Source organism: Arabidopsis lyrata (assembly GCF_000004255.2).
Source record: "Arabidopsis lyrata subsp. lyrata unplaced genomic scaffold ARALYscaffold_4, whole genome shotgun sequence".
NCBI classification, from domain to species: Eukaryota; Viridiplantae; Streptophyta; class Magnoliopsida; order Brassicales; family Brassicaceae; genus Arabidopsis; species Arabidopsis lyrata.
In genome coordinates, this window is record NW_003302552.1 from 10,392,038 (window position 1) to 10,463,118 (window position 71,081).

The 71,081-nt window shown below is 37.3% G+C and overlaps 6 protein-coding genes and 2 long non-coding RNA genes across 14 annotated transcripts; 4 read left to right on the forward strand and 4 right to left on the reverse strand.

The window, feature by feature from the left end:
• Positions 1-2,721: 2,721 nt before the first annotated feature.
• On the reverse strand, positions 2,722-3,268 carry LOC110229502. Its single transcript, XR_002332888.1, has 2 exons — positions 3,051-3,268; positions 2,722-2,954 (listed from the first exon to the last, which is right to left on the reverse strand). It is a non-coding gene; the product is annotated as an uncharacterized LOC110229502 (long non-coding RNA).
• Positions 3,269-5,345: 2,077 nt separating this feature from the next.
• LOC9315085 (ABC transporter G family member 32) lies at positions 5,346-12,107 on the forward strand. The gene is made up of 24 exons (XM_021027617.1): positions 5,346-5,801; positions 5,875-5,995; positions 6,075-6,163; positions 6,235-6,319; positions 6,428-6,587; positions 6,671-6,747; positions 6,841-6,894; positions 7,061-7,151; positions 7,232-7,533; positions 7,610-7,891; positions 7,987-8,303; positions 8,382-8,542; positions 8,622-8,725; positions 8,819-8,978; positions 9,078-9,200; positions 9,277-9,368; positions 9,440-9,772; positions 9,858-10,148; positions 10,228-10,311; positions 10,398-10,531; positions 10,633-10,860; positions 10,952-11,123; positions 11,220-11,474; positions 11,544-12,107. The coding sequence occupies exons 1-24, from the start codon at positions 5,527-5,529 to the stop codon at positions 11,814-11,816; spliced, it is 4,263 nt and encodes a 1,420-aa protein (XP_020883276.1). The 5' UTR covers positions 5,346-5,526; the 3' UTR covers positions 11,817-12,107.
• Positions 12,108-19,378: 7,271 nt separating this feature from the next.
• Positions 19,379-22,099, forward strand: LOC9315086. Of its 5 annotated transcripts, XM_021028004.1 has the most exons (3): positions 19,379-19,548; positions 19,697-19,786; positions 20,070-22,099. In XM_021028004.1, the coding sequence occupies exon 3, from the start codon at positions 20,072-20,074 to the stop codon at positions 21,980-21,982; it is 1,911 nt and encodes a 636-aa protein (XP_020883663.1). In that variant the 5' UTR covers positions 19,379-19,548; positions 19,697-19,786; positions 20,070-20,071; the 3' UTR covers positions 21,983-22,099. The 5 variants fall into 5 exon arrangements, with proteins under 5 accessions (XP_020883663.1, XP_002879019.1, XP_020883661.1 ...); XM_002878973.2 differs by lacking the exon at positions 19,697-19,786 and having other exon boundaries at positions 20,049-22,099; XM_021028002.1 differs by lacking the exon at positions 19,697-19,786.
• Positions 22,084-24,653, reverse strand: LOC9315087 (4-diphosphocytidyl-2-C-methyl-D-erythritol kinase, chloroplastic). The gene is made up of 11 exons (XM_021028006.1): positions 24,458-24,653; positions 24,130-24,225; positions 23,972-24,040; positions 23,778-23,882; positions 23,612-23,668; positions 23,328-23,528; positions 23,093-23,185; positions 22,912-23,011; positions 22,681-22,780; positions 22,392-22,477; positions 22,084-22,316 (listed from the first exon to the last, which is right to left on the reverse strand). Exons 1-11 carry the CDS (start codon positions 24,599-24,601, stop codon positions 22,216-22,218), a joined length of 1,152 nt encoding a protein of 383 aa, XP_020883665.1. The 5' UTR covers positions 24,602-24,653; the 3' UTR covers positions 22,084-22,215.
• Positions 24,654-26,764: 2,111 nt separating this feature from the next.
• Positions 26,765-28,541, reverse strand: LOC9316914. The gene has a single exon (XM_002880801.2). The coding sequence runs from the start codon at positions 28,150-28,152 to the stop codon at positions 27,280-27,282; it is 873 nt and encodes a 290-aa protein (XP_002880847.1). The 5' UTR covers positions 28,153-28,541; the 3' UTR covers positions 26,765-27,279.
• Positions 28,542-32,000: 3,459 nt separating this feature from the next.
• Positions 32,001-34,288, forward strand: LOC110228916. 3 transcript variants are annotated; one of them, XR_002332416.1, is made up of 4 exons: positions 32,001-32,660; positions 32,737-32,834; positions 33,573-33,640; positions 33,851-34,288. It is a non-coding gene; the product is annotated as an uncharacterized LOC110228916 (long non-coding RNA). The 3 variants fall into 3 exon arrangements; XR_002332415.1 differs by having other exon boundaries at positions 32,005-32,447; XR_002332417.1 differs by having other exon boundaries at positions 32,006-32,447; positions 32,742-32,834.
• A 515-nt stretch (positions 34,289-34,803) lies between these two features.
• Positions 34,804-36,470, forward strand: LOC110228888. The gene is made up of 3 exons (XM_021027164.1): positions 34,804-35,629; positions 35,710-36,288; positions 36,380-36,470. The coding sequence occupies exons 1-3, from the start codon at positions 34,808-34,810 to the stop codon at positions 36,392-36,394; spliced, it is 1,416 nt and encodes a 471-aa protein (XP_020882823.1). The 5' UTR covers positions 34,804-34,807; the 3' UTR covers positions 36,395-36,470.
• A 13,036-nt stretch (positions 36,471-49,506) lies between these two features.
• On the reverse strand, positions 49,507-51,026 carry LOC9315088 (transcription factor MYB104). The gene is given in 4 exon segments (XM_021029793.1): positions 49,507-49,648; positions 49,739-50,432; positions 50,434-50,481; positions 50,563-51,026. Coding segments are annotated over 4 exon segments (1,137 nt in total). The 5' UTR covers positions 50,854-51,026; the 3' UTR covers positions 49,507-49,544.
• Between the last annotated feature and the right edge of the window lie 20,055 nt (positions 51,027-71,081).

Genomic DNA, 71,081 nt, shown 5'->3' on the forward strand with positions numbered 1-71,081 from the left:
ACTTGCCATATTGATATGATCACAAAGAAGATGGCTGAGGAGTTTGTGGAGATGTTCATACGCGAAGTAATGATAAAGGTACTGTCTATTCCTAAGTCCTGCATATATCTTGGACTCTATATCAACTTTTGATCATTTTCTGAAAATTAACAGGGATTGCTCATAATGGAACTGATCTCTTTAAGCACTGAAGTTCCTCAACCCATCAACAACAGTTGGTCAGATGAGCTTTACCATGGGGAATTTATCACATCTCACCAAATGTTCTTTCTATTCCATGGAAGTAGCTGAGCCAGTTCTCCCTAGAGTGAAAGAAAATAATTTCGGTATTTCTTCTATATCACATACCAACCAGCCAACCGTAGAAATTTTGCAGGTAGGTGAGTTTTGATTCAGCACAAGTAAAATAGTCCGTTAACATTGTATCGTAAAACTTCAAATAGTTTTTGTTTGGAAGCTCTCATTGATGTTTTTAGTTTCACTTTTTAGGTCTTGTATGTCAATTCTCATAATATAAGCTGCAGAGTTTCTATAGATAATGGTACAGCACGTGTGTCAGGTACTCATTGATGCACTTTGGTTTTAACTTTCATCAACAATACTATAATTAGTGTATAAAATTCTCACTTTGATTACTTTCTTTGAGATAGCATTTTATGGAACGGGAACATGTAAATTTGGTTCTTCTTGCAAGTATCACCATCATATACAGGGAGAAGGAGGAGGATGAGGAGATTCTATTACTCATATCTCATTAAGTTATTCCATTATTCCCGTTTTGCTTAATATCTCTTTGGTCTCGGTTTTTATCATTTTATTGTTGGTTCATGTCTAGGCTCTTTTTTTTTGGTTTTCTATGTTTAATATAGTTAATTTGAAATTGGCCTTCGTTTTTGCAGATTTGGGCAGAATTTGAAACGGAGGAAACTGATCTCAACTTTAGCGGCAAAATAGGTTACATGAGCATGTTTCTAAATATATATATTTTGGTCTTTAACTACTCCAGGTTGGATCCTGGATTGGAGAAGGCGGCCTCTTTGCTGTTGTAAATACTCTTGTCTGCGACAAACTTGAATAAATCAAGTTTCTTAGCTGGACCCGAGAGAGATTTAAAGGTATGTTTCTATTTCCTTCTTTAGATGGAATTTACTCATATACTTGGATTTACTTTCGACATATCTGATATCTGGATTTCCTTTGTTTTTGGTTGTGATTGTTGATGGTATATTAACTAAGAACTAACATTCATATGTGCATGTTAAAAAAAAAAAGAAAGAAGATCATGAACTACACTTGGAGAACATTGAAGCTCTTCGAGAAATGCATGGCTAAGATAGAACAGTGAGACAGGACTGCAAGAAGTGCTTGAATCAGGAGGAAGGTAAGGTAATGAAGATGGTTAACATAAGAAGTTTGAGACATTGAGATATTGGCTTGGGCTTCAAGATGAAGAAGAGAGCGATCGTGAGATAGTTTGGTGAAGGAAGACGAGAAGCATGTTTCAAAGCGGATGTTCTTAACCGTCATTGAGATAGAGAGTGGTGGGTAATATTGGACTTCTTATAAAAACAATTTTAAGAAATGTTGGCAAAAGTGTGTCAAAGTGTCCATCTCCCATAGACAAAATGGTTTGTGTAAAGGTGGAGAACTTGGTTTGTTCCTGGAGGAGACAGTGATGACTTGATATGTTAAGAGTTGATATCGGCGAACCAGAACATAGCTTTCACGATGGTGTAGGTGGAGCACGTTAGTGTACCGTAAAGAGACGAGCACGTTTCGTTGTGTATTATTTGTCAACGATTTTTATCTACCCGTGTAATACGAATGGGAAAGCAAGTACCAACCGACTAATCGACACCAACTAAATTTTTATATCTAAAGGTGAAATTTCTATTAACTTATACTATAGAATATCCAAATTCATACGAAATATGTTCTTTCAGTTCAATTCAGTCATAGATTATTATTTTGATTCCTTGATTATCAAGAAACAAATGACTGAAGGCGTCTGGTGCTGACAAGTTTATTTTTACATATTTATTTTAATATCCAGTTTATATATTATGGACCTTTGTTGCAACGTAATGATTAGGTTTTTGTTTGTGGATTATGTTTGATCCATTAAAGTACAGGTTTGATTATTAGTTTAGCTCACTAATCATTATTGTGAACAATAAGGTCGGATTGTTTTATGGTTCTTGAATTAGTTTACATTTTTGACGTAACATTCTCTCTATTTCCAAATTCAAAATGAAAGAATAAGAGTGTTTCTTTGAATTTGAAAAAATGTTATTCATTTTTTCATATTTGAAAGTGCACTTTTTAAAATTATAATGATATTTTGACTTTTACTATTTTGAAAAGCATTCAAAATACACCCTAATTCGTTTTCAGCTTATTGTTTGAAAAACTTAACAACATATATTTTTAATACATATTGTTTGTTTTTAGTATTATAATGAAAAGTAAACCGTATGTGTGCTGAAAGTTGCAGGAATGCAGAGTTGTTTTGTGTTAAAGATCACAAAAATTTATAGTTATTAAGCACATTTTGCACTTTTGCAACGGAGTCTTGGAATCTCAAGTGCAAAATGTGTGATCCTTGCCAGCAAAAAAATACCACATCCTCCAAAACTCTAGACATGTAGGGTTGAACAGAACCTGATTGCATATACGTGCAGTAGTTCTCCTTAAGACACCTAATCAAACCAAAATAACATATTTAAAACAAACATTTGAAAATTACACAACATATACACAATTACATATTAATATATGTAGGTCAACACCTTGAGAATACTCTAATTTTGCGAATCAAATCACACAGACGATGATATGACCACTACATTTTTCTAACGATAAGCCAAAATTTATAGAAGACGAATTAATTTTTAATGATTAATGACAAAACTACCTCGAAACAAAAGAACACGTCTGGTTTATTATCCTGCTTCCTGAAAGAATTTCAAAATTCAATTATAACAGTTTATATTCTTTAAACTAATATTTTTCATAGATAAAACCAAATTCCACTCATGGGGAGAGCTTACAGAGGAGCAGGAGGTGATCCCGAGACTCCGTTGCAAAAATGCAAAGAAAACACTCATCAGATTGAATTTATTCCCAAGAAGCCTGTCTTTGATGAATGGACAATTATTTAAGTGTCTCAAGAGAGGAAGAGTGTCAGGTCCAAGAAAGTAGCTTAGCCCAAGAGCAAAACAACTTTTGTCGAGAATAAAGCCTAGAAAAAAACAAATTTCACACCTCGGAAGCGCCCACAGAGGAACATGAGATGATTTCGAGACTCCATTGCAAAAGTGCATAGACAACATTCATCAGATTGAATTTATCCCCACGAAACCAGTTTTTAACGAGTGGTCTATTTTTTAAGTGACTAACCCACATATTAAAAACATGCTTAAACACATCACCTTTGAACCAAACTAAGGCAATGTGGAGAAAAAATCATGACACACAACATCAACCAAAATCCAGTTTTTTATTGCATTTTTTTATGCAACTATCATTATTTTAATAATATATCTATTGTTTAAATATATCATTTTTCTCATTTATGTTTCTATTATATATATTATGATTAAACACTATTAATTGTTCATTACTAATAATGGTATTAAAATCCCTACAACCCCGCGCCGGGCGCGGGGACCGCTCCTAGTGTAATCATATAACAAATTGTTAAAAAAATGAAGAAAAAAAAGAATGATACGATCAATCTATTTGTATACTGTTATATTATACCATTCTATATTACCTTTTTGTTATTATTCGTTAAAAACTTTATCTATTTTTTGTGACCAATAATGATCCATAATTTATTCTACCCAATAACCACTAAACATGTTAGAATTGACTTCATACTTCCATTAAATAAATGAATTGAAAATCTAACCCTAACACGAAAATGATAGAACCAGACCAGACCAAAATTGACTCATAAAGATTCCAGCTCATTTTGACATTTCTAGTTACAAGTCACACTAAATACATGTTTGAAATGTTCGAAAAAAAACATTGCTATAATTAATTAAAAACAGTAGAAGGAAAAATTCGGTGAGAAGAAAGTAGAATGTTGCTAGAATCAATAAATTAATCAAAATAGGTACACAGTAGTATATAATAGACTAGTATCCCTCTAATCTAACGGTCCATTTATACCTGTCCCCATTACACATGTCAAAGATAATAGAAAAAAAACCCGAAAAAACCGCCATCTATTTTTTTTTTGCAGTTTAATACCTATGTTTTTAAATTTGGAATAATCATACCTCATTTAATTTCGATTGCCTTTTAAAACTTGGCGTTTTTTGCTCCCCTTTTTCATAATCAAAGGCCCTCCTGCAAATCCAAGACTTAACAGTCGTTACTGGATGTAACGGAATTATTTAACAGCGTTAAATTTTAACCGGGAAAAAGCCGAAAAAACCGCCATCTATTTTCTTTGGCCGTTTAATACCTGTGTTTTTAAATTTGAAATAAAAATACCTCATTTAATTTTGATTGCCTTTTAAAATTGAGGCAATAAAATTGAGGCTAATTAGAATAAAAACTAACTACAGTAGAACCTCTATAAATTAATACTCGATAAATTAATAAACACGATAAATTAATAAATTTGGCCGGTCCCGAGTCGGGCCAATGTAAAAACTAACCAAATTCGATAAGATAATAATTTTTTTGAAATCCCTATGTAAAAATATAGTCCCAATAATATCATAAATTAATAATCATGTAATTTTCACATATATATATATAATAGTTTTAGTGTTTTTCATAAAAATAGCCAAAAATTTTTGTAAGTTTTCAAATTTTGAATATGCATAATTTTTTTTTTTAATAGTCGTATATGTTTTAAAATACAACAATGGATGTCTTTGTGAATTTTAATTTATGTATATCGTTTGTATATGTGAATTCTATAATCGTTGTTATTCATTGTCAAAATAAATTATTTTTTTCGAAATATTAAGTGTTTAAAGCTAAAACTATAAAATTTATAACATCCAAAACATTAATCTTAGTTAGATCACATTGCTTTAGCTCGTATTTTTTTAAAAAAGTTTTTACAATTGAAACAAAACTTTCTATAATTAATAAATACGCAATTATTAATTTATAGATAAATTAATATCACTATAAATTAATAAAATATCATGGTCCCGACATTATTAATTTATAGAGGTTTTACTGTATTATTCTTTTACTTTATATCCACATAGACCTAAATAATAAACAATTTGTTTTCTTCCCGCTAAGCATTAATGAGCCTCCCTTCTTCTCAACTGTTATTTCACTTTAACGTACAAAAAAAAAAAAAACACAGAGAAGAGAGAGAGAGAAAGTTTCCGCATTAATGGTGGCTTCACCTACCAGTTGTCTAGCGGTGAGAGAGATTAATGTGACGACGACGACACAGAAGAAGCCATAGAGAGAGAGAGAACAAACCAAATCTACACTACATACAATCTCTTCCCTCATCTCTCTGATTCCGTTGCGCTGCCGAGAATGTGGAACTCGGCGGAGAACGCATTCTCGCGTTCGACGTCGTTTAAAGACGAAATCGAAGACGAAGAAGAGCTTCGTTGGGCGGCTTTACAACGTCTTCCAACTTATTCACGAATCCGCCGTGGTATTTTCAGAGATATGGTTGGTGAGCCTAAAGAGATCCAAATTGGTAACCTTGAAGCTAGCGAACAACGTCTTCTTCTCGACCGGCTTGTGAATTCCGTCGAAAATGATCCTCAACAGTTCTTCGCTCGCGTTAGGAAGAGATTCGACGCGTAAATCTCTCTTTCTATTTTAGTTCAAAATCATTCAATTTTGGTTTCATTGAGTGAATTTTATTTTTGGCAGTGTGGATTTGAAGTTTCCGAAAATCGAAGTTCGATTTCAGAATCTTATGGTGGAATCATTTGTTCATGTTGGAAGCAGAGCATTACCAACAATTCCTAATTTCATCATTAATATGGCAGAAGTACTTACAACAATTGACTCATTTTTTCTTCTAAGTTGTTGTGAGCTAATTGTTGTAATTAAGAAGAGTTTTGTTACAGGGTTTGTTGAGGAACATTCATGTGATTGGTGGAAAAAGAAGCAAATTAACGATTTTAGATGGTATCAGTGGGATTATTAGACCTTCAAGGTAATTTATATACATTTAATTGTAATATTTGTTACTATTTTTGTCTAAATTCTTTATGTGTTGCTCTTTAGATTGACACTACTACTAGGTCCTCCAAGTTCAGGGAAGACAACATTACTCTTAGCTTTAGCTGGACGCCTTGGAACTAATCTTCAGGTTAACCGTCGGTGACCGAATTCAATTAGAATCATAGCTTAAGTTCTCTCAAATATTTGTCACTATGCTTCTTGGTTTTGAGTTATTTTTGGTTTGGCTACTTTGAAGACATCTGGGAAAATAACATACAATGGTTACGATCTCAAAGAGATAATCGCGCCAAGGACGTCCGCGTATGTGAGCCAACAGGATTGGCATGTGGCGGAGATGACAGTTCGGCAGACTCTCGAGTTTGCTGGTCGTTGTCAAGGTGTTGGATTCAAATGTGGTAAGTACTAAGAAGCAATGTAAGTGCATTATATTTGTCTTAGTTTTTACTTGGTGTTTGACATAACACAATGTGAAACACAGATATGCTTTTGGAGTTAGCAAGAAGGGAAAAGCTTGCAGGAATAGTACCTGATGAAGATCTTGATATATTTATGAAGGTACTTGTGTTTTTTTTTTGTCAAAGGCTTAGTCTATTTCTTTTCTGGATTTAGTCATCCCCTTGACTCGTGACGGTTTTTCGAACGCTCCAGTCTTTAGCTCTCGGAGGACAGGAGACAAGCCTCGTCGTGGAGTATGTTATGAAGGTATTCTCCATAGCCTTTTAACATTTGGTCACAGTTCAAACAATACAAAGAAAACAGTATTGACAAATGTTTTAATGCTTACTTGTAAGAAAGTATAGGCAAAGTCTATCAGGTTAATGTCCTATTTCTTCAAACTCTTTCTGAAATTCTCATACATCCAACAAAGATTCTAGGGTTGGACACATGCGCGGACACATTGGTCGGAGATGAGATGATTAAAGGAATTTCAGGGGGACAGAAGAAACGACTCACAACAGGTTTGTCTTCCCATTCTTGATTTTGTTCATGCTTGAACATATAACCAGTAGATACTGACCAGTGCTAATTGAATTCACAGGGGAACTATTAGTTGGTCCAGCAAGGGTTCTTTTCATGGATGAAATATCGAATGGTTTAGATAGTTCGACGACTCATCAGATTATCATGTATATGAGGCATTCTACTCATGCACTCGAAGGAACCACCGTCATTTCTTTACTCCAACCGTCTCCCGAGACTTACGAGTTGTTTGATGATGTTATCCTAATGTCTGAAGGACAGATTATATACCAGGGACCTCGCGACGAGGTTCTTGATTTCTTTTCATCATTGGGATTTAGTTGCCCTGAGAGAAAAAATGTTGCAGATTTCTTGCAAGAGGTAAGATTTATTAAAGATTTTGAAGTAGAAATTAAATTGTTGTTTGAAATTTTTCTAAATGAGTTTCTGTTAGTAGGTCACTTCAAAGAAAGACCAGCAGCAGTACTGGTCAGTCCCTTTCCGGCCTTATCGCTATGTACCTCCTGGAAAGTTTGCTGAAGCTTTCCGTTCATATCCAACTGGTAAGAAGTTGGCAAAGAAACTTGAGGTTCCATTTGATAAACGGTTCAATCATTCAGCTGCGTTATCGACATCTCAATACGGTGTTAAGAAGAGTGAACTTCTCAAGATCAACTTTTCCTGGCAGAAGCAACTGATGAAGCAGAATGCATTTATTTATGTGTTCAAGTTTGTTCAGGTTTGGCTCCCAATTATATGTCTCTAGTTCCTTTTTTCTGTTGGAATGGTAATTGTCTTATTAATTCATTCTCTCTACATACTATGCGTTTGCAGCTTCTTTTAGTTGCCTTGATCACGATGACAGTCTTTTGCCGGACAACAATGCATCACAACACTATTGATGATGGCAACATATATCTTGGGTCACTTTACTTTTCCATGGTTATCATTCTCTTTAACGGATTCACCGAGGTTCCAATGCTAGTAGCCAAGCTTCCCGTCCTTTATAAGCATAGAGACTTGCATTTTTACCCAAGCTGGGCTTATACATTACCTTCCTGGCTTTTGAGTATCCCTACTTCAATAATTGAATCTGCGACATGGGTGGCAGTAACATATTATACAATTGGATATGATCCTTTGTTCTCAAGGTACATTCTTGTAAAAAGTTGAATTGGGAAAGGATTTGGTTGCATAAAAAAGTTAACTATGACTTCTCTAATCTTCAGGTTTCTTCAGCAGTTCCTGCTGTATTTCTCTCTGCATCAGATGTCGTTGGGTCTTTTCCGTGTGATGGGTTCTTTAGGCCGACATATGATAGTTGCCAATACGTTTGGGTCCTTTGCAATGCTTGTGGTCATGACTCTTGGAGGCTTTATAATTTCCAGAGGTCTTCATTACTCTTTCTTAAAGTCCTTAAACTCTCTCCTTTACCACATCAATATTCATTCTCTTGTTTGATTTCACAGATAGCATACCAAGCTGGTGGATTTGGGGTTACTGGATTTCTCCATTGATGTATGCTCAAAATGCAGCTTCTGTGAATGAGTTTCTTGGCCATAATTGGCAAAAGGTGAAAATATAACCAAAACTATCTATCACTTTTTAGGTGTTAGAAGGTGAAATATACTATTGTAGTTAATGGTTGTTTTTACTGTCTGTGAAGAGTGCTGGGAATCACACAAGCGACTCTCTTGGTTTGGCATTGCTGAAAGAAAGAAGTCTGTTCTCTGGGAACTACTGGTATTGGATCGGTATCGCTGCCTTGCTTGGATACACAGTTCTTTTCAATATACTATTTACGCTGTTTTTAGCTCACCTCAACCGTAAGCTTCTCATTTTTTTCCGTATATCTTAAGCATCAACTATCTGCCATTGCAAACCATGGTGCTAATCTTCAACATATCTTTGTAAACTCTTCATAGCTTGGGGTAAGTTTCAAGCTGTTGTATCCAGAGAAGAGTTGGACGAGAGAGAAAAGAAGAGAAAAGGCGATGAGTTTGTTGTGGAACTAAGAGAGTACTTGCAGCATTCAGGCTCAATACATGGTGAGGAACAAAAAAAATTTCCTTTCTTATCTTTACTAAAGTGATGGAAGCTAATGCTTATACTTATTTGGTCCAGGAAAATATTTTAAGAATCGAGGCATGGTTCTCCCGTTTCAACCACTATCTCTGTCTTTCAGCAATATCAACTACTATGTGGATGTTCCGTTGGTATGTAACAGGTTTCTACACAGTTTAGGTACATCAGTTTGCAACTACTTGTAATGCAACTAAAATTTCAGGGGCTAAAAGAACAAGGGATACTAGAAGATAGGTTGCAGCTACTTGTGAATATTACTGGAGCTTTTAGACCAGGTGTGCTTACAGCATTAGTGGGAGTAAGTGGTGCCGGTAAAACAACGCTCATGGATGTTTTAGCTGGAAGGAAAACCGGAGGAACTATAGAAGGCGATGTGTACATATCTGGTTTTCCCAAAAGGCAGGAAACGTTTGCAAGAATTTCAGGTTATTGTGAGCAGAACGATGTTCATTCTCCATGCCTAACTGTTGTTGAATCTCTACTTTTCTCGGCGTGCCTTCGTTTACCAGCAGACATTGACTCAGAGACACAAAGGGTAACACTATTTCCATCACCTTTCGATCATTTTCATATGTTTGTCATGGAATATGCTGACATCTCTAAACTTCAAATTCTTGGAGGCATTTGTCCATGAGGTGATGGAGCTAGTAGAGCTGACCTCATTGAGCGGGGCATTGGTCGGTCTTCCTGGAGTTGATGGCTTATCAACTGAACAGAGAAAAAGGCTAACAATTGCTGTTGAGCTAGTTGCAAACCCTTCTATAGTATTTATGGATGAGCCAACTTCAGGATTGGATGCACGTGCTGCCGCCATTGTGATGAGAACTGTAAGAAATATTGTTAACACAGGGCGAACCATCGTCTGCACGATTCATCAGCCTAGCATTGATATTTTTGAGTCATTTGACGAGGTTGGTTTCTTCAAACAAATGAATCAAAGACTCTGCAGGATTGTTTAGTCAGCATCTCTAAAGTTCATTGTTTATGCAGCTTTTGTTCATGAAACGTGGTGGAGAACTCATATATGCCGGTCCACTAGGTCAGAAATCATGTGAGCTTATCAACTATTTCGAGGTAGCCGTTGTTCTTGATCTATTAATTTTTGAACTACAATTACATGTAACATAAAGTCTCTTTACTACTACTCTTTTCTTCCTTAGTCAATTGAAGGGGTGCAAAAGATCAGACCTGGCCATAATCCGGCAGCATGGATGCTTGACGTCACTTCTTCGACTGAGGAACACCGGCTTGGTGTTGATTTTGCTGAAATTTACAGGAACTCAAATCTGTGTCAGTATGTGCCTTTCCTCATCTAGTCAAAACTTTGCATGTGGAATTCAAATTAGCTTTCCATAAGTTCGGTTTACCATATTTCTTGTCTCCGTTCTATTGCAGACGCAACAAGGAGCTGATTGAACTCCTTAGTAAGCCAAGTAGTATTGCAAAAGAAATCGAGTTTCCGACCAGATACTCTCAGTCACTGTATAGTCAGTTTGTTGCTTGCCTGTGGAAACAAAACCTATCATATTGGCGAAACCCGCAATACACTGCAGTTCGCTTCTTCTACACCGTGGTTATCTCGCTGATGCTTGGAACAATATGTTGGAAATTTGGCTCTAAAAGGTATGATTATGCAGCTTTCACTTCTGTAAAGTGGCACATTGCTATCGACAAAGCGATTCCTTTAACGAATGATACATTTCTTCATGTATAGGGACACCCAACAACAGTTATTTAATGCAATGGGATCGATGTATGCTGCGGTTCTCTTCATTGGAATCACCAATGCAACCGCTGCGCAGCCCGTTGTTTCCATAGAAAGATTTGTTTCTTATCGGGAGAGAGCAGCGGGAATGTACTCGGCACTTCCCTTTGCATTTGCACAGGTTACACATATGTTTATTCTCTTTCTTTCTTTCTCATCATCCCCGCTTTGGACTTTTAAAAATTCGAAGATGGTAAAAGTTTGTATGATTTTGCAGGTGTTTATAGAGTTTCCATACGTGTTAGCACAATCCACAATATACAGCAGCATATTCTATGCGATGGCCGCGTTCGAATGGTCCGTGGTGAAGTTCTTGTGGTACTTATTCTTCATGTACTTTTCGATAATGTACTTCACCTTCTACGGGATGATGACAACAGCAATCACACCAAACCACAACGTCGCCTCAATTATAGCAGCTCCTTTCTACATGCTCTGGAACCTCTTCAGCGGCTTCATGATCCCATACAAGGTACATTACTAACTAAGCTTACCTTTTCTTTCTCTAGAAATACTTATGTTTTGATTGATTCGACTACAGAGGATTCCGCTGTGGTGGAGATGGTACTACTGGGCAAACCCGGTGGCATGGACATTGTACGGTCTATTGGTGTCTCAGTACGGTGATGATGAGAGACCAGTGAAGCTATCGGACGGTATCCATCAGGTGATGGTGAAACAACTACTTGAGGATGTGATGGGTTACAAACATGACTTCTTGGGTGTTTCAGCTATTATGGTCGTCGCCTTTTGCGTTTTCTTCTCCCTTGTCTTTGCTTTCGCCATTAAAGCCTTCAATTTCCAGAGAAGATGATTGATTACCAAACACTCAACTCCCTCATATTTATATATACACGTATACAAACACCATCTATTGTTTTATTTGTATATTGGGGCTTTTATAACCAAAAAGGCAGGGGACTGCCTATTCTTCCTCTGCCATTACATGTATGGGATCAATAAAAGCTTGTGTTGTGTGGTTTTGTGTTTTATGTTCCTTAATCATTTTCTCATAAATGTGTATGAGTCAATGTCATCTATAACAATCACTGATCATGAACCGCAAGCAGTTGAAAACATGTAGTAATATGTACTGTAATAGAGAGATGTATCTCTAGTTTACTGATTGAATTACACATCTTTGCTAGTAACTATATTTGGCCACGTGCATAGACGCTTAATCACTCAGGAGAAATAAGCATGAGTTAAAATGTTGGACACTTGCAATATAAAAGGTGAAAAAGAGGATTGATATTTGATAGCATTAAGTGATTTAAAGGGTAGAAATGATCCCCGCATGTAACTTTTGGTGATTTCTACGGTCACTCATCATGAATATAGAGTTTCAAGAGCTACAAAGTCTCCTTCTAATCACTTAAGTTAGTACCTACAAGAAAACATATGAATACTTACGGATAATCCTACGAAAATTTTGGTAGGAAAATTTTCCTACCAATTACCAACGGATAATCGCTAGTGACAGACTTTTAGTAAGTAGGTTTAATTTACATGGACTCATTTGTCCAAACTTATATATTAGCTATTCATGTATTTTGATTAACATCAAAAAATTTGTGTCGATATACGCGGAATCATCTAACGTTCAATCTGGTTTTAGATACCCCCACAAAACATTTCGAAAAAATTCCAATCCCCGCCTCTTGCCGCTAAGTATGGAGCATCAATTTGGGTTATTTTGCCGGTCGCTAAAGGTTTATGAGAATGTGTTGTTCATTATAATGTGATTGTTACACTATATATAGAGAGATTACAAGAGAACTAGGGATTAATGAATGACTAATCTACCCTTATTATATACATACTCTACACGCCCCCTCAAGATGGAGGGAGTTTCGTCACTCCAATCTTGTCGAACAATTCATGAAACCGAGAGCGAGCTAACGGCTTCGTAAGAGCATCTGCAAGTTGATCATTTGTAGACACATGGGTGACCCGTAAGGCTCCAGACCTAACATTGTCACGAATGAAATGGTAGTCCAATGCTAGGTGTTTCATCCTCGAGTGAAAGACGGGATTAGCAGAGAGATACATAGCCCCTATATTGTCGCAGTAAACAACCGGTGTAGTAGGAAGCGTCACCCCAAGTTCAGTTAGAAGAGAACAAACCCATCGTATCTCACAAGCGGTGTTGGCGACAGCCCGATATTCTGCTTCGGTAGAAGATCTAGCGACACCTTTTTGTTTCTTTGAAGACCACGCAATCGGAGTCTTTCCAAGATACAAAATGTAAGCATTGGTAGAGACCCAATCATCAGTGTCACGTGCCCAATCAGCGTCGGAATACGCATGAAGAGTGATAGGTGAATTAGCATGAAGATAGATACCGTGAGAGATCGTACCGGAGAGATAGCGCAATAAGCGCTTGACGGCTTGCCAATGCAAATCAGTGGGACGATGCATAAACTGTGAGAGACGATTGACGACATAGGCAATGTCCGGTCTCGTGAAGCTCAAATATTGAAGGCTGCCAAGCACAGTTCTATAGTCTCGCGGGTCATCAAGAATGTTACCCGAATCAAGTGTGAGCTTAGGATTCGGTGCCATTGGAGTCGTAACGGGATTGGCGTCTAGCATATTTGTTTTTGTCAGCAGGTCAAGAAGATATTTCCTTTGCATTAGATGGAGACCACGAGATGTGCGAGTAGCTTCTATTCCCAGAAAATAAGACAAATCTTTAGGGTCTTTGAGTGAGAATCTATTCGCCAAAGCAGTGATAAAACCGGAGATCAAAGCTGGACGCGAACCCGTGACAATTATGTCGTCCACATAAACTAAGATATAGACAATGTCAGCACCTTGGATATAGATGAACACCGACGTATCTGCAAGAGAATTAGAAAACCCGACACGACATAGAAAGGTTTTGAGTTCTTGGTACCACGCTCGGGGTGCTTGCTTTAAACCATATAATGCCTTCTTTAAACGACATACGTAATGCGGCCGATCCTTATCAACGAATCCAGGAGGTTGAGAGACATACACTTCGTCAATTAGTGTGCCTTGCAAGAAGGCATTGTTGATGTCCAATTGCTTAATGATCCATGACCGCGACACCGCAAGCTGAAGAACCAACCGGATTGTTAATGACTTCACCACCGGACTGAAAGTCTCCGCATAATCAATACCATATTGTTGATTAAACCCTCGTGCCACCAAACGAGCTTTATACCTGTCAAGTTCACCAGAAGGTAGATACTTTAGAGTAAAAATCCATTTTGTATCAATAATATTTTGATGTGGGCTTGGAGGCACCAATTCAAAAGTATTATTGCGAATTTGAGCATTGATTTCTTCACCCATGGCAGCTCGCCACTTCTCATCTCTTAGAGCCTGGTTCACCGTGGTTGGGATTTTTGGTTTTGTGGGATTGGCCTTTGCGGTGAGAGAAAATTTTTGGTTTGGTTTGGTGATGTTGTTTTTAGCTCGGGTTCGCATTGGATGGGCATTAGTGATGACGGGGTCAGGATTTTCTGGTTCATGGTGAGTTGCTGCGGAGGACGCGGAGGATGAGGAAGACGCTGCTTCATTGGAGGTGGTGGCGTGTTCTGTTTGTGAAAGAGAGGTATGGGATGGATTTGGTTGGGCCTGATTTTGAGTGTTGGTTTGTTGGGCTTGGGAATCTGAATGGGCCGGTGAAACACTAATATTTGGGCCTGTAGAATTATTTCCAGAGCCCATAGAGACATTACCTGAGCGTGCAACATCACCTGAATCAGAAAGAGCAGGGGACAAACCACGATCCGACGCAGGTGATGCCGACGTGGGAGAAGAATCGGAGCTCGGGGGCGACAAAGGCGAAGCTGGTACGAGTGACCGAGATTGAAACGGAATGGTGATGGAAGATGGCTGAGTTGAAGGAGGCGGAATTGGTGATTCGGGTGTGGGAGCTTTGTGACTAGTGGTTGACGAGAATGGGAACTGATCCTCAACGAATTGAACATGACGGGAGGTATAGATGCGACCAGACTGAGCGTCAAGGCATAAATACGCACTTTGAGTGATGGAATAGCCAACAAACACACACGGGAGAGAGCGGGATTCCAACTTATGACTTGTGTATGGACGAAGCCACGGAAAACACAAGCAGCCAAATACCTTGAGCTTGAGATAATTTGGTGGCTGGTGAAACAACTTGGCATATGGAGACATATTTGCTATCACCGGACTTGGTAAGCGGTTTATGAGATAGACCGCTGTTGCAAACGCGTATGTCCAATATGACGTCGGAATAGAGGCTTGATGAAGTAACGTCAATCCCGTCTCCACAATATGCCTATGTTTGCGCTCGGAAATGCCATTATGCTCCGGCGTGTGAGGCGGCGAGGTTAAGTGAGATATACCATGTGTGAGAAGAAACTGTCGTAGAGCAATGAACTCACCCCCGTTGTCGGAATAAAGATTCTGAATTTTGGATTGGAAGCGATTCTCCACCAAGGCTTTAAACGCTATGAATGTTTCCCGAACTTGTGACTTTTGTTTGAGCGGATAGTACCAAGTGTAGCGGGTGTAGTGATCGACAAGTATAAGATAATACTTGTAATTATCAATAGACACAACCGGTGATGTCCACACGTCCGTATACACATATTGAAGAGGCTTGTTTGAGGTAATAGTGTTTGAGTAAAAAGGAAGCTTATGGCTTTTATTAATTAAACAAGGAGAACATGGGAATTGTTTTTGCGAGGAATGAGAAAGCGGTAAAGAAAACTGAGAAACAAGTGTTTGTAAAACAGGAAAAGACGGGTGACCAAGTCTCGAATGCCATGAGGGAAGAGATGTTTTGGGAGTTGGAGATGCGAATAGTGAGATGGTGGAATTCGGTTTGACTGGCCACTCGTACAGCTCATCTTTAGTTCGGCCTTGGAGTAATCGGGCCCCCGTGCTGAGATCCTTCACCTGGAAATGAGCAGGAAAGAATTCCACAGACACTTTATTAGTATTACACAAGCGATAAACAGATATAAGGTTTTTGTGAATATTTGGAACATAAAGGATATCATTTAAGGCTAGGGAACGAGTAAGGGTAGAGAGATTTGATGAACCAGTATGCGAGATTGGAAGACTTGAGCCATCAGCAATGGTGACTTCTTCTCCACCATTGTAAGGTTGATGTAGAGCAAGATTGTTCAAGTCGGTGGTGAGATGATGTGTTGCTCCACTATCAAGAATCCACGGGTTTGGATTGTAAGATGAAGATGCCGCAACCATGTTTGCACGGGGTTGCCATGGCATTGGAGACGGCGAGTACTGACCCGGAGATGGCATTGAGCCACCGGATATCTGCAGCTGCGAGCAACGTCGAGCGCTATGGCCAAAAACACCACAAATTTGACATTTACCTTGATAGCCACGCGAACCACTGGAGTACTGATCGTTGCGTGGCCGAAACTGTTGATTTTGTTGCCATGGCTGATTCGATTTGTTGTTGAATCGTTGTTGCTGTCCACGGTAGTTGTTGCCATTGTTGTTTTTGTTGCCACCATTGCCGCGATAGTTGACAGCATTGGCTGTGATCGGAAGAGAAGAAGAGTCAACGGCTTGTGCTTGGAGTTTAAGGTCATGATTGATGAGCTTCTCATGAAGCTCCGTGAGCGATGGAGCCTTGTCACGGCTTGAAATTTGATCCAGAACCTGCTTGTAATCATCCGGAAGACCTTCGAGAACAAAATCGATCTGGTCTTCATGTGTATAGGGAGCACCTAGTAACGCCAACTGATCAAACCTCGTCGTAAAACCACGGACATACTCGCTGATCGACATGGTTCCTTTCTTCCAGTGCTTAATTTGTTGTCGAAGTTGAAGAATGTGACTCCGGCTTGGTTTGGCATAGGTGTCCACGAGTTTCTCCCAAGCAGCAGCAGATGTGTGGATCGTGGAGAGGATTGGTTGAACATTGACAGAAATCGCACCAAGTAACGCACTGTAGATGAGCTTGTCTTGTCTCTTCCACTTAACGTATTCTCGATTCTCTGTGGTTGTTTCAGCAGTGGTGATGGTAGGCGATGGTGCAGGAAGCGATCCATCGATGTAGCCGACGAGACCATAACCATCGAGCAACGAGTGGACTTGACGAGACCACATGAGAAAGTTGAGATCCGTGAGTTTGGTCACGTTTGACATGTTGACGTTGAGAAGTGTGAGCGAGTCGGCCGTCGTGATCATGGTAGTGTCGGAGGAGGTGGCTGGAGAGGAGGCCATTGTTATGAATACAAAAGCTTGAAAATCACAAGATTGAAAATCGAGATTTGAAAAAGAAATGAATGACGGCTACTGTTTTTAGGTTTAAGAGAATCGATGCTCTGATACCATAAAGGTTTATGAGAATGTGTTGTTCATTATAATGTGATTGTTACACTATATATAGAGAGATTACAAGAGAACTAGGGATTAATGAATGACTAATCTACCCTTATTATATACATACTCTACAGTCGCGAACCAGATCATGATGCATGGACAACACATATGCTGGAATTTTTCAGAGTAGCCTGAGATCTACATGACATTTCAAATAGACCAATGTGCGACATGTCATAACGCTCTAACATTCAGAAGAAGGCTTTGGAGGTCGCTTTCTTGTATATCCCGACCAGCCCCGGTTCAATATATTTGAGAGCCTTAGGGCAAAAAAAATTTTTTTGGCCTATTATTATATACAAAGAGAAAATTTACCTAATTTTTAAAAATTTTGCGGAGTTTTTATAGTAAAAATTGTTATTTTAAAAATTTTGGGCCTTTTTATACATTTTCTTATAAATAATTAGGCCTCTTAAAATATAATTCTCATATTAATAATATTTTTATAAAATATTTGGGCCTTTTTTATATGTAAAATTTTTTATAAAAAAAAAAGCCCCGGGCCGTCGCACCTCCGCCCTACCCATCTGAGCCGGGGCTGATCCCGACGATGGGTAATATACTCCATCCAAAGTCCTAGGAGTTCAGGTTTACGGATCATAAATATACACTGTAATCGGCTGAAAAAGCACACCGTAATCGGTTGCCTAAAGTCCTAAGACTAGGGGATCCGACTAAACTAGCCAAAACATGGTTTTAATTGAATCGATAAGCATTCTTTCAAAAAATTAATAACCTAGTTCCAAACAATATCTTTGTAACTATTTCATTTTCGTACAATAGCAATAGAATATCATTTTCATTCTCTCTCTCTTCTCTCTCTATTATCTTTCAGAGAGAAAGAAGCTTTTCCGTTCAGATTTCGCCGGTGGTTGTTCTCCGGTGAATTTTGTCTCGCTTGATAGGCGAGTTTCTCGTCTAGCTGCACCGGCTCGCTCAGCGGTGTGGGCTGGCTTTGCTTCTGGCGTAGATGGCTTCGTTAGCATCTTCGTCCGGCTATGTTTCCGACATCGGTGGTTTTGTCAACACCTGTGGTCGGCTTTTTTCCGGCATGAAGCGGCTTGTTTCCGGCATGGAGCGGCTTGTATAGCGGCAGTGGTTGGTTTCTTTGTTATTCCGACGGCCTAGTGCGGCTATAGTCTCGGCTAATCCTTACCGCTTTTTATTTTTTTTTGTTATGTTTTTATCTTTTGTCTAAAGTTCAAGGTAAAATCTCATATGGCGATGATATATGTGGCGCTCGATTTCGAAGAATCAAGTCTCTAAGGTTTGTGCTTTGCCGGAGGAGTATCGAGCTTCGAATTTAACTCCTAGTTGGATTAGATCTCAAGATCTAGAGAATCAATAAAGACTTGGAAGTTTAAAAAAAAAAGCGCAAGAAGATCTGATATAGCATGGTATCGTTTATCCTCAGTAGGAATCAGAGGTGATTCAGTTGCTGATTTGAGAATCGTTAACTTTTTCATATGATTACCAGGTCAAGAAATTTTTCATATGATTACCAGGTCAAGAAATTATCATTCGGTCTGTTTTCTTTTTGCCGGCGAATGTTCCAAACCGACGCGTGTTCACAAAGCGATGAAGTTCGATGTAATAAGCATCTGTGCGATAAGCTTCCACGTTGAGAGATGTGATCGTGCGTTTTAATTATCTTTGCTTAAGGGTTTACTTTGTTGGGCTTGGTTTTCATTTTCAGGTCCAGTAGAAAATAATGGCCTATGTTTATCTTGGTTTACTCATAACCAAGCATTGTATGGTTTCTTTGGTTTTATTAATAATAATAATACACCCGTTGACAAAAAAAAAAGAAAAAAAACCTATATAATAAATGTGATTAGTACCGACCACTTCCTAGGATAGTGATGATTATTGTCTAATACAAATTTCATACTAGTTTAGTTAGTTAATTAATAAAAGAAGAGTTGAAAAAAAAAAACACACACACACAGGAAAGAAGTCAGTGACATTCGTTACATATCCATTGGCCTTTACATATTCACCCAAAAAAAAAAAAAAAACTCCTTCCATTTTCCCTTTTTCTCTCCCAACAAAAACCCTAAAAAATCATCTCTCTCTGCAGATTCAGTTTCTCGCCATCGACGACGACAAAACCACATATCTTCCTTATCGATCTCCAATCATCATCTTCTTCTTCTTCCCAACAACAGGTCCAGCTTCTTCTCTCTGTTTCTCTTCGATTACTCTCGATTTCCGTACGCTTTCGTCTCAATTCGTGATTTGTATTCGTTTTATCGTCCTCGTGGTTTCGTCAATTTCGCAAAATTCTGGAATCTTCTCGGATATTTCGTCAATTAGCTTCCATGTGTAGAAGAATCAGAAGCTTTGGGCTATGTCGGTCAATTTCCCAAATTTTCTACCTAATTCACTTTCTCTGGCTCTGTCTTTGTAAGAATTCATCGTTTTGTTGATAGAAATTTCAACGTCAGTCACTGGAATTGGCCTAGAATAAAAGCTAACAGATGAGTCTCTCTATAGAAGACTGAATTTGCTAATTTCTCTGAAAAAAGTATCAATTCACTATTTTATTAACCTAATTGGTAGTTGTTGTATCTAATATATGTGTTGTAGTTCTTAAGGTGCTAAAGAAATCTTATATTAGATTTTCGAGTTTCAAATTAACTATTTGCTCATTTCTTGATATGTTTAGGGGTATTGATGTTCTTTGCAGAGATGTCTCCAGCAACAAAGTCAAAGTCTAAGGATAAAAAAACTGGAAAAGAAGCTCAAAAGGCATCACCAAAGCCTACACTTTCGGTTAATGGGAATAGCAGCTTAGCAGCTAGTGCTTATAATCCTCTTCTAGGAACATTTCAAGCTCTCGATTCAGTCTCGATAGCTTCTGTTTCACCGCTACAGTATGGTCGTTTCCGGAGTATAGATGACGCAGATGTAAATGGGATTGAGTCTGATTCTGTTTCAAACAATGGTAGCTGCTCGGGCGAGTCGGAAGATCACAAGGAGAAAACAACTAGTCTGCCCCTCAAGCAGGAGGTGATACCAGGTGCAGACAATGACAAGCGAGAAAAAGTTCGTCAAAAGAATGAGAGAAAACATCAACGCCAGAAGGAGAGGAGGGCTCAGGAGTTGTATGAGAAGTGTAGCACATATCTCATTTCTAGAAAGCTTGAAGCCCGTATACAGCAACTTGTAGCAATGGGAATATCTCAAGAGCATGCAACAACAGCATTGATGATGAATGATGGCAAAGTAGAGCAATCTGTTCATTGGTTGTTTGACAGGGGTGAGGAAGAAATAGAGAAGCAAAGCGTTCAGAGTCCTGGGAATTTGAAAATAGACATAACAGAAGAACTAGCTAGGATTACACAAATGGAACTACAACTTAAGTGTACAAGGCAGGAAATAGAGCGTGCGGTTGTTCAAGCCGAGGGTGATTTGGACAGAGCAGAAGAAGTCTTGAAAGGCACAAAGTATGAAGAGTTTTCTGTGCCAGTGAAACTAGAAGAATCTGGTGATTCTCTTACACCCAGTAATGGTAAACTTATAGTAGGAATAGGTTATCAGAATTCAGATGCAGAAAGGCTAGAAATTCCGTCACCTGGCTTACATCCAACAAGAGATGACAAGAACTTTAACTATACAAAATCACCCTCCACAGCGGAATCCGTGAACAAAATGATGGCTCAGCCTATGAAACGATCCGAACTGAAGTTAGATTGGCCAAAACCTCAGCAATCTGCTGCTTTGGCTGATAAAAAGTGGCCAAGCACAGGACAGGTTCCTTCTGCTTCTTACTCTTTGCCATCATCGCCATCGCCGTCACCTCAGCCTGCTGCGAGGGTTGAAGCTCGCTATTTAGCTAGTGGAAATGAATTTAAGAACCCCCAGCAGCAGCAGCAGCCAGCAAATAGAGAATCAGTCATGGTGATGAGGCAGCGGCCACAAGTTGTAAGCTCAAATCCTGTTCCAACCTCAAGCATGAGCGCACCCCCTACCAGTTGGCATCCTACAGCTAGCATAGAGGTAATGAAGTCAAATGGGTTCATGCAAACACATAATATCCCTAGTGCGCGAAGCCCGAGTCCAAACCATCTGAATCCAAATCAGATCTACCAGCAACTTCAGTATCAAAACCAGAAGCGATTTACTAACAACAACCAAGTGGATCCACATGGTAGTATGGCCAGAGGGAATGGCGGGTCATGGACCAGAAACACAGCATCGTCTCCGCCCATATCTGCTGCGTCTTCACTGGGATTATTCTCTGCGGTTGGTTCAGCCGGAACATCAGGTGCATCCTCACCAGTAGATTGGATCTCTGGCGGTTCAGTGGACTACACAAGCATAGACTGGAGTCTAGATCAAGGTTTATCCCAAAATAGTAGAAACTGGTCAGGGTCAAAGAGCAGCAGCCACATATATGATGCAAACATGAGCCGGTACAGTCCAAATGGTTCCATGGGAGGTAGAGTCAACAACAGCAACAGTGTATCTATGGAGAATGCGGGTCTTAGTGTTGTCGTGGAAACACAACAAGCAGCTACCTCTCAAGATTGGACTTCACCATTTGAAGGAAAAGATATATTTAGCTTGTCTAGACAATATGTGTCTCCTTCTCTGTAAGAGCAGAGGAGTTACATATGGAAATGAAAGTAATAAAACAAGAAAAAAAGACAAGAAAATGAATGGTTTCATGACTTATGTGTGGTTGCTTCTCTCTTTAATTATTATTCGTGAATATGTCTTCCTTTTAAATTATATTTAAAGCATCTTCTCCTTTAAGTTGACCACTCTTTGAAACAAAAATAGTAAAAACCTTCAAATCAATCCTCTAAAAATTACATCTTTGTAACATCTCATTGGAAATCCATGCGAGATTCAGAGGATGAGGTAGTAGCATTTGCAGAAGCAGGTTCTTTGTACCATTCATTAGCCTCACGAGTCATAAAGTTTGCTTCTGCAACATGTTTACTTTGGATTAGTGTCTTACATGTATAAAATTCAGAAGAGAGAAACCACTAGAAGAGCTTACCAGACAAGAACACGTTCTTGTATTCTTCATCATCGTATATAAATTGCGGAGGATCTGGTGTACCGATACCGACAATTGTGCTTCCACTGTTATGCATTCATCCCACAAAAAATAGCACAACTACTCAGCTCATTTATAATCTCTTATTCCAGTAAACGGTACTCAGCTCATTATATATGATCTTGTACTAGCTTGTTAAGATGCATTTGAGCTCCTATGCAATGCACACTATTTTGTGAAGTTTCTCGATAAAGTGGCAATAACAAAAATAATTGTAGAAAAGGCATACCTCCCAGACATAAATACGGCATCATATTCCCCACGCCCAGATGCTATTATCCGTTGCTTCAAGCGTTTTAGAGAAGGAAGAACTGAAAACGCTGGCGGTTCTGGAATAGTCAAAAAGTGTAGAGAATGTAAGTCCTAGACGGAAGAACTGAAAACGCTGAATCTTGAAATTTAAAGATGTTATCTTCTTGGGAAAGGAAGGGAGGTGTGACAATATGCATATAGATAGTACCCAAATCGTTTACGCAAATGCTTTGAGATACACCATTGCTGGTCACATTCTTTAGTAATGTCAAGGGATTAATGTTGCTCGTCTGATCTAGACTAAGACGCTGAAAAATAAAAGCTTCAGTCACAAAATCCTAAAAAGCTTCTAGAAATAAAAAATATCCATAATCGGTTTCAGTGATTACTTTGTACACTTCAGCAGTGGAACATGCTTCTCGGGGCTTTATGAGTACCATCGGAAGATCAAGAGGAAAAGGTGGAGGAAGGTCTTGGACAATCTGCATTAGCCTTTAGATTAGAATTCAGCAAAATAAGCTGTATCATGTTTACAACCCCCAAAGCCCACAATTAATATGGATGTAAGAGAACTGAATCAGAACAAGGATTTGCAAAGAAGTGAAAACTCTAAGCAAAACATACCTCACCTCTCCCGGTACAATAGGCTGCTCCATGGGAGAAGAAGAAAGGAATATCTGACCCAATTTCACTTGACCAATCCTGGAGTTCCTTCTCAGTGACAAGACCTCCATTGAGCTGATTTGCCGCCCAAAGTGCAGTTGCAGCATTACTACTTCCACCACCGAGTCCAGCACCGGTAGGCACCTTCTTGTCTAAATGAATCTTTACATATCAAGACAGACTATAAGTTCAAACCTTCACAATGAAAAGTAGTAAAAGAAATCATTGGAGTATAGTGTTATTACCCAGAAGAATCTGTCACTACCAGTTTTCTTCCTGTAAAGGTTAAGTGCTTTTATAATCTGCATAGTAGGAAGTTGCAACAACACATACCAGAAGGATTAGAATAATGCTTCACCCACAGGCCACAGGGGATAATCTATTCAATAGAATAACGAAAAATCGTCTCACCAGATTTCTCCCATCAACAGGGACTCCTTGAACGTTAGTAGACAGACAATCTTTGGATTTCGATGGTGACAATGAGAATTTAATAGTATCTCCTAAGCTAATCACCTAATCAAATGCAGAAACATAACACTGGAGACATCAAGAGACAATGAGAAATATAGCAAAGCTTAAACTCCTGAGAGGAAGAAACTTACATGAAACAATGAGGCTAAATCATGAAACCCATCTTCTCGCTTTCCGGTTATCCTCAAGAAAACATTAATCTACACAGTAAAAGACATGCCAATGATTCTTAGTGTAAAAACCAAGAGACTTGGTCAAGAAAATATAGATAAAGGAAGTGTCTTTAAACCTTGCAAGGAGAGAAGAGCTTAAGCCTAGACAAAGGAGCTTCTTTGTCAACATCATCACCAATCTTATTAAGCCTCTCATCAGGATCAAACACTATCTAACAATAACAATGACCCATCCACAACCATCAAGCTCAAATTGTGAATTCAAAACAATAAAAAACAAGAGCTAAGATCGAAAGTTGAAGGAAAAAGAAGGAGTCATTTTTGCCAAAATTGATTCCAAGTTATTCAATTTGATCGAGAACCCATCATAAATCAATAGGAGTAGAATAAAAATCAATCCTTTCAAGGAAGATTTCTGGGAATTTGGGGAGGAGATTGGATTACCTCTACTTGCTTTCTGGAAGCTTTGACGGAAAAGCTCAAAAGGGGTCGAAGAAGCTTCGGAGAAAATGAAGAAGAAGAAGTATTTTTGAAAGAAGAGTGAGTGAAGTTGAGAGTTGAGATAAATGGAGGAGAAGCCGTTGCCATTGTTGTTTCTTCCTACCTGATTTTTCCTCTTTGATCGGATATGTAACCTTTTTTTTTTATAAACGAATCAGCCTGTCAATTAAACCAAAATAAGGGGAAAAGAAAAGGGAATTGGCCCAAGTTTGGCCTAAAAAAAAGAGAGAAATTGGCCCAATAGCACATTTTTTCATCTTTATGACATTTGGTCACTTAAGGTAGACATTTCAACAGTAAAACCTCTATAAATTAATAATATTGGGACCAGAAAATTTTATTAATTTAGAGAAGTATTAATTTATCGATATATTGAAAGATTTTCCTAATTTTGTAATTTCTTAAAAAATTTCTATCTAAAATTTTTTTTTTTCTTTATAAGCAATATCTTTTTTAAACCAATTGCAAGTAGAGAACCAATTATTAAGTTTAAAAAACAACCCAAACTTTTTTTCGAATAATAGAGTCATATTTCATTAATTTTTTTACATATAATATTTTAAATATATATCATAGTAATTCAAATATGACATATATAAATTTATATCATATATATATATAAAGTTAAATATACATATATATATATATATATATATATATTGATAAGTTTATATAATTATTAATTTATAATATAGATGGGACCATATGTTTACAAGAAATTTTCAAAAAAATTATTATCTTATTAATTTATCGATTTATGTCATATTTTACATTGGTCCCAACTCGGGACCGAAAGAATTTATTATTTTAAAGAGGTTATTAATTTATAGAGTATTAATTAATAGAGGTTTTATTGTACAATACTATCCTTTACCAATTTGCCCTAATATCTTTCTCTAATTAGGCCACCTCCATCGGTCGTATTTTCACGGTATATGAGTCGTGAAAGTATTTGCTCAGACGAAAAGACTCGAGTCGATCAAGCTCGACGATCGAAGTATTTGCTTCGTTGGTTCCAACAGTGGTAGCTGCGAGGAAAAGAGTCATATTGTCCATTGCATGCATGAAAATTGGGTTCCTTTTACATAGACTTCCAAAACTCGAATAGGCCAACCTAAATCATGCGTACCTAAATCGGAGCGCTTACTGATTTTGCCTTGCAAAAAAATAATGATCCACTCTAGTATTTTTTCCACTTCTTGTTTTATATTACGACAACTAACCAGGCCCGGCCCTAGACAGATTTTAACAAAACATTTGTATTGAGCCTCAAATTTCCGAGGCCCCTTTTGTGAGTTTTTTTTTTTTGTTAAGACCCACAATTAGTAAAATAGGCCTCAAAATTAGTAAAATAGATCTCAAAATTAACAAAAAAAACCCCAAGAAGGCCTCATAATTAGTAAAAATCTTATAATTAGCAAACAATGTCCAAAAATTAAGAAAAAATGTTAAATTAAAATTATAAATGTCCCATAATTAGCAAAAAAAAACTTTTTTTAGCAGTTTTTACTTATTTAAAAGGCCTCAAATTTTTTTTTCGTATTCGGCCTCGGATTTTACCGGACCGGCCCTGCAACTAACTGACAATTTAATCATGAGACGTGCAAGGGTATAGGTGCTAGCTTGCAGAATCCGTACTAGTGGCAATGTCTTTTTGTAGAGGGTCTATATAGTAATTTCCATGTTTTTTTGTCTTTCCTATGATTAGGAAACAAATCCTATTGTTTTTATCACGTGTGAACAAAAATATATTATTTTATATTCGTTTGTGTCACGTGTGAATAAATATTTTATTTTAAAACTTAATGTTTGACTAGTGCAATATTTAGAAGAAAATCTTTTCAACTCAATTCTTTAGATCACATACCTTTTTTTGTTGTTTTTTTTGCACCTAGATCCCATAGTATAAAATAGTTTTTTCTTCTAGCATTTTGAAGTAGAAGCCTTTTTTCTAGAAAATAAAATTGTCTTTGATAAGAAAAAAAAAAAATTACTCTCTTAGTGTGGAACCAGAAAAATAGGGTAGAAAAACAATTTTCTTCTAAATGGTGTATCGGTTACTTTGTTAGACGCTTAGATATATTTGAGAAGATTTTGTTCACTATGTATAGAAAATATGTTTTCATTTTGAATAAGATAAGATATTAAAAAGATTTTGCATTTAGTTACTATGGCATTTGAAATATTGTTTTTACAAATTTATAGTTGTTTGAATTTATACTTACTAATTAATATAGGTAAAATTACTAAATTATATTTTTGACATCTTAACAATAATATTTAGTTACTATCTCTAAGTTTGCACCCAAATTTTAATTATTCTATGACACTGATATTGATACCTTTACATGTGAAAAGTTGAGATGCATATGGAATATCCGTATAGATTATCATATGGTGATGCATATGAACTACTCGATCTACGAAAATTCTCACAACTTGAAATCTTTTTTTTTTGAAATTTTGATTACAACTTGAAATCTCAAACCTTGTTTATGAATTTATTCAGTAGATAAAAGTAACAACTTGATTCTAGCCACACAAAAGTCACAAACTTAAAGAGAAATTGACCAGAAAAGGACTAGCTAGAAGAAAAAGACCAATGAAATATAACTAGAACCAAACAAGGATTTCATTATGTACAAAAGCCTATGTAGGAGATGATAAGACATGCATATATAGATGTAAATTCATTGAGCAACATGTTAAAACTTGAATCTTACTTAATCTACTCCATTCCATCCAAATCGAACTGCGAAACCAAACTAGTTCCAACAGGAATCAGGATGATCTTCATGGTAAGGAGGCTGATTGAGATCAAACCCTAATGACCTCTTATCTTCATCTCGAGGACTATTCACCTTCATCTTTATATTCATATCTACAATTAAACTCTTCTTATCATCCATTCCACCATCACCTAAAACTTCATCTTTTCCTTTGTCATCTTTGTAGCAACTCGGACTTCTTACCTCGGATTTGGGTGATTCCATAGCTTTCTTTATCCCAGCCCAATAATTGCTTGAAGCGTAAGAGAGCATCATTAGAATGCAAGCAGCTTCTTGAACATCCTCGGGTACATCATCACTCATCATGATGGATCTACTCATCGCATCCTCATCCTCATCATCATCAACATCATCATCATCACCGTAGCTTAGATTGAACTTCTCCGGTGGAGGAGGAGGTCGTATCCCTTTCCAACTCCGGTCAGGATGTCTCCTCATATGTCCAAACAAAGAGTGCATTGTTTGAAACTCTTTTCCACAAAGACAACACCTAATCTTACCTTCCACGTCAGCCCTAATCAGATCTATCTCTTTCTCCTTCTCTTTCTTCAACAAACCAATCTTTCTCTTCTTCTTCATGATCTTCATCCTCGTCTTCTTCATCTTTCCTTTGATATTGTACTCGGTGGAGTGGATCCTCACGTGACCACCATAAGCCTTACCAGAGCTAAACTGCTTCTCACAAATCACACAAAAGTGCTTCCTCAGCGGCTGAGGAGACTCATCTTCATCTTCACTTCTTTCTTCCGGTAACTTCACCTTAACCCGGAGTTTTGTCCGGTGAAACTCTTCAGATTCCGATGAAGAAGAAGAATCATCATCATCATAAAGGTCTCTTGTTCTCTTCATGATCTTCTTTACTCTTTTACTTCTATGGAGAAGAAAGTAATGTTATTTACTTTTTTTTTTTTTTCTTTTGTTGAGAGTATTAAGAAAGGTTATTTACTTGCATTTGGCTTATGGAAACAATAAAATCTGAGCGAGATTCACGCAAAGATTTTATGACTAATGGTATTCTTTCTCTCTTCTATGTATGACTATGAGGAGAGTAGGGATTTGTAGAGATTGTGAAGCCTAATTAATTGTGATTAGCCAAAAGGAGAGAGAGAAGAGGTCGGATAAGAAGATTTCACAGTTTTCATTTGCATTTATCTTTAGACCCCATATTAGGTAAAATAACTATTTACCTATTTTGGATGTCAAATTTATTAATGAATAATGACCAAAATGTTTTCCTTTTTTCTTGGTCGTCCTTAACTTTTTTATTCTTTTTTTATAAATGTATAATATAATCAATCAATTGTCGTATTAGAAATGTTTTAGATTTAAACGATACAAATTTTGAGAACACGGTATGTTTTGATACAACAAATTTACTTTGTTACAAACTACGTTACACGGAAGCGGCACTGGAGCTTCGATTCCCGCTTCAGAATCGGAATCGGAATCGGGAGCGACCGGAATCGCTCGGAAGCGCAGCGGAATCGCGGTTCTGAAAAAGGACAATTTGGAAGCGTCGGTGAATCGCAGGATTCCGATTTGGAAGCGTTGAGAAAATGAAGTGGAAGCGACCAATGATATGGCCAAAGTCAAATGAATTGAATCTCTGAAAATGAAGTAGTATAGTTTCGAGTTTACTCGATAGAATTTAAATTTGAGAAAAGGGAGGAAGAAGAAACTATGGCGGACGGGCGACGGCTGAAAGTAAAACACAGAAGGAGCACTTAGGTTTTGATGACACGTGAATTTTTTATTAGGTTTTTATTTATGAATTTAGTTTTAATTAAATCTGCATTTTAGGGAATAAAGATACATAAGGGAAGTATTTCTTATTTGGTGTGAGAAACTAATTTATTCTAAAATTATTTATTCTAGTATGATTTTATGTTTTAAACTAATTTATTCTAAAATTATTTTTTATCATTATTGTAATCTATGTTTTTCTAATATAATTTTATGTTTGGTATTTATATATATATATACGCTTCCAACACGTACCCGCTTCCTAAATTTTTACAAAAATACGCTTCCGCGTTTCCAAACGCTTCCGCTTCTGCGAACCCGCTTCCGATTCCATGCAGCTTAGGTTACAAATAGAATTGGGCTAGTATCAAAATAATCTATATATATAATGGGAGAGTTTTTCTCCTCTTAGGGTGTCCACATCATCACCAAATTAATATTATGGATCCCACTAATAATTATTTCAAAATATTTAATTTTATGGTTAATTACATCTCATTATCAAAGAAGTAATCATCAATTAATGCACAATTTTAAATAAAGGTTACTTGAATAATAATAACACAAGTGTAACATATATACATATAAAAAACTTAAAATTAATTTTTTTGTCAATATATAACTTAAAATGAACATAATCCCTAAATATTTAATTAAGAAATAAAAAAATAATTATGAAAATTTCATAGAAATACTAATGCTATTTAAGATGGACAAAAGGATTCTTAATGAAATTTATTATACAATTACAAACAAATAATAACTTATTAAAAATAAAAAAACGTTTAATAAGAAAACGTCAAATATAATTTAGGATGAACAAAAGAATTCAATTGAAATGGAAGACTATAAGAGTATTTTGTTTTTAATAATAAAAAGATATTCATATTTCATTGAAACATTAACTTTAAGAGATAATAATGAAGTGGAAGAAATTTATTTAAAATAATATTATTTTTATATTTAAAAAATAAATGGTTAAATGTTATAGTAAATGTATGATTGTATAAGATTTTTAAGATATAAGAAATAATTCATATTTAAAATTGAAAATTATATTTCAAGAGAGTAATAGTATAAATTCACATTGACGAAAAAATAGAAAGATTAATTGTATCTTAATATTAAATTATATTAAAATATAAGAATTAAAATAATATAATTATATCTATATTATTGTTTGCTTTCTAAATAAAAAGGTGAAGTTGCTTAAATATAGGTAATTAAGAATCTAAATAAATACTGTTGAAGAAATTTTAACAAATATATATCTTTCGTAAAATTATATTACGTTAAAGCGTGGAAACCATATAATTAATAAAAGAAAAATAAACTAAGAAGATGAAAATGAGGAAATAGTTTTGAATTAAGAATCAATTTAAAGTTTTATTATATGTAAGTGAGCATAGAAGATAAAAGAATAGTAGATGTTGGGTAGCGAAGTTTTATTATATGTAAGTGAGCATAGAAGATAAAAGAATAGTAGATGTTGGGTAGCGAACAAGTGCATTATAGAAGATGACGAAAAAATGTTTGAAGAGAAATTTAGTAATGCTTGAAGCATCAGATATATGTATGCATTATCGGATAGTTTGGTTTAGTAAACCAGACTATAAACCAGACTAACATATTCAACCTCGAGTTAAATCGTCGAGCCATGTAAGCGTAGTAGGATAGATAAGATAAAAACATTCATGATTTGGTCAAAACTTTCTTTAAGGTATGATGGTCTTGCTTCAATAGGTAAAATGTGCTCTCCAAACCTATTGAAACGGCATGAATATTACGTTTATACATTTTCATAAATTGATGTTCAAACTCAGCAAATTTACTTTTAGTATGAGGTACGAATATGTCAAAACATCACGACAAATATACTTACAAGATTTGTTTATGGAAATAACTCTCTTTTTGATAAAAGTTCATTGATGACTACCGAGACCGATTGATCTTATATAACTTTTGTTATTACGTGGTACCTACCAAATGTATTTTATAATTTCTATGTTGTATATTGTTTTGTAAAATAAGTATGAATATATATATATATATATATATATATATATATATATATAGTTTTTGAAATTCAAATGATTATGATTATTTTTAACATTTTGTATTGTAGCCAGTTAAAATTTGATGCGCGGGCGAGTAAATCTAGTTCTAATAATAGTGAAGTACACGAACTATATAGTGGTGTGTTTTATATAGCATTTATCAATATATTTATATCCCACAAAAGAAATCACCAACTATATATTTAAATACATTTTTAAGAAAATACACACAATATATATATATGAGAAAATGTGCTCAAATATACCTTAAAAGTGACTTAATTATTGAGATAACACCCCTGGAGAGGGGTCTTACTCAAATAACACTTAAAAGTTGCCAAAAGTCTTTTAAGCCTCTCTAACTATTTTATTTACATGTTTGCCATTTAGAATTAAAAAAAGAACCATTAATCGAGATTAACTAAGAAGAGTGAGAAAGTGGAAAAGAGTGTTTGTGTTTGGTTTTTGTGTCGGGAACAACGGTCGGGCCTGAGGGAGAAATTCCGGTAAGATATCCGGTTGTGTTTCAATTAATGAGTTTGAGTTGTTCTGCTATTATGTTAGCAAAAGTATCAAACTGCTATGATTTTATAGTAGAAATCGTTAATTGACTTACAGACGGATCTGTGTACAATTTGCGACGGCGAGGTTACGACGAAGATACGGCGGCGATTAACGGTGGCAAATGTGGTAAGAATTTCTTAGTAAACCCTTATATTAATTTTTGAGGGATTTGAAATAGTTAGCTGTTGGAATAATTTTAAACCTAATCGTTCTGTTTTGTGATTTATGTTCCGATGGGATAAAGAGGTGGATTGATTAGTTGATCAAACGAGTGAAGAAATGGGAGAAGAAGGTACACTACAAGAAAATTCCACATTAATAGCACAAGAAGATAGCTCATTTTTCCCAACTGCTATCAAAGATGAGTTGTAAATTTTGTTTTTCTATAACAGCTTTTAGTAAACGCTAAGATAGAAAATCCCTAAGCGGGAATATGAAATCATTTATTCCGCCTACACTAAACTAAAATAATTCACTATACCGCCAACACTTAAGACATATTTCCCCCTTTCACCCAAAAAATCATCTCTTTGTAACCTAATTCTCTCATCTTTCTCTTTGCCTCCTTCTCCTCGTTCTCCTTTCTCCTTTCTCCTTTCTCCTTTCTCCTTTCTCCTTTGGCTGTCTCTCCTTCATTCACTTCTCTTCCCTTCCAACAGTGCAAGCATCGACATCAGGTCCACCGTCGATTGTCAACTTTCTGGTCGCCAGTGATAGCTTGTTTTTGTTTCCAGTAATCTCCAACTCGCCGGTGAAGAAAACGCTCTCAAGTCCAGCTAGGTATCTCTCTCCTCTCCTCAATTTCCGATTGATCTATTAGGTTAGATTGTTTGATTTACTTCTCCATCTTCTCCGTCCTCTCTCACTCTCCTTCTCCGTCTTGCTCCTCTGTCTTATCTCTCTCTTCTTTGCTTTTTTTTTTCTTACCATCTTACCGTCTTTCTCCTTTGTCTTATCTCTCTCTTCTCCACCACAATATGGAATTTCTCCAAGGTAATTTCGTCGAACACTTGGTGTGCATACCTAAATGTTTTCGTCGAACACTTGTTTATTCTGGTTTTGTTCACAGGGAAGATTATTGCAATCTCCACAATTGCCCACCATTGAGAAGATCAGAGATTGAGTACTACGCAATGCTTGCTAAAGTTGGTGTTCACCATTATGGAAGTAAGTTAGTTTCTTCTTTAGCTCGTGTAGTTTTTAAGCTTCATTGTCCCCTTCTTTATATTTAGGTTCCATTGGGTATATTAACTGAGAATGTATTATCCTAAGTAGATGAAAGTGTAATAATCTGCCTCTATGGACCACTAAGCTGATTATGCAAGTATGATCCTAAGTAGAGTAGACTGTTGTGTTTAATTGACGTAAAGTGTTGATCTTTCGCAAGATCAGGAACTGCTTGAATTGATATTGTTATCTCTGTATGTGTTTCAAATTGATTGTTGTGTTGGTCTATGATTTCAGATTGCTAGAGTTTTAACTCTTATACAAAACTTTAACTTTATCTTGCTCTTTGATATAACCTGAAAGAGCATTTTAACTCATCATGTTGATGATTTCGATGTCCTTATGTTCTCTTGGTCCACAAAATCATGTCCTTATGTTCTCTTGGTATATATATATATATATAGACAAGAGCTGCTGATATTCTAAGTTGCTTATTAATTTCTCTAAGTTTTTTATCTTCTAAGAAGATGATGATTGTTAGTGACACTGAACAGATTGATGTACAACGTGGAGTATTTGTTGCTGGTCTTAAAGAAGAAATTGTTAATGACGCTGAACAGATTTTAATGTTTATAGATTCTGGATAAGCTTTTAAAGGCAAAGCTTTACTAAGAAGTATTTTTTTTCCTACATTTTTTATGTCTAATGTGTATTGACTTGGTCTTGTTCAATTAACAGTTAATAGGCACTTTGGCGAGACAAACATGAATGTTCATAGTAGCAGATCTCACACCATCTTCAGAATGGTATGCATAAGCTATCAACAGAACCTTCTAAATTTTAAAGTTTTTAATCTGATACAATCTCTATGGTGTGATAGGTGATTGAGAGTAGGGGAAAAGATAATAGTTTTTCAGATGCTATCCGCGTCTCAGTCTTTTCTTTAACTTATTTATATGCTACTTTTTCTTGGTAAGGTTTTATGTAGACTTACCTTAAGCGTTATTATTTTCAAGGGTGGAGGCAGGTCTTTTGCTAGAGAGACCATTGGAAGAGTTGCTCCTGAGCTTTGGCAAGAAAATTTTGAAGCAATTTGCAGAATTTGAGGTGTGTTTACTTTCAGTCCATGAACGTTGTTGACTGTATTGGTTTCATTTGCTTTGTTTTATTGTAAAACAGGTTAAGAGAGAGAGGATGGTTTCAAAGACTTGTTTTCGTCATGTGATAAGAATGTTGTGAGGCTTAGTTACGAGATAACACATTCCACGGGTATAAAGAAGCTAGTATAAGAAGATGATGATTTTGAAGGCGTTAAGAAGTTTTTTTATTTTCTCCTTAGGATGTTAGTTTTAGTTTGTTTAAGAATAGGCAGCATTTTAGTAATTAGTATAAGACTTATTAATATGATGTTATGTATGACTTGTTTGGTTAATGTAATAAAAGTTATATATATATATATATATGTGTTCAATTAAGTAAATTTTACAAAATTGGGTTCCAATATAAAATTTATTTTATAAATCAAATTAAATGTATTTAGCGAAAAAAAAATCTACGACATTATATAAAATAGCACTAAATTTGGTTTACAATAAAGTATATTATAGCGTTTGATTAGCGCAATAGTATGAAAATGCTATCGTATGTAGGCGTTTACCATAACATACCGAAAATGCTATCGTATGTGGGGGGTCTATAATAACTGGGGCAGAAACAGCGTTTATGAAAACGCTATGAATGACGTATTATAGCATTTCTGTCGTGTTAAGAATGTGGATTTTTCTTGTAGTGGTAACAAATTATGTATTTGAATTTGGCGGGGTTGATAATCTAATGATAGAAATATGGGATAGAGTTTCTTTGTACGTATATTTAGTAGAGTTACAAAAGAGAGACATAATGAAGTTGTACTTTGTGCAGTAATTGCGAAGAAGAGCTACCCCAAAAGACTTGATGCTGCATGGAAAGCACCAATGAAGGGAAGGAGCTTGCATATTAACTGCACCTTGGATAGTTTAGCAAGATTGAAAGAGAAGATTGGGGAAGATGCTTACTCTCAGATACGTGATCAGTCTAAAGTGGGAGTATTGTTGAAGCTTGCTGACAGTTCTTTTGTATGGTGGGCAAAGCTTGTGCATCACCTGTTAACTCATCAATTGGCAATTAGTAGGCCATATGAGATTTGGTGTCTCATTGAAGGGAGTCCAATAAGGTTTTCGCTTCATGAATATGAAGACATAACTGGTTTGAATTGTGCAGAAATTGATGTAGAGGACATAGTGGCGGTTGACCACAGAGAGTTTTGGGGAGATATAAAGGTGGCTGCAGAGAAGGGGCCGAACTGGAATGAGTTGGAGTCAGCATTAAAAAGTTGTAGGAGTTGGAGTTTAGAAAAGAGGAAGATGCTTGGTCTGTTGTTCGTGGTGCATGTAGGTATATTGGGGATATCTAGGTCAAGTAGGATTCCTTTGGACTATGCCAAGAGAGTGCTTGACACAGAGGCATTTGAGAGATTTCCATGGGGTCGAGTTGGATTTAAGGAGCTTATTACTTCAATAAAAGTTTTGAGTTATGATAGAACTTCATATGCTATCCATGGCTGTCCGCATGTCCTGAATATATGGGCATTTGACAGTATTCCACATCTTGTGAAATCACATGGGAACCAAGTACCGGATGATGGTGATGGCGATGAAGATGAACCAGAACCAGTGCCTCTCTTGCAATGGAATGGTGGTCGTCCAAGAATCTGTTTAAAAAATTTCTTTGAGACAGAGAAACTGAGAAAGAAGAAGGTATGTTTGTTCTCCTCAACTTTCATTACCCATATGTAGTCATAACAGTTAAATAGCTTATTTATGTCCTTCTCATGTAGATCAAGGTGCAGCATTTAGTGGTGAGGCCTGTGGAAGAGATTTATCCTGTTTGGCCTGGAGAGAATGCTGTGTATGGGGAAGGTGTAGGTGCTAATAAGCTGGTGGATAATCTCCTGCATGATATTATTAATGGTGGTTTAAAAGAAAGTGGTTTTGGTGACCCGGAGATTGGGAAGAAAACTGGAAAGAGGAAGAAGGAAGTGGACAGTGAGGATGATTTTGTTGACCCACCTAAGAAGAGAAAAGCAGAGACAGAGAAACGCATAAAGAAGATAGGTAATAGTGGGAAGCAATTAAGAGATGTGAGTGATGATAGTGGGGAAGAGGTTCTGGAGAAACAAGGAATGGAGAGACTTTTTAAGATGATAGGCAGTTTGTCTGAAGAAATGAAAACATTGAACACCAATTTCGTGGCTGGGCTTGAGAAAGTAGACCTAAAATGCGAAGGGCTGAAGAAGAGTGTGACAGATCTGCAGGATGATGTGGAGAAGCTGAGGAACAAGGCAGAAGAGAAGAATGATGAGATCGAAGAAGATTCTGCAAATGGTTCAGAAGAAGGCACAGGAACCAACTCTGAGGTATGATGGGTACATCCTCTATTTAATTAGGAAGCATATGAGGTAAATATACTCTCAAATTTTTCACAAAGAGCCTGTTTTATGTATGCAGAAAACCGCAAGTTAGTTGCTTTGGGAGTCACATTTTTCAAGCTTGTGTCTCTTTATTTACTTATGATTCTTGAACTCATTGTTTTAAAAAGCGAACTTGTAAAACATAATTGAGTGGTAAATGGAGACTTAAATGTTAGCATTTGTAATGGCCAAGTTTATGTCTGTTTTGTACTTCTGATTTCTGAATCCTGAACTCATTGTTTTTAAAAGTGAACTTGTAAAACAGAATTGGGTGCTTAATGGAGACTTAAATGTTAGCATTTTTAATGGTTATGTTTGTTTAATCTCACTAAATGTTTGTTGTCTAGATTATTGAACTACGTTTATTTAGTCATGGCATAAGCAGGAGAAGCAGACAAGGTTATCCCATTTCTGTAGTCGTCAGGAGGGAAAAGGAAAAGGGTAAGGGTAAAAGGAAAGCAGGTTCAAAGAAATCAAAGACAACAGAATGTGTTGACCCAACGAAGACGTCCAAGAAGTTGTTTATGGAGGAAGATTCAGGGAGCATGTCACCTTTGGTAAAGGATCCAAAAGGTGGGTTAATGCGTGACTCTGTAATACATAATCTGATTGGTGAAACGTCATCTCCTGCTAAACAATTCAAGCCCTTCTCTGAGGCTGATTGGGATAGAAGAGATACAGGATCTACAGCGGGAGTGATGACTAAGTCGATGTTGCATAAGAAGAATACTTCTCCCCTTGGCAGATGCATAAAAAAGGAACCACCATCACCCAAAAAGTCAAAGTTGACTCATTTATCTGAGAAGAAAAAAACAAAACCTGATTTGGTCTCAGAGTGGTCTCATTCTGAAGAGAATGATAAAGAGAAGAACTCAACAGCCGGACTAGACAAGTTGGTAGTCTCTGTGGTAAAGAAGATTATGTTGATCGTCCATGTCGGTCTAGACACCTTGCTTCTACCCAGCTGGACCCATTCGTTGGGAGTTCAATAGTTAAACGGATTATGAGTGGTAAAATCCTTTCTCCTGCAGCTTATGATCCTTTTGAACCGGTCAGTCCTGAAAAGATGGATAAGTTAGAAAAATTCATTGACCATGATCTGTAAGTTCCAATCTCATTTATTTACCTTACTTTCGAACTCGTAAACCTTCACTAGGTAAGCTTAACTGTTTTCTTATATGTAGGGATAACCCTTTGGATTCCACGAATTCATCTGCCATGTTCTACATGAAGATCAAGATTCCAAAAGAGCATTGGCCTGAAGGAGAACCTGAATACGGATGGCTAACAGATGTGGTAAGTGAATGTATTAACAAGTAAGACATGTTAGTGTTTAAGACTATAATTTTACCTTAAGCGCTGTGTTTCATTCTTGTTGATGTCACAACAATTGGCTCCAATCATGCAAATGCTCCGGAAAAGGTCAATGCAAACTGTATCTCCATTTTTGCCTGATAGGATTGCATTCCTTGATCCCTGGTTTGTGAATCAGTGGGCAGTAGATTACATCAAGTTTGATAAAGACTCCAATTGGAAATTTACTGATAAAGATATTGATGTGTATAATGGGGAATCTCCACCTAATGGAAAGACATACAAGAAGTGGGTAAAGGATATAGATATTCTGTACCTTACAACATTGGGAAAGATCATTGGGTAGCTCTGGAGATAAATTTAATGAGGCGGAGGATCAAAGTGTATGATAGCATCGTGTCCTGCTACACTGATGTGGAAATTTACGAAGCTTGCAGGCAGTTCACTAGGATGATACCTGCATTGATTCAAGCTATGGAACATGTGGAAGAGAGAAAAAAACTTGGTGCTTCAGCCTTCTCCATCTACAGGGTAAAAACAGCTCCCCAAAACTTTCAAACAGGAGACTGTGGCGTATATTCTGTCAAATTCATAGAGTGTCTGGCCATTGGTATTAGCTTTGAGGGTTTGTGCGATTCAGCCATGCCTGGTATTCGGTTGAAGCTTGCTACAGAGTTGTTTGATGAGGTCCCAGATTCCGATTGTTTCATCCAAATTAAAGACCCTCTTGGTGTTGACACCGTAGGTGTAGAGTTCATCTCCCAGAATGACCCTTCTTAATCTAGAGTTAACATGTAGTGTGTGCCGTGTGCAACTTTACAAGAATGCATACTCGGAATCTTACCAATTAGAGTATGCACCATTGTAAACATGACACTGTTTTATGTTTCTAGTATTTTGTAGGTGTAGAGTTCTACTTTGGTTCTAGTATTTTGTCATGAAACCTACTAAACCCTTAATAGGGAGAACAAACTAGTATCTATTTGTTAGAGATATTTCTTTCATAATTGAGAAACAAGGTTATTAAAGCTTATTATGAGATAACATTACAACATAATAATAAGGGTTTAAGTGACAGAGTTTTGAAACAGAACAATAGGACAGAGTAGTGGCATTAAATAACAAGACTAATAATTCAGGTACTTGTTTTCATCGGAGTTTAACACATATTAAGAAACCTAACTGCGTAATTAAAGGCAAAGCAATGTTCGCAAATATCAAAACTTGGAGGATGGACTAACTTGCAAATCGGACCGAGTTGATCTAAATTAAAATACCGGTAGAAAACACAAGCACCGGATGCCCCCATTGATTTGATCTGTAGCTCGACCTGATCTGCTATGAGGAAACCTTCGGTTAGGTCAGTCACCTTATCTAGAAAGGCATCAACGACGTAGTTACCGTCTTCTACTGCTCCACAGCAAAGGAGCATCATCCCAAAAGCGAAGAGTGCGTTTAGGTTTAGTGTAGAGGATTCAGCTAACATATCAAGGGCGTCTTGGGATGGACCATCCTGAGTCAGCCTCCGGAGAGATTCCACAAAGAGTGCCGTGATGTTACCCTTCTCATAGCACTTCAGTAAGAATGGCCGAAACATCGAGGTTTCAGCTGCTAGCTCACCATTGTAGATAAATTCACTTAGATCAGCCTTTTGTAAGCCCTCCCTTGAGTAAACTGCCTCCTTCATAGTGGGTCCTGCAGCAATGAATGGACCTAGCAAACGAAAACCTTGTTCGCCAATCCGGCTGAGAATGTTAGCTAGAATCCGGCTGAGAATGTTAGCTAGAATGTAAGGGCACACAACAGAAATAGGCCACATAGTAGTGTCAGCGATGCACTTGATTACAACTGGGAAGCAACAATATCTGGTTTTCTTCTCTTGAGGACGCAGAACCTCAAAGTCAGACAGGCGAAACCATAGGCCTGGTTTCAGAAAACCCTGGAAATTCCAGTTGTAATAGCGATTTGGAATAGTAGCGTCGATCCTATTTGCCTACAATCATTAAAAAGTGATTCAATCCCAAATAAACTATCTGTATAAAAGTGAAAGTAGACAATCCTTTGCCAGTTACTTTATACCTTTTCGTCGGCCAAGATCATTCTGGTCTCAACCCTACCACTCACCAGCGGTTCTTTCCACATGCTTAAGATCTTAACATGGACCGACCATCTTGTTGAGTGAACATTCAAATCAGATAGGTAGTGATGAGGTTCCATGGTTAAAGAAACTTTTAGGGTTTCCGTGGAGAAGCACAGAGATATTTTGAAATATATGTAGGGAAGATAGTGAACAGGGACGAATGAATCGTTGTGGAAGTTATATTCAGAAAATGAAACGTTTGAGTCTTAAAAGACGCGAAAATTTCATTATTATCTATAAGTGATGATTACTTATAGACTGACATTAGCATTGAACTTGGAAAAGCAATTATCACAATAGATTTGAAATATTTATCTCAAGTTAAAGATTTAGAAAATCTTTAAAGTATATTCAGTTGTATATTTAATGTATAATATATAATCTAATGCATATATACAAATCTGCATAAGTTTAATTTGATCATTAGCTTGTTTTTACACAAATCACTCTTTGTGTAACAAGGAAATATCAGGGCATGATTACCTATATTGATGACAAAAAAAGTGAAACAATTTCATAGTCAAAATAAATCCTATAAAAACTTCTTAATAACTCTTCTTATGTGGACATTGATGTGAACAACTAGATTAATAGTTTGGATTTCAAGGTTCAACTTCAAAATAACCAAATCTCATTTTGTTCAACTATGAAGGCCAGAGGACAATAAGACATCTAGATACAACTATGTACAATTTATAGATGTCAGAGACCCCACAATGTATCTATTTATCGTGTTCACACTAGAACTGCATCCAGGGCCACCCACACTAAATAAAGAAATTTTTTATTTATTCCAACCGTCATTTTGTAGTATCTCTTTGCTACATTGAATATACTCAAATTTGCTTGACAACTTCTTATTAACGAGAGAATCCGCAAAATTACAATTTGTATTTTAGTGGCAAAGTAAGTCCCAAGTACAACCGGGTCAATTATGTCGAATATTATACTCTAACTTCTATTATGTTTCAGTTGGACCAGCTGCATTATGTTCTGTTGGCCCAGCTGTATTATATTGTAATATAAACTATTTTGTGATTCCTATACCCAAACTTCATAAGCAATTGAACATCAAATAAAGCGTCTCAAATTACCCAAATCACCTTTCACAGTTTCATCAAGACAAAACAAAAAACACCAATAGTTGTGAAAGTATTTTGGAGGCAAAGCAACTAGGAATGGAAATTAACAGTAAGCATCAATCACATTCTATTTCTTTTGTCTTCTCTTACCCTTCTGCCCCTTCCCTTTCTGGCCCTTGCCATCTGCTGTATAGGGCTCCTCCTTAAACTTGGAATCCCTCGATGATCGCTTTTTCCCAGTTTCGATTGTCGGCCCACAATGCTTCCGCTTCTGGTTCCTCGTCTTATAGTTTTTAGTCCCCTGCACTTTCCCAGACCCCTGCTCTTTCCCAGACCCCTGCTCTTCCCCAGACCCCTGCTCCCCATCACCTTCACAAAAATGGAGACAATCACTAAGTAAGAATAGTTGCAAATTATTCAAACTTGAACGTAGACGGTGTACCTAACTACTCACATAAAGGCTGGATAATTGGAGGTTTTGGGTCAGCAACTCCACTATGAATAACCAAAGCCATGCTCTGACGATGTGTTGACTGATAAACATTTGGCACAAAATCTGTTGGTGACCCAGGATACATGTCTTCACAACGTGCCTTCTCTAGCTCTTTCTCTTTCTGAACTGTAACATAGTTGTCTAACCCCTTAACTCTCAAATCCAGAGCATTGATTTTGGTGTCCATCTCAACAAGCTTTTCCCCAATCTTCTCAAATCCTTTATACATCGCGGCCTGTAATGAGAGGATAGATGGAACAGGAACATCATCAACTTCTTCAGGGACATCAACATTGCGTCTTGCATCCAAATCCATTTGGTAATGACTTTCCCACCAGATCTTCTTCTTCTGTCTGATAAGCCGCTCTCTCCAGCTATCAACTATTGGGTCTATAGATCCTATCCCATCATCAACATCATTCACTAAGAGGTGAGACAGCATATTCCTCTCATCTAAATCAGGTTCCAAGATACTTGAAATATCCTGTCAAATTAACATAGCTTCAAAATGAAGATAGATTAAACTAACCAAATCAAATAAAGCGTCAGGTTCCAAACGGCTAACCGTAGTTTCTCCTAGAGCTTCATGTATTTCTTCCAAAGTAAAGCCCTTCATGCAACTATCACTGAACCTATGCTTGCACATTCTCGGACAATCATTCTCTACGGGTACAGCTTCTCTAAATCTCCTTCGAAGCTGTGGAATGCACTCAAAAGCCAGAATCTACGCATTCAAAATAACACTGTCTTAACATTATATTATTATTAATTCAAAACTGTAATTCATAATAATTTGAAGACTCACCTCAAGAGGGGTAATGAATCCATAAAAGCTTGTTTGAGATTTTGGTTTTACTGACCCTTTCATGTTCTTCATTACTCTCCGGATCCCTTCCATACACTGCTCAAATGAGTACCGTCCCCACGAGAATGTCTCACAAGCTGCCACATTATTAACAATCCTTAACAGTAATTGCTCTATGTTTGCATCACCTTTTGAATCTGCTTTCAGAACCTTGCATAAAAATAACAAGATTGTCAATTTCTTTCTAGCAACACACTCTTGATCCTTGAACTCTTTGAGCTTCTTTTCCACGTCTTTAATTTTGATTTGATTTGTCCTCCCAAAAATGTTCCTAACAAATTTCAAACTGCCAATCTTCTCTAGATTTTTCGGGTACTCATGGCAGGCCAACCCGGTCAACAACGCGTGCTCTTTCATAGAATACCTTATAGGCACTCCATTCACCACAAACCAACACTCTCTCACCATATCCGTCTTAGCGGTGCGAACCATAAGCATCCACATGCCTTGTAACATATGATTTGGTTCCTTAGGCATGTGGAACATGTGCTTAAATTGATCATGATTACGGAACCACTTCAATTCTGCATCAATTCCCTCTATCATTGCCACTGTTTGGCCCAATTGACACCTACTTCCTACCTTACAGACCTTGATGTACTCAGTTGGACCGAAGAACATATTCTCTGGTGGCAGTGGTTGGGAATCATCATCATCCTCAGCATCAATGTTTCTCTCGACATCTTCCCCTTCCTCTTTGTCAGCAACTTCTTCCATTTCTTCTACAGCTTCTGTTCCTTTTAATCCGTCTACGGGATCCTCTGTTTGATCCAATTCCGAAGAAGCGGAAGCTTCTACTGGATCTTCTACAGCCGCATCTGAAGAAGCTTCTGTCGGAACGCTTACAGCAACATCAGAACCATTTGAAGCTTCGGTCGAAGGATACTTTTCCACCGGTTCTTCTGCTGTTATATTCGTTCTGTCTCTAACTTGAGCCCTTCCTAACAACAACACCCCCAAAGATTTTATCATATTCGAATACGAATCAAACTAACCAAAGAAGAAGATGCAGAGGTTCCGGAAGCAAAAATGACGGAGTTTCGACGGGATCTCTCGGCGCCCAACCGAAAGACTTTAAAAAATTAGGGCACATGTTTGGATTTCTATGGGCCGAATTAATTGTTTTTAATAAAAGCCCAATATGTACTCAGCTGGTCATCGTAAGTCAACTAAAACGTCAAGAATTAGGTTAATATCTTGTCTTTCTATATGCATCTATATAAAAAAAAGTAAAGTTGACTCAATGCCGCTCTCACTCTCTCTATGTGGCGGAAAACGACATAAACAATGAGCTTCATTCCCAATCCCCTCATAACAGATATAATCCGACGTATTGGAAGTCAGGGATTTCGATACCTTGGTCCTTTCATTGCTGCTGGCCCTTGGTTTAAAGAGATTGTGTACTCCCGTGAAGTTCTCCTCGACGTAGATCTTGATGAATTCATGTTTAACACTAGACTTGGTAGAGAAGAATCTATCTACCGACCATTCTTGTTAAGATGCGCAGCTGAAGGTCATAAGACTGCTAGATACATCGAATCTCTGCGCCGATTGACTCAAGTTGGCCCGTCGGTTGAAGCGTTGGAGATGCTTGGAGAAGTAGCTTATTCTGACCTCTACACTCTGTTTGCATTTGCCGTTATACTCTTATGATGTGGTTCCTATGAACAAGGTATGATAGTTAACAGAACTTTTATGGCTAGATTTGAAACTTTGCAAGATGCGATTGACATTGCGGATGTTGTGGAAAGCCAAGTCAGATTTATCGGTCCTGGAGGACGGAGAGTTTTTTCAGGATATATCCATTACTTAGAGTATCCAATATGCTATTTTGACCACAACACGGATTTAACTGTTTGTCAGCATTGCTTAGTTTTTAATTACGCAAATAGGTTCCATGATATGTGTTAATAGCATTCCCAATGATGTTGTAGTTCTCTGTTTTTTGTAACAACTCTGTTTTTGATATTAACGATTGCTTCACTGAAAACAACAACAAAAAAAAAATCCAAATGTATTCATACAAATTGGTCCAACACACAGTAGAGATATGTTCAAATCACCAAATGTATTAAGCTTTGCAAGACAGCCGATTGTGGCCAACATTTCCACAGTTAGAACAAGCATATGCTTTCCTTGGTACTTTGCACGGTGATGCAACCTCTAAATGACCTTTAATCCGTGACACCTTCGGCCTCCCAGATTGAACCTTAACAAAAGGTGGATTGACAACCTTCATGGTTACTGAATCAGGTACAGAACAAGCCTCATCCTTAGGCATTACAGATTTTGAATAACCATTGCGTAAGTATTCTGAGCGATAGTAAGGATGGGCCTTTGAAATCGTTGATACATGAGCCGACTCAGCTGCGGCTATCGCATGTATGCAAGGCAGTTTGTCGAGGTCAAACATACGACATGTACACTTCTTCTGTTTTAAATTAACAACATTCATAGACGCAAGACTCCTCACTTCGTATTGATGGGGATCAATCTCCTGAACACTTAGCTTACTAGCGCGAATCACTCGTGACTGTTAGAGGAAAGACACAGTAATTAAAATAGATGGATCAAAAAATAAAGGCTAATAGTTTAAAATAAAGTAAGTTATGTGGAATGTAATATATACCTCTAGTGCTTTTTCAACTCCTTTAGTGAGAATGGTTGTCATAAGCGCAGCTTGTTTTCTCCTTGCAGCATACCATCGAGTTAACATCAATCTTATATCGTCTAGCAGTTCAACAATGGGATACCTTCTAGCAGGATTTAACACTTTGTTTAATGATTCAGCAATGTTGCTTGTTGTGAAGTTGTACCTATCTCCTAGAAAGTGAACCCTACTCCACGTAGTTATGTCTGCCCGCACCAAATAGCTGTGCAGGTCTGGATACAAAGCTTTAATAATATCAAAAGTTGCATTGAAATCTACTAACCGATAAGCTGTAGCCGCCTTCTTCACTAATCCAAATGTTTCACTTCCTCTAAATCTAAGCTTTATGTTTTTGTATAGATGGTATGTGCAAATCCCTCGGCTAGCTTGTGGATATACAGTCCGTATAGCTTTTGCAATAGAATTATGCCTATACGAAATAATGGCTAGTCCATGATCATCTGGAATAACACAACTTAGTTGTCTGAAGAACCATTCCCAGGATTCATCGTTCTCTGAATCAACAACAGCAAACGCTATGGGAAATATATTGAAATTTCCATCTTGTGTGGTTGCTAGTAACAAGGTCCCTAAATATTTCCCCTTCAAAAAGGTACCATCCACAACAATAACTTTCCTCATAAAAGTAAAGCCGTCAATGCTAGCACCAAATGCAATGAAAACATACTTGAATCTATCTAACTCATCTACTTCAAGCCTAGTAAGGGTCCCGGGGTTTGCTCTCCTAATCCTGTATAAGTATTCTGGAAGGTGTTGATACCCTGTTTCCGGACTACCTCTAACTAATTCACGTGCATACTTAAGTGTATGATGAGCTTTCCAATATCCAACCTAGTAAGATGAAAGTTTATGTCATATAGTTACCAACGCCTTACGGGTGTGATCACTTTTATGGAAACCTAGTAAATAGACTTTACCTTGATGCCATAACGCAGTTTCAACGCCTCAGATACATGATTAGGGAGTACGCCTGGGCCTACACCACCAACGAAATTCTTGTAAAGTACTGCAAGAATATCCTTGGTTGCTTGTCTACAACGGGCGGATCGCTCTGTTACAGAACACGTATGCTGATTCACATAGACTTTGATGTGAAAATTCCCAGATGCATCAATCGGTGTAGCTCTAACTCTCCAATTGCACCCTTTAACCCAACACTTTATAGCATAAACCCACGGCGTAGACCGAGAAACGACGAAGTCAAATTGTTGTAAGACACTAATTATCTTCATTCGAATCACCAATTGAAATTTCGATTCATATTTTTGCCCAACAACGATAGCAACACCTCCACTAAGTAATTGCACATACTCTTTTGCAGTAATCGACACCCTCTTGCCAATTGGAACGATCCTATTCTCTTCTTTTTTTTGCACATCTACCATTTCTTCATCTTCTTCATCTTTAACCGCTGCTTCCTCTGCATTCTCTTCTTCTTCAACTTCTAACTTTTCTTCATCAGCTTCATCTTCATCATCTGTTTCCTCATCAGATAACTTATAAGACAAACCGTAATCTTCATCCCCAGAGCTTGCTCCATCACTATCATTGCAACAATCAAACCTATAAATCTCGTCCTCATCCTCGCCTTTCTGTTCCTCTCCTTCTAGATAAGCTTCGCCGTCCATTGAACAAGCATAAATTGGTTGTTTCCCTGCTGCTTACTCTTGTAATACTGCTCTTCGTTGGACTCTATTTTCTCAGGTGATGCATCCGGGCCGAAAATATATTTTCCAGTTTCATATTCTTCGATTTGGACACAGAGGCGCCCCACGAATTCGGAATTGCATTGCCGGATAAATCCTTCTAACTGGCGCCGGTTACATACAATAACCGGAGGAGTATCTTCTGGAATGACGATGAAGTTCATCGTATGCAATTTATAACTAAGCTTAACCTCATAAACCTTTCTATCAAACCCGAAATCCTCGTACACCATTGCCAAAAAATCATCAAACGAACTTCCTGCTTTCGCAGACAGTACCCTGCAACCTCTTCTTTCATCTACAATAAATGACCATTTGTTTTTTGCAAATTTCCACTTCCCACATACCAGTGGAATTTCTACCATCTTTCACCAGATGAAACAGCAATAGATCTGTAATAAACAACACTTTTTTGCTAAAATGTTTGCTTCGGGGGAACAAGACAGGTTTCCGGCATAATAAATCGTTAATGTAAGGGTACACAAGACTTTCGCTTTTCTTTATGTTCGCCCTCTTTAACACTGATCGATAACAATTTCTTACATATCTATCACCACATAGGTCCAAAAAAATCGCTCTAACGTGCTAGTTGAGTAAACTGTTACTCTGCCTCGTTATGACAGAGTTAAGAAATAACTCTGTCCAAATAATTAACCCTACCATGTTGTAACAGACTTATTACGGTTTCTGTGTCATATAACTCTAAATCGCTCTTTTAGTCTACCACCATTATATAAAACTCTCCCACACAAATATATTATTTTACAATATCACATAACTCTCCCACCACATAAAATTAAATCTATCACGGTGTTATATGAGTAAACGTAAAGTCATCATAATCTGTCAAATGACTCTATGAAACAAATAACTCTGCTACTACGTAAAATATCTCTACCCGAAAACTCTATCAATTATTAACTCTATGATATTAATCTAGTTGGAAAATATAGTTTTTTTTATTTCTATCGATTAAATCTAATAATTTAATTAACTCTGCCGTCACTACAGCGACAGAGTTTTGTCGGCGCGGGACATTTTCGCGGGTTAAATACAACTTCTCTAACTGACGTGGCAATGGCAGATTCGTAATTATGTTTCTCAGACAACATCAAACGAGGGGCAATTCTGCCTTTAACGTTGAACAATTCGTACGAGACATATGGGTAATAAACGCACTTTTTTGTGCTTTTTGGGTAACTCACCCTATATATATAGCACCAAAAAATATTTACCAACCCTTGCAACACGTTCAAATGTAGCAATTGTTTAACATTTTTTTGGTAAAACAAGAGTTAAAGATATGTCTAGTAATATTACAAATTGTATCACACTAGATACCGCGGGTCGATTTTTTAACTAAAAACTAAATTTTAAATTGTATTTTTTAATATTGTTTATTTTGTTAAGTGTTTAAGATTGTATAATTGTATTTTGATTATTAATTTTAAGATTTCATCCGTGATATTAATACCGTCCCATATTAATATCGATCCAAACCCGTCCCACTATATAACCCTGTCCCGTGAAATTAAACATTATTATTTTAATAATATTTTATTTAATAGACATATAATTCGAGTCAGTTTAAAAATTTGATTATATATATATATATATATATTTTAATTTTAGTTAATAATAATTAATTCTATATAATGATTTATGAATTAATTGCGTATGACCAACGGTCAAGATTGAAGATTAAAAACCGGATTAAGATTTGAATGGCCACGATTAAATGTAGGGATTGCTGAGATCTTTTAAGGAAATCAAATTGAATATGGATGTAACTGTGGCAATGATTAGTTATGCTTAATATATTATGTTAAGATTTTTGGAAATGAGTTTTTTATGTTAATATCTTTGATTTAATTTTGAAAATCTAAATAATTAATGTCAATGGCATTTGATCGTAAATAAGATGGAACTCCAGGATTTATTTCATAAATGTCTCCAAAAATATATATATATATAGATATACAAATATACAGTAAAACTCTATAAATTAATAATGTTAGGACCGAAAAATTCTATTAGTTTCGATAAATTAATTTATAGAGAGATTTTGCAATTTTTATGAAAATATAAGATTTCCTTCATTATATAAAATATCTTTCTAGAACCAATTACAAGTAAAAAGTATTTATCATGTCTACAAAACAACACCAAAAGTTATTGATACCGTAGAAATATTAGCATTAAATTCAAACAAGAAGTAATGCAAAATTGGTCCACAAAATTTGAAATTTCTACTATAGTTTGCTTTAAATTAGTATAAAATATAAATTTATATGAAATTTATAAACTAAATTCACTAAATGATTTTTCAAATAATATATATTTAACTAATAAAAATTTAGTATTTTCTAATTTTAATTAGTAAATGCAAAGTAAGTGCTAACATGGTGGAGACCATTTCATCACAGACAAAATTTGATAAGTATTTTGAAAGCCTTACAATTAGGGTGGACATTTTAACCGAACCAAACCAAACCAAACTAAACCAAATCAAGCCAAACCAACATAATTCAAACCAACCCAACCAAATCAAAGCTTACACCAATCAAAATTGATAAACTCCTAAAACATATACAAAAGTCAATTCATGATTCAAAAAAAAATGAAAATAAACAAAATACATCTTCTATATAAAGGGAACAAAAACAAATAAGTAGGTAACAAACACCCAAGATTTGAGGATATATCCGAATTTTGGTATTTCTGAGATCATTGAAATGGATAAAAAGAAATATACTAGAATAAAAAATTTAAAAATATGAATAAATATCTGGATACATAAGTTTATATAGCTGAACATAGATGCTTGGCTATAAAATGTAAAAACATGATTAATATACTTAACTCAATGAAAGATAGAGATCAGACAAGAAAAATATCCTTTATGCGTTATACCTTCCAAAGATACCTCTTCTACTTGGTGTTATAAGTATCATCATCGAGAAGTTCTCTTATCCAATCGTCATCATTTGTTGTGTTTCTCTCAACTGAAGAAGTTGAACCAACAAAACCCAAATCTGTTTCAAAATTGAAGTTTTTTCATGCATAAAGATTTGAGGAAACTTCTTGAATTGAATACACAAACAATGAAGTGAATGAAAGTTTACCAATTGTGTTTGCAATGGGTGGTGTAACCTCGGTATGGCTAAGTAGGGAGGACGGAAAAGGTGGGAGCTCCGAGCTGGTATCGGTTTTCGGTCTTTCTCCTACTGAACCATAAACAACTGATTCCAACAATTCATCATAGAATGATGATGGGAAATCTGTTGGTGTTTGGCCTATCAAAGGGGGCTGAACCAAAGTGTTGTCTGGCTCAAGATTCATCATTGGGTTATATTGTTCTGCTCCAAAACTGCTAGGCACTTCATGAGCATTAAATCCTTGGAATGAAGGGAGCTCCAAGTTCCCAACCCCGTGAATGAGAGGCATAGGAGGAGAAGAACATGTAGCATTGCCAAACAAATGGATGTCAGGTAATTGTTCTTGAGTGCTATCCACGGAAAGATAATTCAAGAGGTTAGGGTTTTGCTCGTTCATGACATACCCATTTGTGAAAGGAAATGTGGTTTCTGGTTCCCTAGGCTGAACATTGGCAAGCATTGACTGGTAGTATGAAGAAAATTGATTGAGTGGCAAGTTATTGAGTGCCGCGTCAGGTTTCTCGACGTTATCTACCATCAACAAGTCTTGAGCATCCAATAAATCAATCTTTAGACCATTTCGTAATGCTGTACTTATCGCCTGCTTTCGAACTTTATCAGGGTAAACTGGTAAACCAAGTCGTTTCAATTTCTTACGTCTTAATTACGTTCCAAAAGTTCTTTATCTCATTATCTGTTCGACCAGGCAACTAAAAGAAACAAAAGTTTAAATCAAACAGTAAAAGAAGATGAAAATGTAGAGTGTGAAAAAAGGAAAGAGAGTTACATACTTCTTTAGACATTTGTGCCCATTTGTTCCCCAAAACAGCTTGGAGTTCAATAACACGTTGCTCTTCCTCCTCCGTAAAGGGGCCTCTTTTCAAGCCTGGCCTTAGATAATTCAGCCAACGAAAACGACAACTTTTAGCAGTATGAGAAAGGCCCGTGTGTTTTGGAACATCAGTCCAAGTTACATCACCATGTTGATTAACATAATCTTTCAAAAGTTTGTCTTCTTCTTGTCTCCATATAGTATAATTTTTCTTCATTGTTAGTAAATCATACGCTTGATCCTGAATCATGGCGAATTTTTACCCATCATGAGTGAGTTTCATATGTAAGTATGCATGAGTATAAGAATTCTTTCTAGCAATCAAAACCAACATAATTTGTAATTAAAAAATGGAAACTAAACTCTTTTTGTGCAACAATTCGTCGATACCTATAAAACACAACTCATTAAATACGCATATCAATAAGAGTTTTTTCTTAAATCACAAATTTGGAGCATCTAGGGAGACCACTAGCAAAATATTATTCATCTAAAATAAAATTTAATCAGTTTTTATTTGTATATTCATGACTGGAATTTTTTAAATTTGGTTACAGCAAAACATAAAATTTTTTGGCTAATAAGATTTTTTTTCTTCACTGTTGGTGAGAACCAAATATTATATCAGACCAGATCAGTCTTGTCAATATGTTCAGAGGACAAATGGTGGGAAACATATTTTGTTGATGGAACAACCAAAGAATTCGGATATAATTTTACTATTGATATTGATTGGACAATTCCAAAATTAATTCGATAAACAGAAAAAAAAATTATTAGATAATGCTAGATTTGATTTTCGGCACTAACCTGGTGTTATACCGATCTTAAGAATCTGATTTGGCGGACGATTTGCCGAATAATGGAGAAGAGAAAAAATCAGAGACAAAGAGAGTAAATTTCAAACTACTTTACTAACGGGACCCCTAAAGCCCGAAATCAACCTTATATAAACAAAAGGTCCATAAAGGACGACCATACAGTAAGATAAGATTTAAAAAAATTTACACCACATAAAATTAACTTTTAAAAGTGAATTACTTAACTATTAATCAAATATTTTCTTCAACTAGAGTATTCTTCAAAAGGTGAACTTTTTTTCTTCACTTAACCATTTCTTAGAATGCTCTTATTCCCAAACTCTTTGGCAGTTTTCCTTAAAATAAACTATGTAATGAAAGTTGACATAGGCTCATACGTGATCCCAAAATCTAGAAGTTGTTTCAACTGAATAAATAACTTTGGATCGACTCTTTCAACCGCATGAGGAATGACCATGATCGTGAAATTGGTGTAGGTTGTCATTTTAACTTTTCATAAAATACTGAAGGGGAATTTATACTTTATACGTCGTCGACATAGTTTAGTTAAGTTGTGTAATATGTAACACCAACATTACTAGAAACAGCTTCAAACCATAAAAAAAATTTGTAATGTGTGCCAAGACCTCATTATGATTGAACAACATTAAGAGAAACTACAAACAAAAACACCTCTTAGCTATTAGGTTTTGACGGTAAGGGAAAATTTTGAACAAATCTAATACAATGCTACTAGTTAAAGTAATGAAAATCTCAATCTTAAATTTTTACAAAGACTTTTAAAGATCACTATTATAGATATTCTACAATTTAAGAGTTCTACTATATTCTCCATTTACTTGCTATGTATGGAGAAGGATTATATTAACATGAGATATTACTTAAAGGTGGAATTCTTAAATGGGTAAACTCATGAAATTTCATATAGGTATAGAAAGACACTTGGTTACATTACTATGTTTCTCTACCTACAAAGTATAAAGGTCACATTATTTTCCAGCATTTAATGGTAAATCATTAATAAATATGTTTGCAAGCACTTTTTATTTAATAATAGTTGGTGTTTTCATAGAGTCAGCATATATCTCCATAACCTAAATTCCAATTAGGCTCCGAATGGCACTCCGATTTAGGTGTGACTCCGATTTGAGTGAGGGAGCGATGTAGTTTGGGTGCGGTGTGATTAATCAAATTTATGAATGGTAATGCGATTCGGCTACGATCCGTTATCACATTTTTTCTGAATGACAAACCGATTTGAGTGCGATTAGATGACAAAATTACTAAAAAGGGTATTGGTTTTAATATTTTTAATGCGTTACTTATTTATCTAATGTATTTTTCCACTAAAAATGTGATTTCGTGTTCTCTCGCAAAAAATATGATTTTCCGTTTTCCCATCAAAACCGCAATTCCGAGTTTTCCCGCAAAAAAACATGATTTTCCGTTTTCCCGTCAAAATCGCGATTCCGAGTTTTCCCGCTAAAAACGTGATTCTGAGTTTTCCTGTCAAAAATGTGATATTCCGTTTTCCCGTCAAAAACAAGATTTTGAGTTTTTCCGCCAAAAACGTGATTCCGAGTTTTTCTGCCAAAACCATGATTCTGAGTTTTCCCGCCAAAACCGTAATTTTCCGTTTTCCCGTCAAACCCACGATTCTGAGTTTTCCCGCGAAAAACGTGATTTTCCATGTTTTCCCGCCAAAACCGTGATTCCGAGTTTTGACGCCAAAACCGTGATTCCAAGTTTTCCCGCCAAAACCATGATTCTAAGTTTTTTCGCCAAAACCGTAATTTTCCGTTTTCCCGTCAAAACCACGATTAGGAGTTTTCCCGCCAAAAACGTGATTCTGAATTTCCCGCAAAAAAACGTGATTTTGCGTTTTCCCGTCAATACCGTGATTACGAGTTTTTCCGCCAAAACTATGATTCCGTGTTTTTCAGCCAAAACCGTGATTTTGGGTTGTCTGCCAAAAACGTGATTTCGGTTTTTCCGTCTAAACGTGATTATGTAATTTCTTGCCAAAAACGCGATTTCGTTTAATCTGTCGAAAACGTGATTCCACATTTTCCCGCCAAAACGTGATTCTACGTGCAGCAGCCAAAAATGTGATTTTCTGTTTTTCCGCCAAAAATATTCCGCCTTTCCCGCTAAAAAAAACATATTTTCTGTCAAAAAATATAATTCCGCATTTTTTATAATATATATTATATATTAATATTTCATTATTTGTATTTTTATATATGAAACACGTTTGGACTTACGAACGTATTTGACTATTTTTAGAAAAACACTAGGGATAAAAAAGTAATTTGCATAACAGATAAACCTTGCAGCAGCTCAATCGCACCATCTGACCCCGATTAGTGGTCTCCTTAATTTATTCATTAGTTATCACACTCTCCACGCAGACAAACTAGACCGTTCCCAAATCGCTTTTCCATTCACCGGTGACCCTCCGGTTAGGGTCACCGCACCGGAGCCGAATCATGGTGCCATCAAGGGCATCTCACTGCTTCGACATCCAACGCTTTACCGGTGTTGTGAGAGGGATCCCTATAGCTCGTGTGCTCTCTTCTCGTTATTGGGGTTAGTGTTACGAGTAAATTTTACTTTTAAGAATTTTACCCTAAACAATAACTCTAAATGCACTGGTAAATAGTAAATACATTAGTATTTAGAGATCTAATCCATATAGAAAAAAAAAACATAAAATATTTGCAAAGATTTAAACTAAAGTATAACAACAGGAAGTTACAATTATTCAAAGTGTTTTGAATAAATAAATAATAAAATAATATAAAAAATAGACTTTCAGAGAATTCATCAGAGAATATATGAAACACATGTAAATTCGATTATGATTCAAAACTATCTTTGAAATCGGACTTTTGATTTGAATTACCTTAAAGGTTTTATTAGTGAACACTCCTATCAAGGGACTATGGTTTCATAAACCTTGGTTAAGCTTGGTTCCAAGTAATCTAATCACGCATTAAGAATATAATCCAATAAATTCACAAAACCCTATGATTTACAACTTTTGGTCAGGTTAGTCAAAGATGTAGCGACGGTCGGTACTGGTAAGCTTGACCGGTCCGTGTAATGGCTGGAACACCAGTTGTGGGTGTTGCGACCGGTACGGTGTGTGCTCGTGCGACCGGTCATGGGCAGAGTGACCGGTCCATGGGGACCCGCTCCTTTTTTTCGTCTTTTCTGTTTTTTCCTTTTCTATTTTGTTTAGATCTCTATTTTTTTAATGAAAAACGTGAAACTAAAACTCAAAACTATCACAAGTAAATGACAATAAATCCTAAAAAAGTGTATTTACCTAGTGGGTTGTTTCCCACTTAACGTGCTTGTTTAACATCGTTGGCTCGACGTTTCTTCGGCTAGAGATTATGCTCCCGAAGCTTTGGGTAAGTCACTAGACGTGTTTGCTTCTTTGTCAAGTTCTGCAAAAGTAGGGTTTTAGTCTTTGCCCGTTAGGAACGAGTTCCTTTTCTCTCTCGTTCACGAGAATTACAGATACATACGGCCTCATTTCTTTGGCTTTGAAGGGGCTGGACCATCTTGATCTTAGCTTTCGTAGAAAAAGGTTATGTTGAGAGTTAAAGAGTAGAACCTGATCATTAGAGAAGAACAACTTCCAAATGATCTTCTTGTCGAGGTACACCTTGTTTCTCTCCTTGTATATATCCTTGAACTCTCGTAAGCGTTGTGGCAGATCTCATCAAGCTTGTTTAATTTGATTAAACATTGTTCTGTGGCCGTCTTCAAGTTGAAGTTTAGCTCCTTTATGTCCCAGGCGGCCTTGTATTCAAGTTCGACAGGAAGGTGACAAACTTTCCCATAAACACAATGAAAAGGGGTGGTACCTAATGGTGTCTTATAGGCGGTTCTTGATATGAGCTTTGGCTAAAAATCTTGAGCCAAATTAGGGATAAGTCATTAGCCGGTCTAAGGACCTCTCTAACTAACTCGGATAAGATGGAGATGGAGGATGAATCGAAAAGAACCACAATAGATGTGAAAGTCTATTGATACTTCTTAGAACACTCAAGAATTCAGACACACTCACGAATTAGAGAACAAAATATTTTGTGAAACACAAACAAGCAATTTTATTGATCAAAGGTGAAAAAAAGTAAGGACTACAACTCAAGGCATTATATAGCCAGGTTCATAACTTATTCTAAGAAAAAAACACATAAATCCTGCAAGAAAAACAAGGAAAGACATAACACAAAATCAAGAAAATAAAGGAAAGAGACGTTGGTAATAAAAGAGAATATCAAGGGTGCCGATTAAGGCAACTTTGATCTCTTGACTTTAAAACATGATTCTTCTTTGGTCTTAGAGTCTTGTGGACGAAAGGAGAGCCTTCTTAAATGCCTTCTAGCACCAAAGAACACGTGCTTAAGTGGACTTCAAGTTTGGGGGTGAATAAGGCCCATTTGGCCTCATTGTTTATTAGAGAGTCCACCAGACAGTCCTTCACGTTCCAGCTGTTCCACGAAGATGTTGAACTTCTTCTCTAGGCCTTTGCTCCTGGTCCTAGTCATTGGGCCGCTTGGTACATAGGGAGCTTGAATAATATGACTTGGTGGTTCGATGTCCTCATCACTCCCTCCCTCTTCATGTGGTTTTGACCCCAAAACGTTTTCTCCTGTATCAAAACGAGCCAGGTCAGAAACATTGAAAGTTGTTGAAACTTTGAACTCACTTGGCAGATCTAGCTTGTAGGCATTGTCGTTGATCTTCTCCAAAATTTTGAATGGTCCATCTCCTCGGGGTGAAAGTTTAGAGCTCCTTTGGTTGGGGAATCTCTCCGGTCGCATGTGTAGCCACACCCATTCTCCTACTTCAAAAATAACTTGTTTCCGACCCTTGTTGGCTGCTTTAACTCGTTGCTCATTCGTTTTCTCAAGTCTCTCCTTAACCTTTAAATGGAGCTTCTTGATTTGATCGGCCTTCTTTTCGCCATCTAAGTCTAAGAAGTATTTTTGTGGAAGTGGTGTGAGATCCAAAGGCGTATTGGGATTGAATCCGTAGACCACCTGAAATGGAGACATTAGTGTTGCACTATGGATAGCTCTATTATAAGCAAATTCAACAAAAGGTAAGGCATCAAGCCAATTTTTAAGATTTCTCCCTATTGTTGCTCGTAGAAGTGTTCCAAGCGTGCGGTTGACAACTTCGGTTTGGCCATCAGTTTGCGGGTGGCACGTGGTTGAGAATAGTAGTTTGGTGCCTAATTTCTTCCACAATGTCCTCCAAAAGTGCCCGAGAAATTTGGTGTCTCTATCCGACACAATAGTCCTTGGAACGCCATGTAATCTAACAACTTCTTTAAAGAAGAGATCCGCGGTTTGGGTAGCATCGTTGGTCTTAGCACATGGTATGAAGTGAGCCATCTTGGAAAAACGGTCCACTACGACAAATATTGAGTCCTTGTGCCGGATTTTGGGCAAACCTAGCACAAAATCCATGGAAATATCAACCCAAGGAGAAGTAGGAATCGGTAAGGGAAGATACAAACCGTGGGGTTGGACTCTAGACTTTGCTTTCTTGCAAGTAATACATCTCGCAATGAAAGTCTCCACTGATTTCTTAAGATGAGGCCAAAAGAAATGTTCTTTGAGCATGGCTAAAGTCTTCTCCACGCCAAAGTGACCCATTAATCCTCCTCCATGAGCTTCTCGGACTATAAGGTCCCTTAAAGAGCATTGCGGGATACATAGCCGTTTATCTTTGAAGAGATAGCCATTATGAATGTAGAAGGACATGTGACCTCCCTTGCCTGGATTCGTATAGCTCTCTGCAAAGTCAGGGTCAGACTCATATAAAGGTATAATCAATTCAAAACCAAGAACCTTAGCATCCATTGTAGAGATGAGAGCATGTCGTCTTGAAAGTGCATCGGCTACTACATTGTCTTTTCCCTTCTTGTATTTGATGACATAGGGAAACGTCTTTATGAACTCGAGCCACTTTGCATGCCTTCTCTTCAGGTTAGTTTGACCTCTTAGATGCTTCAAAGTCTAATGATCCGTATGAATTACACACTCCTTAGCGAGTAGATAGTGTTGCCAAGTCTCCATGGCGCGGACTAAGGCATACAATTCTTTGTCATACGTAGGATAGTTGAGTGTTGCTCCATTGAGTTTCTCACTAAAATAGGCTATTGGTTTACCTCCTTGAGTGAGCACAGCTCCAATACCTAATCCTGATGCATCACACTCAATCTCAAAAGTGTTAGTGAAATCCGGTAAAGCTAAAACCGGTGCATTCGATAACCGATCCTTTAGAGCTGTAAAAGCCTGCTCCTGGGCTTCTCCCCACTTGAACTCCACGTCCTTTTTGATCACAGTGGTGAGTGGTGCGGCAAGGGTGCTGAAATCCTTCACAAATCTCCTATAGAAACTAGCCAAGCCGTGGAAGCTTCTTACTTGACTAATGTTGCTTGGTGTCGGCCATTCTTGTATGGCTTTGACTTTCTCTTCGTCCACTCTCAGTCCCTGTGAACTCACTATAAAGCCTAAGAAGACAAGCTCATTAGTACAAAAGGTGCACTTCTTAAGGTTGGCATAAAGACCTTCCTTTTGAAGCGTTTGAATAACTTGTTCCAAATGAACTAGGTGATCATCGAATGTAGGGCTATAAATAAGTATATCATCAAAGTATACCACTACAAACTTACTGATGTAAGGTCTTAGAACTTGATTCATAAGCCTCATGAAGGTGCTAGGTGCGTTGGTAAGCCCAAATGGCATTACTAGCCACTCGTAAAGACCTTGCTTGGTCTTGAAAGCCGTTTTCCACTCATCACCTTCCTTCATTCTTACTTGATGATATCCACTCCTAAGATCAATCTTAGAAAACACATTAGATCCAGATAATTCATCAAGCATATCATCTAACCTTGGTATTGGATGTCGGTATTTGATGGTAATGTTGTTGATAGCTCGACAATCCACACACATCCTCCAAGTTCCGTCTTTCTTTGGTACTAAGAGGACTGGTACAACACATGGACTTAGGCTTTCTCTCACGTAGCCTTTGTCTAATAGATCCTTCACTTGTTTCTCCAACTCCTTAGCTTCCTCCGGGTTAATTCGATAAGCGGCTCTATTGGGCAATGGTGCACCCGGAACCAAATCTATTTGATGTTCAATTCCTCTTATAGGAGGTAGACCAGGGGGTATTTCATCCGGAAATGTCTCAGCATACCGGTTCAAAAGGTCCTCCACCTCTTTAGGAAGATCTTGTTCCAAAGCACTAAAACCTGCGGTCAAAACTTCCTTAAAGATCATTAGTAATACCGGTTCTTTACAAGCGAGTGCCTTAGCTATGTAGCTAGGTTTGATCAGAAGATTACTCTTAGAAGAAGAACTCTTCTCTTTAAGCATCTTAATTTGAATTTCATGCACTTGATTCGGGGTAAGAGGAGTTAGATTATATTTTTTTTTATCATGGACAAAAGAATACATGTTACTACGCCCATGGTGCATGGTATCCTTATCAAATTGCCACGGTCTACCAAGTAGAAGGTGACAAGCTTGCATAGGAACCACATCACACAAGACTTGATCCATATACTTTCCCACTTTGAATGGTACTTGTACTTGATCCGTGATTTTCATCTCAGCCTTGTCATTAAGCTAATCCATCTTAGTTTATATGGATAAGGATGTTTAGTCCGTCCAAGGCTGAGTTTTGAAACCATGTACTCACTAGCAACATTAGTACATGACCCACCATCTATGATAAGATTACATACCTTGTCTTGGACAGTGCAACGGGTATGGAAAATGTTTTCTCTTTGAGCTAACTCATCGGGATGAACCGTGAGGTTCAATACACGCCTTATGACCAGTGATTCTCCATATTCAGGTTCACAATCAACTTCTTCAACTACAACATCATCCATGGCGACATCTGCTTCATCTTGTGACTTGTATTCTCCCGCGTCCGTGAGAATCATTACTCTTGTATTGGGACAATCTTTAGCCATATGTCCTTTGCCCTTGCACTTGAAACATGTTATATCACGAGTTCTTGAATTATTAGGGCTAGGAAACTTACCTTGGTTAGGCTCGATTGGCTTAGACTTGAATCGATTGTCAACGGCTTTGCCTTTGTCCAAGGGCTTCACTTGGGAGGTAGATGAAAAAGGTGTCTTGGCACGTCCTTGATCCCAATTTTGAATTGTTTTAACTTTCCCAAAGCTTGACATCTTCTTCTTGATGTGGTGTTCAGCTTGTATAGCATGGTGTAAAATGTCCTTCAAGTCGTGATAAGGATGCATTTCCACTTTATGAGAGATCTTCTCATGTAACCCATCAAGAAATTGAGCCATGGTGGTCTTGGCATCATCGTCAAGCTCCAGCCTATTCCTTAAATGCTCAAATTCTTCGAAATACTCTTCCACGCTCTTTGTTCCTTGAGTTAACTTCCGGAACTTCTTTTGAAGGTCTCGGTGATAGTAGGTGGGAACATATCTCTTCTTCATCAGCTGCTTCATTTCCCTCCATGTGGTCACTTGAGGAGTATCACTTCTTCTCCTGTCACTAACTTCACGATCCCACCAAGACAAAGCGTGATTGGTAAGTTGAGCTACGGCCAAGGCTAGCTTCTTTTGGTCGGTGTACTTGTAATAGGCAAATATGTGCTCCATTCGCTGCTCCCACTCAAGACAAGCTTCTGGATCTACCCTTCCAGCAAAGGTAGGAGCCTTGAGCTTCATATTCTTCCTCTTCTTCCATTTCATGATTATTTCTTTGAGCCCTTCTTCTTCTACGGTTGTTTTGTGGTGGCTCTCCATCACTTAAGTCAGTCTCTTGACCATCTTCACGATCAACACCATTCTCTTGTCTTTGGTTGCGGTTTGCTCGAGGTTGCTCGACTTGGAATAACCGTTGTTCCATGGTAGTGAGTTGTCGTTGCATTGTTTGTAGCAGCTGCATCATAGCAGCATTAGGATCACCGGTGTTTTCACCCATCTCACTTGAAAGTATTTCAAAACCAGAGTATCAAATTCTTTGGTAAGAGATAACAAAACAATCAAATTGATCTTCTTACTACCAATCGTATCACAAATCTTATGTGAATGAAAAAAAAAAAAAAAAAAACTATGAAACTCAACTTTGAATATCTAACAAACGTAAATGACTAGTACAAACTCAAAACAAAGGTTAACACAAAATAAATTTCAAAGCAACGATGGTTTTGGGGTTTTTTTTTTTTTTTTTTTTTTTTTTTTTTTTTTTTTAATTATGTTTTAAATAGCAAACGAGTTTTAAAAATAATGGCATAAATTTTTCTGGGTTTTATAGTGATTAAATAAACTAAAACAGCAAGAAAAAAAAAAATAATGGATTTTATAAAATTGAAACAAGAGAATAGACGAAAATTTATTTTTATGGAGTTTTTATGATGAAATTGAGAAACAGAGTTAAAACACTTAGAAGGGAACGAAATAACCTGATAAAATAGGATGGTTTTGAAGCTCTGATACCAAAAATGATATGAACTTTGGCTAAAAATCTTGAGCCAAATTAGGGATAAGTCATTAGCCGGTCTAAGGACCTCTCTAACTAACTCGGATAAGATGGAGATGGAGGATGGATCGAAAAGAACCACAATAGATGTGAAAGTCTATTGATACTTCTTAGAACACTCAAGAATTCGGACACACTCACGAATTAGAGAGCAAAATATTTTGTGAAACACAAATAAGCAATTTTATTGATCAAAGGTGAAAAAAAATAAGGACTACAACTCAAGGCATTATATAGCCAGGTTCATAACTTATTCTAAGAAAAAAACACATAAATCCTGCAAGAAAAACAAGGTAAGACATAACACAAAATCAAGAAAATAAAGGAAAGAGACGTTGGTAATAAAAGAGAATATCAAGGGTGCCGATTAAGGCAACTTTGATCTCTTGACTTTAAAACATGATTCTTCTTTGGTCTTAGAGTCTTGTGGACGAAAGGAGTCAAATGACTATATTGGGCAATGTTTGGGATATGTAATCACAAGTTGCTATCTTAGACCTGCTGTAGCTTCTTCTCTTTCTCTCACTTGTGTATCTCGTTAACCTAATAGTCTCTCCTATATATTCATGTAACCGAGTCTATCAATAATAACAAGAACATGAGCTTCTCTTCATACAAACTCTGTTATTCTCAAAACACAAACATGACTCTTTACTAATCTCTCTTTCTAATCTTCTTCACACTTATTCCGCATAAATACTCTCTAATCTCTATCAAAATATCACATGGTATCAGAGCCTTGTTCTTAACTTTCTACTTGCTAAATCTCATCTTGCTAAATCTCTTCTTGCTAAATCTCATCTTTCTACTCACGTTGAACTCTATTACCCAACGGGTAATAGCAATCTCTGTTCTCTGAATCTCTGTTTCTCAGTTTCTCTGAATCTCTGTTTCTCCGTTCTCTGAATCTCTGAATCTCAGCCTCTTAAGCTTGAATCTCTGTTTATTTGAAACCAAACTTCTCTGTGCTTTATGGCAACAATGGAGAATCCAACAGAAGTCAGAAAGGAAGAGAACTACAACTACAACTACAGGAGAATAGTCCTTCCGGTTACACTCAATGGGGACAACTATCTCTTGTGGGCCCGGTCTGCTAAAAACAATCTCGGCAGTTGTGGTCTTAGGCACCACATTGAAGCTGTCAAAGGGAAGAAAGATCCCTCTGAAGTCAAAAAGGAAGAGGAAGAACAAGACGAGAAGGAGCTCACACCCAAAGAGGAGAAGTGGGCTCAAGAAGACCAAGTGGTACTCGTAGCTCTTCAAAACTCCCTTGAGACATCTATTCATCAAGCCTATTCCTACTGTGAAAAGGCCAAAGAACTTTGGGATATACTCAAGAACGTTTATGGAGACATCTCTAACCTGACCCGTGTGTTTGAAGTCAAGAAGGCTCTCAATACGTTACACATGGAAGATCTCGATTTCAAAAAATATTTTGGCAAGTATCGGTCACTTCTAGCCGAACTTGAAATGCTCAGGCCTCCTACAGCAAAAACAAAGGAATTAGCCATGAGAAGAGAACAAGATCACGTTTTCGGGTTACTGTTGGGTCTTAGTCCAAGCTTGAATGGATTAGTTCAACATATCTTAAGGGGAGACGAGTTACCAACTCTCGATGGGGCTTGTTCTCAAATTCAAAAAGAGATTGGAGGTCTTGGACTATTCCACAGAGGAGAGTTGCCTACAGCCAACAAAGGGACTATGCAAGCTAAAGAGGAGGCTCCGGTGGCAAACAAAGGCTTTTACAAACCAAACGATGATAGGAAGAACTTGATGTGTGAGCATTGCAAGCGCAAGGGCCATACTAAGGAGAAGTGTTGGATCCTCCACCCGCATCTTAAACCAAGCAAATTCAAGGAACCAAGGGCCAATATGGTTGAAGGATCAAGCTCGGGACAAGGAGAGAAAAGTCAAGAGATGGGACTAGTTCCGGCTAAACCAAGCTTCTCGAGTGGAGACATTGTGATGAAGAAGGCCGACTTAGAAGCCCTCTTCCAAGCCATGGCCTCCAAACTCAATATAAACAACGGTATCTCTATATATTCTCAACTCCCAAGCTTATCTAGTGACCACTATGTCGTAGATTCGGGTGCCTCACACCACATGATTAAAACCGCTAGCTTAATTGAAAATGTGAAACCTACTAATGGTCAAGTAGCTACGGCAAATGGTGATAGAGTTAAGATAGAAGGCATAGGTCAAATAAACTTATTTGAGAAGAAATCTGATGCGTTTTATATGCCTCAATTTACTAGCAATCTTTTCTCGGTGAAAAAGGCGACTAGGGATTTAAATTGTTATGTAAAATTTGGACCTAATGATGTGCATTTTCAGGATATTGAAAGTGGGAAACTACTTGGAAAAGGAGATACTTCTGAAGATCTATATGTGCTTAAAGCTCCTTCTATACCAAGTGTTTCAAGTGCTTCCGTTTTAGATCAATTACCGTTATCTATGAATGTTACATTAGAAGGTTTATGGCACTCTCGTCTAGGCCATCCTCATTCGAGAGCTTTAGAATATATTTTCCCTAATGTTGTCTTTGATAGTTCTAGATGTGAGGCTTGTATCCTTGGCAAACATTGCAAGGTTGTATTTCCCAAGTCGAACACTATTTATGAAAAATGCTTTGACTTAGTTCATTCGGATGTTTGGACCGCACCGTGTATTTCAAGGGATCATAACAAGTATTTTGTGACTTTCATTGATGAAAAATCAAAATATACTTGGCTAACCTTGCTCCCTTCAAAAGACCGTGTACTTGATGCGTTTCAAAATTTCCAAAATCACATAACTAACCAATATAATGCCAAGATCAAAGTGTTTAGGTTTGACAATGGAGGGGAATACACGGGTCATGCATTCAAAGATCACCTAGCAAGGCACGGGATTATTCATCAAACAAGTTGTCCATACACACCACAACAAAATGGTGTGGCCGAGAGGAAGAATAGACACTTAATGGAGGTTGCAAGGTCTATGATGTTCCATCACAACGTACCAAAACGGTTTTGGGGAGACACGGTGCTATCCGCATGCTATCTAATAAACCGAATACCTACCAAGATTCTAAAAGATTTATCTCCATTTGAGGTAATCAACAAAACAAAACCCTCTCTTGATCACTTACGCGTTTTCGGGTGTGTTTGTATTGTCTTAGTTCCCGGAGATCAAAGGAATAAGCTTGAACCAAAGAGTGAAAAATGTGTGTTTCTTGGTTATTCTACGACTCAAAAGGGTTACAAGTGCTTCAATCCTTCTACAAATCGGATGTTAGTGTCAAGAGATGTTAAATTCTTTGAAGAACAAAGCTACTTTGCTACTAAGAGTTGGGACAATGTGAAAGATATCTCTACGAGCCCATCGGATAGAACAAAGAGTCTCGAATTCATACTTAGACATCTTGGTAATCCAACCGCATCACCAACACCTAGTGAAGACACTGTGGCAGCAAACTCGCCTCAGCAAACTCCCCTTCATGATAATTCCCAAAGCGGTCATGATGAAGTGAACGAAGAAAACAACGATCAAGAAGATACTTGGAACGGGACTTATGATGATGATTGTGCTTTAGATCACAATCAAGAAATGGTTGATCACTCTGCAACAAATAATCAACCTCCTCCACCACTTCGAAGAAGCACTCGACCAAGAAGTGATCCGGAGACATGGAAAACCAAGCGGATCCCTCTATATCGTTCACATCACGTGGCTCATCCAATTCAACAAGTTTACTCTATTGACGTTTTACCAGCTGAACATAAAGCATTTCTAAGTCAAATTGATGCTCAAGTCATACCACAAAGCTATGAAGAAGCACAAGAAGACGAGAAATGGACCAATGCGGTAAATGATGAAGTCGGGGCAATGGAAAAGAATCATACATGGGATATCACGGATCTACCTTCGAACAAGAAATGTGTAAGCTCAAAATGGGTCTTTACCATCAAATATCAAAGCAATGGAGAGATAGAGCGATACAAAGCAAGACTTGTTGCTCGTGGTTTTACTCAAACCTACGGTGAAGACTATACGGATACATTTGCTCCCGTCGCAAAGCAACATACGGTGAAGGTTGTGCTTTCTCTAGCTACCAATCTTGATTGGGAATTGTGGCAAATGGATGTCAAGAATGCGTTTCTTCAAGGCGATTTAGAGGAGGAAGTGTATATGACGCCACCACCCGGCTTACAAGACTCAATCCCGGAGGGCAAAGTTCTAAGGCTTCGTAAAGCTATATATGGACTCAAACAATCTCCTAGAGCATGGTACCATCACTACACTTAAAGCTAATGGTTTTCGGAAGTCCGAGGCGGATCATACACTCTTCACACTTCAAAATGATAAAGGCATTGTCGTGGTTCTTGTTTATGTTGATGATATTATCATCACGGGAAGCAACAAAGAAGGTATCACTCATCTTAAGTCCTCTCTCCATTCCTCTTTTGACATAAAAGATTTGGGTGCTCTTAAGTATTTTCTAGGTATTGAAGTGTATAGATCCGAGGAGGGGTTATTCCTCTCACAAAGGAAATATACACTTGATCTTCTTAAACTCACGGGCAAGCTTGCTAGTAAACCGGCCAAAACACCATTAGAAGCTGGTTACAAAGTCCCTCGAGAGGGGGAGAAAGATAATACTCTATACAAAGACCCGGGTCAATATAGAAGATTAGTCGGAAAGCTTATCTACTTAACATACACGAGACCCGACATTTGTTTTGCCGTGAATCAAGTGAGTAACACATGAAGAGTCCAACCGTGTACCATTGGAGTATGGTAGAACACATCTTGAGATACTTAAAAGGAAGTCCCGGCCAAGGCATTTGGATGGGCAAGAATGGAAACACGGAAGTGGTCGGCTATTGTGATGCTGATTGGGCCGGAGATCGGAATGACCGCAAGTCTACGACGGGCTATTGTACATTCATTGGAGGCAACCTAGCAACGTGGAAAACCAAGAAACAAAAGGTGTGTTCAATGTCAAGTGCCGAGGCCGAGTATAGGGCGATGAGAAAACTTACGGAAGAACTTACTTGGTTAAAGGCACTTCTCAAAGATCTAGGGGTAGAAAGCTCAAGGCCAATGATCATGCATTGTGATAATCAAGCGGCCATACACATTGCTACCAACTCCGTCTTCCATGAAAGAACAAAGTGCATAGAGCTCGATTGTCATAAGGTCCGAGAGAAGATCGAAGAAGGAGTCACTATTCCGTGCTTCACAAGGAGTGAAGATCAACTCGCGGACATATTCACCAAAGCCGCAAGCCTACAAGTGTGTGATCACATTCACCACAAACTAGGACTTGTGGATCTCACAAGACCTTGATTGGTAATTCCCTAACTCATGGTAACATACTCTTTTTCCCTTAGTGAAGTTTTTCCCAAGAGGTTTTCTTCATTGAGGTTTTTAATGAGGTGCTAATCATGAGTTGCTCAATCTTAGAGGTGATGTTATCCCACTCTAAGATTGAGGGGGAGTATTAATCAAGAGGGATTTAATTAAACCTACTCTAATGTGTTTAGAGATGGTTAATTAAATCAAATAATGATCTCGGGTTTATTTGAAGATAATGAGAAGCATGGGTTGTGTCAAGAGTCACATGTGAGGATTAGCAACCAAAGGAGAAAGAGCCGTTTGGACTCTCATAAGTCAAATGACTATATTGGGCAATGTTTGGGATATGTAATCACAAGTTGCTATCTTAGACCTGCTGTAGCTTCTTCTCTTTCTCTCACTTGTGTATCTCGTTAACCTAATAGTCTCTCCTATATATTCATGTAACCGAGTCTATCAATAATAACAAGAACATGAGCTTCTCTTCATACAAACTCTGTTATTCTCAAAACACAAACATGACTCTTTACTAATCTCTCTTTCTAATCTTCTTCACACTTATTCCGCATAAATACTCTCTAATCTCTATCAAAATATCACAAGGAGAGCCTTCTTATCCTACCAAAAAAAAAAAGGAGAGCCTTCTTAGATGCCTTCTAGCACCAAAGAACACGTTCTTAAGTGGACTTCAAGTTTGGGGGTGAATAAGGCCCATTTGGCCTCATTGTTTATTAGAGAGTCCACCAGACAGACACTTGCTGTTCGGCCCATATCTGGAGATTTATAGTTGATCTCTGGAAGCTCTTTGGTTCTCCGGAAATTAGACTCAGAGAGCTTCAATTTGGTATGTGGCTCGTCTCCTGGATCATCCGGAGTGGTTGGTGGTACTTCGTTCAAAACGGCCTTTAGCTGGGAGCTCTCGGATGAAGTTAGGCGAATGGCTTCAAACTGATCTAGAGGGATCAGTCCTTCACGTTCCAGCTGTTCCACGAAGATGTTGAACTTCTTCTCTAGGCCTTTGCTCCTGGTCCTAGTCATTGGGCCGCTTGGTACATAGGGAGCTTGAATAATATGACTTGGTGGTTCGATGTCCTCATCAGTTCTATAGGCCAAAAGAGCATCGTCAAGCTTTGTTTCCCAATCACTCCATGACTTGTTGGTTGTCTTTTGCAAGATGGACTAGATTTCTTGGTTAGAGATTTCAACTTGTCCGCTCGTTAGTGGATGATATGGAGATGCTACTATGTGTACTACTCCATTATTCTTGAAAAGAGCTTTGCTAGTTGCGTTGATAAAGTGACGTTCTCGGTTACTTATCACTACTCTTGGAACTCCAAATCTTGGAAATATGATGTTTTTGAACATCTTGACTACCATACTCAAATCGTTGGTGGCGCTTGGCGACAACAAGGATGTACTCGTAATTCCAGACTTAGGGAATGGTCCCATAAAATATATGCCCCATACGTCAAAGACTTCGACTTCGAGTATGAAATTCTGCGACATCTCATTTTTTTTGCTTATGTTTCCCATCCTTTGGCAGACATCACATCTTGATATGAAGGTGTGAGCGTCTTTATACATGGTTGGCCACAAAAAACCTGCATGCAAAACTTTAGAAACGGTTTTAAAAGTGGCGAAGTGACTTGCGTAGAGTTTCTGATGCTCCCAGTCTCACAACAGAGTCTCCTTATCTTCCTTAGAGATCAGGTCAGCAGATTCATCAATCTTCTGACGAACAAACTTATCGAACTGATCGGTCATGGGTTTGTACCGATTGGTTATCAGATATGGTTCGTTCGGATCGGTTGCACTTGCAAGTCTCGACCGATCATTAGAAGGTCCAGCAACACGTTTTGGCGGAAAATCCGACTCCACAGCACTAATGTTATGCTCTGGTCTATTTGAATTTCCTGGAAGGGTCCCTGGAGGTGCTCTAGTCCATGAAGCAACTTGAACAATATAATGTTCTCTAGAACCTTCATATGAGTACTCAATGTGTCAACTCTCCCGTTCAAGTGTGAGTATATTCCATACATCTTGTTGTTGATAGCTTCAAAACTGGTTCTTTGGCTATCCATCAATTGCTTCATTATCACCTCTAGCTTATTCTCATTCGGAGTAAATTGAACCGGTGGTGGTTGATATGCAGCTTGCTGGTTATTGAATTTGTTACTTTAATACGAGAGGTTAGGGTGGTTTCTCCTACAGGGGTTGTAACCGCGATTTAAGCCAACAAAGTACATTTTGCCTTGCTCTTCATTCCAAGCTTCTTCCTCCTCTGTTATTTTCTCCATTCGGCCTACTTGAAGATTTTAGCCGAAAGTCAACTTTTCTTCTTAGATCATGAAGCTCATTTTCTTCACGCTATTGACAACTTCTCTCCTAGATCAGTCATAGTCGGGACAGTTGTTATTGTCGCTTACAACATGATTGTTGATTAGCGTGGTAGCCTTACTCACGGTGTTGGTATCAAAGTTTTCTTGACTTACAATGTCAAGAACTTACTGGTACTTCTCGCGAATGCCTTGATAGAAGATATGCGTAAGCGCGTTGTGGCTGAAACCATGGTACGGGCATTCTTTCTAATATCCTCTAAACAGATTCCATGTCACATAGAAGGATTTTTGCCCACCTTGCACAAAAGTGGAGATTTTTTTTTCTCATGGTGATGATCTTTGATTTAGGGAAGAAATCATTGAGAAACTGCCTTCTGCATTCAACCCAGGTGGTGATTAAACCGACGTGTACAAGCCTTAACCAGTTTATTGCTTTGTCTCCCAAAGAGAACTTAAATAATGTAAGCTTCAGGTAGTCCTCAGAAACTTCATTAGCCTCAGAAACTTGATGGAATGACTGGCAGGTTACCGATCGGTGGTTGATGTTGACCGATCGGCGGAATGGGAAGTTGTGCACCGATCGCTGATGGTGGTGTACCGATCGGCATATGGTTGATCCAGGTTTTCTCCTTCTGCAGCAAGAGCTCATTGAAAGTCAGCCATCTAGTTGTTTTGCGCTTTTTTCTGCTTCTCCTTGATTTGTTGCCATCTCTCTCGTAACTAGCTAGCTCAGGGTTTGCAGGGTTTAGCAAATCGGAATTTTCTTTTCGCTTTGTTTGCATTCACCTGAAAGAAGAGAAGATTTTTAATTAGTTAATAATATATAAAATAATAAAGATCAAAGACTAAATTCAAATCTAAATTAATCTAGTGGCGCTTGCTAATTGGTCCCAAGCAGAGGTGCCAAAAACTTGTTACGAGTAAATTTTTCCTATAAAAATTTTACCCATAATAATAACCGCAAGTGCACATGCAAACATAGTAATACTTAGGGTTTGACTGGTTTAAACGCAACGGTTGCGGTTGCGGCTGTGGGAGTTTGCAGAAGCGGGCGGTTGCAGTTTCAAGCCTTATTTAGTGTTTTGACCAACTGGTTTAGCGGTTGAAAATGGGTACGTTTGCGGGAGATTTACGACTGGTTGATCAGCGGGTACGATAGCGGTTAAACCAAAATTTACCAAAATTAATTTATTATATGATTATAAAAAAGTATAAAACACCAAAAACTATAATTATAAAAAAGTATAAATTTTTTAAGATAATTAATGATTGAAAACCATAAATAATTCTTAAAATAAATTTTATATTGAAAACAAAAATAACTATAATATTGGAAAGTTAAAGTTAGATAAAAAAAAATTTTAGAATTAACGTGAATATATATAAGACTTGATCATATATATTTTAATTTGTTTATTTTCCTTTTTCAGTTTCTTTCTTTTTTAAAACCAATCGCAACCGCCCGCAACCAAAAACGCTTGCGGGAAGGAGCTTTTGAAATCTAGCAATTTCGAGTAGTTCAAAGCGGTATGGAGCGGTTTCTATGATTGATACCAACAGCTAACAACCGCAACCGACCGCTAACAACCGCTAGGCGGGTGCTAGCGGAAGAACCAATCAAACTCTTAGAGATCATATCCACAGAGACAAAAGAACCACACAAAAGATTTGCAAAGAATTTAAACTTAGCTAGGACAACAGAGAATTACAAGAACTTAGAGTGTTTTTGCAGAAGTCAAATAAATAATTAAAATAAATAAATAATAAAATACTATAATATATATAATAATATAAAAAATAGAGTTTCAGAGAATTCAACAGAGAATATATGAAAGACATATAAGTTCGATTATGATTCTAAACTATTTTTGAAATCAAACTTCTAATTTAAATTACCTTAGGGGTGTATTAGTGATAACTCCTATGAAGGGAATACATGGCTTCCTAAACCTTGGTTAAGCTTGGTTCCAAGTAATCCAATCACGCATTAAGAATAGAATCCAATAAATTCACAAAACCCTATGATCTACAACTTTTGGTTAGGTTAGTCAAAGATGGTTTGCCTATCTAATAGTAGATCTATCAAATTCAACACCATGGTTAGGCTTGAGGAATTAGATCATGGACAACAGGTGAATTGGCCTAATTCATCTAAGGCTTTAAGAACAACTAAAGATAGAGGACAATTAAAGATCATAACAGAGAAATTCACTTAGGTCTAACATGCAATCGATCTCTTTGGGGATTCCAATCGATCGATAAAAAAGCAAGTCGATCGGTACCGATCAGTGAGGTGCTATACCGATCGGTAAAATTCCATGATAAGACTACTCACACACGACCAAGATATGTGTGATCATTGTAGAAGAGAGATCACGAGTTCTAAAGGAGATCTACCAAAGAAATCTAAATTCT

Coding starts and splice junctions, on each gene's coding strand:
- LOC9315085 (XM_021027617.1), top strand. CDS start 5,527: ATGTGGAACTCGGCGGAGAACGCATTCTCGCGTTCGACGTCGTTTAAA. Junction 10,532..10,632: donor AGGAACTCAAATCTGTGTCA/GTATGTGCCTTT, acceptor GTTCTATTGCAG/ACGCAACAAGGAGCTGATTG. Junction 11,475..11,543: donor GCTTCATGATCCCATACAAG/GTACATTACTAA, acceptor ATTCGACTACAG/AGGATTCCGCTGTGGTGGAG.
- LOC9315086 (XM_002878973.2), top strand. CDS start 20,057: ATGTTCTTTGCAGAGATGTCTCCAGCAACAAAGTCAAAGTCTAAGGAT.
- LOC9315087 (XM_021028006.1), bottom strand. CDS start 24,601: ATGGCAACGGCTTCTCCTCCATTTATCTCAACTCTCAACTTCACTCAC. Junction 23,186..23,327: donor ATTGTACCGGGAGAGGTGAG/GTATGTTTTGCT, acceptor AGGCTAATGCAG/ATTGTCCAAGACCTTCCTCC. Junction 23,012..23,092: donor CCACTGCTGAAGTGTACAAA/GTAATCACTGAA, acceptor TTTATTTTTCAG/CGTCTTAGTCTAGATCAGAC.
- LOC9316914 (XM_002880801.2), bottom strand. CDS start 28,152: ATGAAGAGAACAAGAGACCTTTATGATGATGATGATTCTTCTTCTTCA.
- LOC110228888 (XM_021027164.1), top strand. CDS start 34,808: ATGAAGGGAAGGAGCTTGCATATTAACTGCACCTTGGATAGTTTAGCA. Junction 35,630..35,709: donor AGAAACTGAGAAAGAAGAAG/GTATGTTTGTTC, acceptor CTTCTCATGTAG/ATCAAGGTGCAGCATTTAGT.